At 45.8% G+C, this 72089-nt stretch overlaps 1 protein-coding gene across 1 annotated transcript; it reads right to left on the bottom strand.

Moving 5' to 3' along the window:
- Positions 1-18439: 18439 nt before the first annotated feature.
- On the bottom strand, positions 18440-63145 carry LOC142803003 (putative GMC-type oxidoreductase Mb1310). The gene is made up of 11 exons (XM_075888100.1): positions 63022-63145; positions 60790-60992; positions 48797-48989; positions 45880-46017; positions 45220-45350; positions 34779-34946; positions 32899-33103; positions 28170-28336; positions 26583-26760; positions 19196-19412; positions 18440-18620 (listed from the first exon to the last, which is right to left on the bottom strand). Exons 1-11 carry the CDS (start codon positions 63143-63145, stop codon positions 18440-18442), a joined length of 1905 nt encoding a protein of 634 aa, XP_075744215.1.
- Between the last annotated feature and the right edge of the window lie 8944 nt (positions 63146-72089).

The following is a 72089-nucleotide window of genomic DNA, read 5'->3' as shown; positions in this document are numbered from 1 at the left end:
AAGCACGTGTGTCTTGTTCTCTCGAAAGAGAGGCATGCACTCGGAACCTGACATTCGACTGAACGGGCAACGTCTGTCCGTCAAAGCGGAGCATAAATTCTTAGGCTTAATCTTTGACAACAAGTTGACCTTCGTACCCCACATAAAGTATTTAAAAACAAAATGTTTAAAAGCCTTAAACGTTATAAAAGTGTTGTCACGTACTACGTGGGGTAGTGACAGGAAATGCCTCATGAATCTGTATAGAAGCCTTATTCGCACCCGCTTAGATTATGGGGCCATTGTTTATCAGAGTGCGACTCAAAGTGCTTTGAAGATGTTGGATCCCGTGCACCATTCGGGCATCCGCCTTTCTACGGGTGCTTTTCGCACCAGCCCCGTAGAAAGCCTTTACGTATAGTCAAATGAGTTGTCGCTTCATCTGCAAAGAACCTACATGTCCTTTGTATATTTCCTTAAGGTGAAAGCAGACAAGAGGCACCCCTCATACTCTACTATTAATGACTTGTCGAGCTCCATTCTTTTTCAAAACAGGCCTTCAATGAGGCAGCCCTTCTCAGTTCGCCTGAAGGGTCTAGCTGAGGACACTGGAGTGTCACTCGAACACAGTTTAATGGCTCCTGTAGCAAACCCGCCACCATGGCAGTGGCAGACTATAGATTGTGATGTATCTTTCCTAGAAGTTACTAAACATGCGCCTATTGCCCATATTCGAACATACTTCTTGGAACTTCAACACAAATACACACGTCCTGAGTTTTTTACAGATGCCTATAAGTCTAACTCCTCTGTGTCCTACGCTGCTGTTGGCCCTTCCTTTTCGGATGCTGGCCCTCTACATCCAGGCACAAGTATCTTCACGGCGGAAGCTTACGCGATACTTGTGGCAGCTAAACACATCAAACAACCACAAATACAAAAAGCAGTAATTTATACAGACTCCCTCAGTGTGGTAACGGCTCTGCACAGTCTTAAAAAACAAAAAAACCCTGTCCTCGTTTCACTTTACTCCATTTTATGCACACTCTACACACTCAACCAACATGTTGTAGTGTGCTGGGTGCCAGGGCACCGTGAGATTCAAGGCAATGTGAGGGCGGACCAGCTCGCTGCATCCGCCCACAAAAGCACTGCCCCTACACCCATATCAATCCCGGCCCTTGATCTGAAGCACTCTCTCAAACGAAACCTCAGGGACTACTGGCAGAGCAAGTGAGATACACACACACACAAAACAAACTACACGTTATTAAGCCACACCTTGGTCATTGGCTGCCAGTATCGAAATCGCGTCATACAGAGGTTATACTAACGAGACTCAGGATAGGACACATATACACGACACACACATATCTTTTGTCTGGTGGCGATCCACCATTGTGTGACAGATGTGGTGAGCCATGAACCGTCCTTCACGTGTTAATCCAGTGTAAACATTTAGAAACTATAAGAAAACAGCATTTTCCATTACCCTACCGACAACATATACCTTTACACCCTGCAATGTTCGTTGGTAGGGAACCGCTTTTTAGTCATAAATCGTTGTTAGCGTTTTTAAAAGAAATTCGTAATTTTCATATCATTTATCCGGGCATCCCGTAGCATGACCTCTCTAGAGAGGTTTTTGCTGCGGTGGCTACACAGGAAAGCACTTGCCTCACGGCCCTTGCACGCAAGGGTACTAACGTGTGAGGTACTTGTGCTAATGCCATACATGTCCACCATCGTTTTTCATTATCACCAACTTTTGTCACCTATTCACACCATGCACACCTTTCACGGCATGGTCATGATTTTATTACTTGTATGTTTTTACCCGCTTTACTGCGAGGAATTTTATGGCCCCTATACAGCCGCTAATCACAACCATTGTCCACATTCCTGTCTCATGAACTGGCGCTCTTTGGCCATCAAATGGCCCTTGCGCCAAAAAATACCATATATCATCATCATCATCAATGTCCCAAAAACACCATATGCATATGAGAGACGCCGTAGTGGAGGGCACCGAAAATTTTGACCACCTGGGGTTCTTTAACGTGCGCTCAGATCTGAGCACATGGGCCTACTGTATTTTTGCCTGCATCGAAAATGCAGCCGCCGCAGCTGGGATCTGATCCCGCGACCTACGGGTCAGCACCCGAGTACTTTAGCCACTAGACCACTGCGGTGGGGCCTGTGAAACGTACCTTCGAGGTGTTAACCGTAGAGCCATGGGGCAGCCCGTCCTTCAATGCTCAAACTGCAAGCTATTTATATCTACCACTTATGCTAGTGACGAGCTGGAGTGACGCGCTGGCTGGAGCATCCAGCGCCTCACTCACGCGCCTTTATCTTGCGGTGGGGAGGATCGTACGCTTTGGCTGACCTTTGGCTTTCACCGGAACGATTCTGTAGTAGTTACCAGGCACACAGAGATCACTGCAATTGTAACACAGGCTCCGTTGACGAAAAGAACGCACTTTTCAGACACAGTGAAGTAACAACTGAGGCGACTATTCGCATTCATCTGTACCTCTCTATTGAAAATCCGGGGTTTTGTGGATGCTTGAATCATTGGTAGATATGGTGGAAAGAATGGTGGATATAGAAGAAATATTAGAGGATATGGTGGAAACTCTAGTGTGCATAATGACAGCGAGAGTGAGAAAAATGATGGCAGATAGTGGTGTTGGTGGCGAGCCAACTGTGGTGATGGCGAAAAATGCCAACTGATAGTGGCGAGGCAAAACATGTGTGGTCCCCGCAGGGGCGCCTGTGCAAGTAGGCGTTTGGTGTGTAGCAACACCACGAACCCGAGCTAACGCGGGAGTTTTGACTCCCTCCCACGCCTAGCCGTGCGTGGCTTCGCCGTGTCCGGGGAAAAGGGGATCCTGGGGGTTGAGCCGACGCTGGGTGATTGGACCTTTAAGGCCCCCCGGCAGAGGCAACACACCCCTTTGGCCCCGGCTTCACGTAGACGGCACCCCTGGGCTGACCCACCCAGGGGAAATCGGCAGTCGCCTTTTCCTATCTCTGTCTCCCTACATCTTCGTCTTTATCTCTTACTGTTTATCTGTCCTGTCTTCTACTCTCTTCCGTTTACTTCCAAACTTCCTGGCGGCTAGGGTTAACCCTGTGCAAATAGCCTACCTTGGTTTAGGCGCATTGGGTTATAGTGGCGTTGTACGGCTGGCGTCTGCAGGTTTCTGCATCCGCAAACTTGTAGCGTTTCCTCGTTGGGCTCCGCGGTGGGTGGCCGCCAACGCCGCTGAACAAAAATAAGACAGGCATGCACAGAGCATTCCCATTACTCTCTGATCGTACCGGCTTAAAGCGGGTACGCACCGATGATACTAACTTTTTTAACCAGCCCAAAGAAACATATCCTCACTATCATGTTATCCACTGTGAAAAAACTGAAAAGCAAGCCAGAACCGTCTCTCCTTTCCTGGTTTCTAGATGTCTTACCGAAACTCCTGGCACAGGATACAAGGTAACCAAAATGGCTAGTGGAGACCTTCTCCTCGAAATCTGTGACAAAGAACAATTTGAAAAGCTAGACCGTCTTTCAGATTTCGGTGGCATATCAATAACCATAACACCACATAGATCAATGAACACAACTCGGGGAGTTGTATCTGAAATGGACTTACTTGACTTGACTGAGACTGAACTTTTGGAGGGGTGGAAGAGCCAAAATGTCACTAATGTACAGAGAATCATCATTAGAAGAGATAATAAGGAAACACCAACGAAACACTTAATACTCACATTTGCATCCAGCAAACTACCGGAATATATTCAAACAGGGTACACAAAGACATCTATCAGGCCGTACATACCGAACCCTCGCCGTTGCTTCCAATGCCAGAGGTATGGCCATGGCTCTAAAACCTGTCGTGGTCGCCAGACCTGTGCACAATGTGTAGTCCTAGGCCACGTGTCTGAGAACTGCAAACAACCGCCACACTGTGTAAACTGCGAAGGAAACCATGCCGCATATTCACGCTCCTGCACATACTGGAAAAAAGAAAAAGAAATAATTACGTTGAAGGTGAAGGAGAACATTACATTTAAGGAAGCACGGCGAAGAGTCGCTCCATTCTATGGACCTACATACGCTGATACGGCGGGTCAGGGGGCACCGCCGCACCAGCCCTCGCCACTCCTTCGGCCCGCGCATACCGAGCCGGTGGTTGTGGCACCTGCCCCCAAGGCGGCTGTAGCCCAGGCTACACCGCCTACTTCCAAACAGAGACCGGAGACTCCAGAGTCTTCCGGTCTCAAGGCCTCACCTCACCAGGCGAGGCCCGAAATTCGAATTAACAGCCCGCACGTGTGGGCATCCAGTACCTCCTAGGAGGCAATGGATACGTCGGCACCTTTGGTGCCGAAAGAGCGGCGTGGCTCCCTGGAGCGCGTCAAGAAAACAAAAAAGCAGATAACAGGGCCTGGTGATGGCCCTGTTAAGTGAAGTCAAACTCCCTGTCTAAACAGCCACTCGCTTTTCGTTTACACACAGCACTATTTCACACACCATAAACACTCAAATTATACAATGGAACGTCAGGGGCCTTCCCAGAAACCTTGACGACATCCAAGAACTCTTACATGAACACTCACCAAAAGCGCTGTGTGTACAAGAAACACACCTTAATTTAAAACACACAAATTTTCTTCGTAAATACGTTATTTTCCGAAAAGACCGTGTTGATGCCATGACATCGTCCGAAGGTGTTGCCATCATAAAGAATCAAGGAATAGCATGCACACACTTACAACTCCAAACATCCCTTGAGGCAGTGGCTGTTCGAGCGGTTCTTTTTGATAAACTGATCACAATCTGCACTATTTACATCCCTCCTAGCTATCAGCTGCAAAAACGCGATTTACACTCTCTAATTGATGAACTTCCGGAGCCTTATGTTCCCCTTGGAGACTTTAATGCGCACAGCAGGTTATGGGGTGACTCTCGGTATGACATGCGAGGTCGACTGATCGAACAGTTCCTTATCTCGTCGAGCGCGTGTCTCCTAAATCGAAAAGAACCAACCTATTATAACCTCGCTAATAACACCTACTCCTCATAGACCTGAGCATAGTATCTCCATCTCTTGTGCCTCTACTCCAGTGGAAAGTTGTCAGTAATCTGTACGGAAGTGACCACTTCTTCGTAGTTTTTGAGCACAACGACAAGAACTGAGTGTCCACCACGTGTTCCCAAGTGACTCATAAACAGAGCCGACTGGGAACAGTTTTATACTATCGCTGTCTAGGTTGGAATGACATCTGTACTTTGAACATTGATGTTGCTGTGAACTACTTCACAGCGTTTTTGATTGATGCTGCAACAAAATGCATCCCACAAACAAATGGACACCCTGGAAAACGAGATGTGCCATGGTGGAACTCTGAATGCCGAAACGTGCGCAAACAGCAAAACAGAGCTTGGAGGCTGTTTCGGAACTCACCGACAGCCGAAAATCTTGAAACCTTCAAGAAAATAAAATCTCAAGGCAGGAGAACGCGTCGGCAGGCCAGAAGAGAAAGCTGGCAGAAGTTTTTGTCAGGGATCAATTCATACACACAGGAGGCTAAAGTCTGGAACATGGTTGGTAGGATAGCAGGAAAACAAGTACACACACTTCCACTCGTGGACACTCGGGGTGATACCTTGGAAGATCAGGCAAACTTCCTCGGTGCACACTTCGAACAGGTGTCCAGCTCATCCCACTATACTGACACTTTCCAAAAACACAGAACAAGAATAGAAAAGCAGAAACTCGAACACAAATGCACTAGATCCGAGGCATATAACTAAGCTTTCAGTCTAGCTGAGCTCCGAACATCTTTAAACTCCTGCAGTACTTCTGCCCCAGGTTCTGACCGTGTGATGTATGAAATGTTAAAAAACCTACCAACCGAAACCCGAAAAACCTTACTTTGTCTGTACAATGCTATTTGGTCTTCTGGCACTATTCCTACCTCCTGGAAAGAGGCTATCGTTATTCCCATTTTGAAAGAGGGCAAGGACCCTTTTTTAGCTTCAAGTTATAGGCCTATTGCACTTACAAGCTGCTTGTGCAAAGTCTTCGAAAAAATGATAAACTGCCGACTTGTACACTTTCTTGAAACAAACAATTTGCTCGACCTATTTCAGTGCGGGTTTCGAGAGAGTAGATCCACGACAGACCACCTTGTTCGTATCGAGGCACAAATCAGAGACGCCTTCGTCCATGAACAATATTTTCTCTCTGTGTTCCTCGATATCGAAAAGGCTTATGATACAACATGGCGTTTTGGAATTCTAAGAGACCTATCCCACCTTGGCGTGCACGGAAGAATGTTTCACATAATCAAAAGTTACCTGTCAAAGCGGACATTCCGTGTCCGAGTGGGCACGGTTCATTCCCAAACATTTGTCCAGGAAACAGGCGTGCCACAAGGTGGTGTACTTAGCTTCACACTTTTTCTCCTAAAAATGAATTCCTTGCGCTTGACCATCCCTTGCAATATGTTTTATTGTACATATGTCGACGACGTCCAGCTTGGCTTTAGGTCTTGCAATCTGGCAATGTGTGAGCGACAGGTTCAGTTAGGCTTAAACAAGCTCTTCAAATGGGCAGAGGAAAACGGATTTCGACTGAACCCACAAAAAAGCACGTGTGTCCTGTTCTCCAGAAAGAGAGGCATGCACTCAGAACCCGACATTGAACTGAACGGTCAACGTCTGTCTGTTAATACGGAGCATAAATTCTTAGGTTTAATCTTGGACAACAAGTTGACCTTCGTACCACACATCAAGTATCTGAAAACAAAATGTTTAAAAGCCATGAATGTTTTAAAAGTGTTGTCACGTACTAGGTAGGGTAGTGACAGGCAATGTCTCATGAACCTATATAGAAGCCTCATTCGCACTCGCTTAGATTATGGGGCCGTTGTTTATCAGTCTGCGACTCAAAGTGTTTTGAAGATGCTGGACCCCGTGCACCATTTGGGCATCCGCCTTTCTACGGGTGCTTTTTGCACCAGCCTCGTAGAAAGCCTTTATGTTGAGTCAAATGAGGGGTCGCTTCATCTGCAGAGAACTTACATGTCCTTTGTCTATTACCTTAAGGTGAAAGCAGACAAGAAGCACCCCTCATACTCTACTATTAATGATTTGTCGAGCTCAATTTTGTTTCAAAACAGGCTTTCGATGAGGCAGCCCTTCTCAATTCGCCTGAAGAGTCTCTCTGAGGAAACTGGAGTCTCACTAGAACACAGTTTAATGGCTCCTGTAGCATATCCGCCACCGTGGCAATGGCAGACAATAGACTGCGATGTGTCTTTTCTAGAAGTTACAAAACATGCGCCTATTGCCCATATCCGAACATACTTCCTGGAGCTTCAACACAAATACACACGTCCTGAGTTCTTTACAGATGCCTCCAAGTCTAACTCCTCTGTGTCCTACGCTGCTGTCGGTCCATCCTTTTCGGATGCTGGCCCTCTACATCCAGACACAAGTATCTTCACAGCAGAAGCCTATGCGATACTTGTGGCGGCTAAACACATCAAGCAATTACAAATACAAAAAGCAGTAATTTATACAAACTCCCTCAGTGTAGTAACGGCTTTGCACACTCCTAAAAAACACAAAAACCCAGTCTTTGTCTCACTTTACTCCATTTTATGCACACTCTACACACTCAAACAACATGTTGTAGTGTGCTAGGTGCCAGGGCACCGTGAGATTCAAGGCAACGTGAGGGTGGATCAGCTCGCTGCATCCGTCCACAAAAGCACTGCCCCTACACCCATATCAATCCCGGCCCTTGATCTTAAGCCATCTCTCAAACGAAACCTCAGAGTATACTGGCAGGACAAGTGGGATATACACACACAAAACAAACTACACATTATTAAGCCACACCTTGGTCATTGGCTACCTGTATCGAAATCGCGTCATACAGAGGTAATACTAACGAGACTCAGGATAGGACACACATACACGACACACACACACCTTTTGTCCGGTGGCGATGCACCATTGTGTGACAGATGTGGTGAAGCATTGACAGTCCTTCACATTTTAATTGAGTGCAAACAATTGGACACTGTAAGAAAACAACACTTTCCATTACCCTACCGACAACATATACCTTTACACCCTGCAGTGTTCGTCGGTAGGGAACCGCTTTTTAGTCACAAATCATTGTTAGCGTTTTTTAAAGAAATTCATAGTTTTCATATCATATACCCGGGCATCCCGTAGCATGACCTCTCCAGAGAGGTTTTTGCTGCGGTGGTTACACAAGAAAGCACTTGCCTCACGGCCCTTGGACGCAAGGGTATGAACGAGTGAGGCACTTGTGCTAATGCCATACATATCCACCATCGTCTTTTATTATCACCAACTTTTGTCATCTATTCACACCACACACACCTTTCACGGCATGGTCATGATTTTATTACTTGTATGTTTTTACCCGCCTTACTGCGAGGAATTTTATGGCCCTTATACAGCCGCTTATCACAATCACTGTCCATTTTTTTAGTAAGATGAACTGGCGCTCTTTGGCTGTGAAATGGCCCTTGCGCCATAAAACATCAAACATCATCATCATCATCTTCCTGTCTCCTTCTTTCTCTCCATCTTCGTCTTTTCTACTACTTTTGATCTTTCCTGTCCTGTCCTCACTTCTTTTTACTTCCACATTTCACGGCGGCAAGGGTTTACCTGGGGTAGATATCCAACCTTCGGTAGATATATTAGGTTATAGCGGCCATGAACGATTCGCGCTTGCGTTTTCTTCGCGTCTCGTAGCGTCCCCTTGTGGGGCTCGGTGGTGGGTGGCTGGCATGGCCGCCTTATAGGCTACCAAATTCATGGAAACTCCTAGCCCTATCACAACCAATCAAGCCTCCAAGAGGTGGCGCACCGATGCAGTTTTCGAATTTCATCCAAAGAAAAAAGATAACTTCCCGAAATACCACATTATCCACTGTGAAAGTACAGAAAAGAAAGCTAGAAGCATTTCACCTTTCCTTATGTCCAGATGCCTTATAGAAACGCTAGACGCAGGCTACAAAGCCACAAAGACCGCCAGTGACCTGCTACTCGAAATAAAAGACCACGCACAGTACCAGAGACTGCATAAACATACATCATTTGGGAATCAGCCTATCACAATCACACCGCATCGAACCATGAACACCGTGAAGGGTGTTGTATCAGATGGAGACCTGATGGACCTCTCTGATGATGAACTTCTAAGAGGCTGGAAAGAAGAAAATGTCATTCAGGTGCAGAATATCAAAATGAGAAGAGAAAATAAAGAAATGCCAACGAAACACATCTTACTCACTTTCGCATCTAGCACTCTCCCCACTGAAATAGCAACAGGATATCTAAAACTGCCAGTCAGACCATACATATCCAATCCGCGGCGCTGTTTTAGGTGTCAGAGGTTCGGGCACGGCTCCCAGAGCTGCCGAGGACAGCTTACTTGCGCGAAATGCGGCACCAAAGGTCAAAACGCTGACGATGAGTGTCAGCTACAAGTCCACTGCGCAAACTGTGAGGGTGACCATCCTGCATATTCCAAGTCATGCGTGGCCTGGAAAAAGGAAAAAGAAATTATAATTACAAAGTTTAAATTTAACATACGCTTCTGTGAAGCGCGGCAGCGCGTTTTCCCACATTTTCCTGGGTACACATCGTATGCTGAAGTGGTGCGAGGGGGGTCAGTACCACTTCGGTTTTCGGCAATGCCTTGGACCACGCCCAGCGTGCCGAGGCAAACGCCACAAGCCCCCACGGGGGGAGCAGCCTCAGCTGCCCCACCCTCCTTGAATACAGCCCCACCTAAGGCCCCTGTGAACCCTGGCAGCAGCCATGGCACCACACAAACTAAAGAGGTCCTGTCGACCTCAAGCCCGGTGGGGTTGAAGGCTCCGTCTGTTACGACGAAGCCTACAACGAAAACAACATTGTCTGTCGTCTCTCCTGAGGCGATGGACACATTAACTGCACCCGCCAAAGGAGCGGTGGGGTTCCCTTGACCGCTCTAAAAAAGACAAAACGGTAACTACAGGGCCTTCTAAAGGCTTTGTAAGATAAGTCACTTCTCTCTTTAGACACCAGCCACACTCATTTCGTACACACAGCACTTCTCTACTCCCATAATGGAGACATAAATTATACAATGGAACGTCAGAGGACTACTTCGAAACCTCGACCAAGAACTTCTACACAAACATTCTCCAAAAGTGCTGTGTGTACAGGAAACACACTTAAAATCCAAGAATACAAATTTTTTGTGTCAATATGTTGTCTTCCGAAAGGACAGAGATGATGGTGTGGTGTCATCTGGTGGTGTAGCCATTATTGTTAATCGAGGAGTAGCATGTAGTCATCTACCACTACTAACATCCCTAGAGGCAGTGGCTGTTCGAGCAGTTCTATTGAATAAGCTCGTCACCATCTGCTCTCTATACATACCGTCGCAACACCGCCTGGAAAAACATGATTTCTAGTCTTTAATAGATGAGTTACCAGAACCTTATCTGGTTCTAGGGGACCTGAATGACCACAGCGGTTTATGGAGTGACATTCGATGTGATGCACGGGGTAGTCTCATCGAACAGTTCCTTTTCATCAGGTGCTTGCCTGTTGAATAGAAAAGAGGCAACATATTATAACCTTGCAAACAATACTTACTCCCCCATAGACCACAGTATTGCATCTCCTTCACTTCTACCCCTACTCACTTCACAGCAGAAGCCTATGCGATACTTGTGGCGGCTAAACACATCAAGCAATTACAAATACAAAAAGCAGTAATTCATACAAACTCCCTCAGTGTAGTAACGGCTTTGCACACTCCTAAAAAACACAAAAACCCAGTCTTTGTCTCACTTTACTCCATTTTATGCACACTCTACACACTCAAAGAACATGTTGTAGTGTGCTGGGTGTCAGGGCACCGTCAGATCCAAGGCAACGTGATGGCGGATCAGCTTGCTGCATCCGTCCATGAAAGCACTGCCACTACACCCATATCAATCCCAGCTCTTGATCTTAAGCCATTTCTCAAACGAAAGCTCAGGGACTACTGGCAGAGCAAGTGGGATAGACACACACAAAACAAACTACACGTTAATAAGCCAAACCTTGGCCATTGACTGCCAGTATCAAAATCACGTCACACAGAGGTAACACTAACGAGGCTCAGGATAGGACACACATACACGACACACTCGCATCTTTTGTCCGGTGGCGATCCATCATTGTGTGACAAATGTGGTTAAGCACTAACAGTTCTTCACATTTTAATCCAGTGCAAACAACTAGACACTTTTCAAAACAACAAAAACAACACTTTTCATTACCCTACCGACAACATATACCTTTACACCCTGCAATGTTCGTCGGTAGGAAACCACTGTTCACTGATAAATTGGTCCTGGCTTTTTTAAGAGATGTTCACTTTTATCATGTCATATACCCAGGCAATGCGTAGCGCGACCTCTTAATAGAGGTTTCTGCTGCAGTGACTACATTTAAAAGCACTTGCCTCGCAGCCCTTGGACACAAGGGCGCTGATGAGGCACTTGTGCTAGTGCAAAATATTTTTACATGTTTTATTATCGAAACCTTTGTCACCCTTTTTCACTATGCATATCATGCCACTGTCATGATTTTAATACTTATGTTCTTACCCGCATTATTGCGAGGAACTTCAAGGCCCCTATAGAGGCATGCAACATATCATTGTCCACATCTCTACTCATTGAAATGGCGCTCTTTGGCCATCCATTGGCCCTTGCGCCATAAAGCGCCACACATCATCATCATCAAAACATGTGTGGTGGAAAGCTTGGTGAGCAAGGTGGATGACAGTGGTGTGATGAAAGCTTGGTGGAGGATGGTGGCATGATGAAAAAGCACATGACAGTATGTAAAATCACCTATTTGTATTGTTTTGTTCTTGAATGCGTAGAGATATAAGTTTACGGTCAAAAAAAAAAAACCAACGCTGCTCATTGCGCTTTCAAGCATGTATTTTTTTTATTCCTGTGGTGTCAACAACTCTTCATTTTTTGTGGAGCGTAGAGTATGCGGTCGTGATTATGTTGACATTTCGCAAACGTACTTACATCAGTTTGACATCCGCGATATGTTTCTTTGTTGCAATGTTTAAAAGACTAGAGTTGTCACTGTGAACAGTGACAATAAATGTTTTACATCGGCGTGCAATTGTCGAGAAATAAATAAGCTCCAGTTCGTGATTGCCCCTTTTAATGTTAGAACAGAACACGTCGGTCACTTGATGTCACCACGCTAGGCACGCAACACTGTCAATTCTTGCACACTCTATTGTTTGAGTCGTACTTTTACGTTAACAAAGTGCGTGTGAATATGCATAAACTATCACTTTCGACATACGTCGGGACGAGCCCCAGTGAATTTGACTTTCACTCTTCTTTTCTTCTACCGTAATTTCCATCAAATGTTAGTCTACGAACCGAGCACGTACAAGTGTTATCGGTGCTTCTGGGTTCCAGAATACGCAATTTTGACGAGTGAAAATGACACTACAGCACAGCTGTGGCAATATTTAACCTAAATGAAGCCTTTTTTTATTGTGTGTGATGTCCGCGCAAGAGGTGAGAAACATCGATCCCACACGCTTGCAGCTCTTCCATAAATGTGCGCTTCCCCTCACTGACAGCTGCCGGTCGCACTTGCCGGCTTTCGCCGGCAGGGCATTGGCTCTTATGCGATAACAGACTCGTAAATGCTTACTGAACAAAAATGATAGCATAATGTTTCTAGCGCCCTGCATTCATTTCGGCCAAGGCTTTATGTAGTTGTTCCTAACGACAGAGCAACAGCAGTGCGCTGGCATGACTGTGCTGTGCGTGGTGCGAAAAACATCACAATCTATTGTGTGGGCGTATCTATTGAATGAGCATAGAAGCGTCAAGAAGCCTGGACAGATATCGCCTTTTGGAAGGAGCGAGAAATGGGTATTAAACTTGGCAGTAATCGCCGATAAACTCTACCTGCTCCTTAGTCCACTGAGTTTTTTTTCTTGCAGTTGCATATTGTAACAAAAACATAGCGCTGTTGCCATTATCGCAGTGCCAATCGTTACAGGCAGCAACTGATTATGTTTATCAAATGTGCAAATTTTAGTAGCAGGTGCAGATTTCGTTCATCTCGAATAAACGACAAACAGATCTGAAGTTAAACAGTGAATTTATAAGTTGACTACATCTTTAACACCAAGATGTCCATCTGTCGGCATGGCGCAGTGATTAGTGTGTTTTGTTGAAAGTCCGATGGTGGCTGGTTTGATTCCGCGTTGTCGCAACTTTTTATTTTTACGGGTGCTTTCTACATCATTTTCATGCAATTATTTTTATTATTTCTTTTGTGGCAGCTCGTCACGGTGGTTCTGACGCTGCTTCGCGCTCCAGCACTGCCGGCTGGGGCGTGCAATCCACCATCCGCTCCATCATACACTATGTGCCACCAACATTTCCAGCACCACAATCCACCAAAATGGTGGATGGTGGAATCCATCATTCCTATGGTGGACCTTTTTCAATAGGGCTGTGAGTACATTTCGTGCGTTATTTGTGCATGAGAAACGCGTAGCACGTTTTTATTGGTTTGCCGTTCTGCGGCTGACCATCCAATTTGTTGCTATTGCATTGATTGCTTCGCCTTTGCGGCAAAGCTATGACTTCTTTATAGCTGTATGTAGTTTCCCGTAATAATACCACTTTATGTGTAAATATGCCAGAAGTAATCTATTACTTCGCTCTAGAAGCCATCGTGAGGACGAAACTAAACACAACACACAGTAAGAGACAGATGAAGGCAGGGCAAGTCATGTCTGAAATAATCCGCATGTTGCATTCTCTAATTGGCTCATAAAATTGAGCTCTCTAATTACCAACTCGTAATAACTCACCTGGTGCCACTCGCTTGTAGTTCCTTGCGATGCGAGGTATAATTTCCAGAATATATTTGAGCCGCACAGCGTGCTTGGCAGTAATTCTTTAGCAAAGCAAAGCTGCATTAACTAGAGGCACAATGAAGGAGGACAAAAGAAATTCACTAAGGAAGGTACAAGGGGCTTATTCGATATCACATGTCTTTGATGAATGAAGCACTTCATGTATACTGACAACATATCACATGAGCAGTAGCCAAGTTCATAACCATTGAAGGATTCGTACACTACATAAATATATATATATATATGTATATTGCTGCGACAGGTTCGCCACATTCAAGTAGCCCGCCACAATCATCGTCACCAGCACCAGCAAGACCCGGCTCGGCTGGCATGCGCCACGCGTTCGTACGTTGAACAACGAGGAAGAGGAAGATAGTCGGATCTGTGCCACTCGGCTACTCGAACTTGACGACCATAGTTTTTAGAATTGTGGGCACAAGTTCGCCCTAATAAAGACGCTTGTTTTTTTAACCTGTTGGCGTCAGCATCGCTACATTTCTGGTGGAGGTGCTGGGTATGAATCGAAGCCCCACGAGCTCAAGACAGCGTAGCCCCGACGACCAGCGTATCAACCCCGTGGAAGTGACTCCTGTACACCAGAGGGCAAGTCGCCGTCTTCGAGGTGACTCACCTGAGTTCGGTCTTCTTCCCTTCACACCAAGGGGAATTCAAACGATGGATGCCACCACTATGACTACCCAGGTAACACCGGCACAAGTGTTCATTAGCCAACCGCACCAGCCGCCAGTTTTCCACGGCGACTCGTACGAGGATGTTGAAGATTGGTTGGACCTGTTCGAGAGAGTAGCGAGCTTGAATGGATGGGACGAAAGAGAGAAGCTCCGTCGCGTATACTTCGCCCTGGAAGACTTCGCGAAGACATGGTTCGAGAACCATGAAACCTCGTTGTCTACCTGGGAGGTATTTCGACGACAAGCGGTGACTACGTTCGCGAACATAGACCGGAAAGAAAAGGCGGAGGCAGCTCTTCAATCGAGGAACCAGCTAACGAACGAGAGTGCTGCTATGTACATTGAGGACATGGTCCGCCTGTTCAAGCGTGCGGATTACAACATGGCTGAGGATAAGAAGGTGCGCCATCTAATGCGCGGAGTGAAGCAAGAGCTGTTCGCCGTTCTCGTCCGCAACCCTCCGAGCACGGTTGCTGAGTTTTACTCGGAAGCGACGGCCATCGAAAAAACACTGGAACAGCGGGCTCGGCAGTACAACCGGAATCTTAACTGCGCATCTGCACAGGTATTTCCCGGAGGCGTGCGAAACGACGTTGAAGCCCTGCGAGAGCTAATTAGATCAGTTATCAGAGAAGAACTGAGCAGACTGCATATGCCTCAGACTTCAACTGCACTATCTGTTACGGACGTTGTTCGTGACGAACTGAGGCAGGTGATACGAGAGCCAGAGCGTGAGCTGCAGCCGGTTCGACCTATCCGAACATACTCTGAGGTTGTCAGACAACCCACGGTACACAGCAATGCAGCAGTTGCGATGGCAATGACTCCTCTCCCACCTGCGGCACGCAGCGCACCTCGTCCACGGGAACCGACAGCTACCTATCTGCCCCCAGGAGCACGTAGCACACATCACTATGTGGAGCGTAGGCCCAGGAAAAGTGACGTCTGGCGTGATCACGAGCGCAGGCCTCTGTGTTTTCATTGTGGGGAAGCGGGTCATCTGTACAGATTCTGTCCTTACCGACAGGCTGGATTAAGAGGCTTCCCGTCATATGCACCGTGCCCCCGAAACGGCGAACGACCAGCGGAGATTGAGGAGTACTTGTCGACGCGCCAGAACTCGCCAACTCTACGCCAACACCGGTCACGGTCACCATCGCCTATGCGCTACCGGTCATCCAGCCCCCGTACACCTTCAAGGCAGCCTGGTCATCGCTCTCCAAGTCCACACCCGGAAAACTGAAGCAAGCGACCTGTGGAGGTGAGGCCGCTGATAACGTCAGTTACGAAGATCCTCCAAATTGGTTTGAGGGTGATGACGGTGTATTTCCGGTAGATGGGTGCAGCAACGAAAACGTTACTTCAGATTTGCGGTTGAGAATGGAAGGATGGGAGCTGAATGCCTTAGTCGACACCGGTGCTGATTATTCAGTGATAAGTCACAAGATGGTGAAAAAGCTGAACAAAGTTGTGACACAGTGGAGCGGATCGCAGATACGCACGGCAGGCGGTCACATTATTACGCCCCTTGGCAGATGCACTGCAAGACTTGAAATACGGGGCTTTATTTACGTGGCCGATTTCATTGTGCTGCCAGAATGTTCAAGAGAACTCATTATAGGAATGGATTTTTTGCGAGCTAATGGCGCCGTAATTAACCTGCGTAGGTCCAGCATGTCGTTTTCGACTGAACGAGCTATACCTGTGGAGGAATCTGAGGAACGACGCCCAACTGCTCTACGCGTTGTTCATGATGACGTAACTGTGCCGCCACGCTGCAGTATAATGGTGCTCGTAGAAAATGATGCATTGTACAACCGCGAAGGCATAGCGGATACAAATGTAGGACTGTTTTTGAACAAAGGTGTCTGCGTAGCTAGGGGTCTTGTTCACTTGACGAATGGCCGTGCAGATGTCCTACTCACAAATTTCTCCAATGAGCTTCAACACATCGCTCAAGGCACGGCTATCGCCTATTTACACGACTTCTGTATGGCGACTGAACTATGCAGCTTAACGACATCAACCACTCGACCCGTGGCCTGCAACATCGACACATCCGTGACCGTCAATCAGAGCCTTCCGGACAGTCAGAAGAAACAGATTTACGCCTTGGTAAAAGAATTCTCTGATTGCTTTTCAAGTACCTCGAAGGTCCAGCGCACGTCAATCACGAAACACAGAATTATAACGCAAGACGACACGAGGCCTATATGCCAGCATCCATATCGGGTGTCACAGAAAGAACGGGAAATTATCAAGAAGCAAGTGGAGGAGATGCTTTCTGATGATGTCATCCAGCCTTCGAATAGTCCATGGGCGTCTCCCGTAGTGCTCGTTAAGAAGAAAGACAACACACTTAGATTCTGCGTCGACTACAGAAAACTGAACAGTGTAACTAAACGAGATGTCTACCCCTTGCCACGTATCGACGATACACTAGATCGGTTGCGATCCGCAAAGTTTTTCTCCTCCTTAGATCTGAAAAGCGGATATTGGCAAATAGAGGTCGACGAGCGGGACCGTGAAAAAATGGCATTCGTAACACCACATGGCCTCTACGAATTCAAAGCGCTTCCATTCGGCCTCTGTTCCGCACCAGCGACGTTCCAGCGAATGATGGACACTGTCCTCGCCGGATTGAAATGGCAGTCATGCCTAGTGTATTTGGATGACGTGGTGGTATTCTCTGCAACGTTCGACAAACATCTAGAGCGACTACGCACAGTATTGGAAGCCATCCGGTCAGCGAAATTGACAATCAAACCCGAAAAATGCCACTTCGGCTTCGAAGAGCTGCGATTCCTTGGACATGTCATTAGTTCCGAGGGTGTTCGTCCCGATCCCAAAAAGACAGCCGCTGTTCAGAGGTTTCCTACACCCAGAGACAAAAAGTCAGTACGTCGATTTTTGGGTTTATGTGCCTATTATAGACGATTTGTGGAAAACTTCTCGAAGATTGCGGAACCTCTTACAAAACTGACAAAAGACGACGTGCCCTTCACGTGGGAAAGCGAACAACAGAAAGCTTTTGACGAATTAAGGAAACGACTACAGGGTTCACCAATACTTGCCCATTTTGATGAGACAGCCGACACAGAAGTCCATACCGATGCCAGCAATGTCGGCCTCGGCGCCATCCTTGTCCAGTGGCAAAATGGTCAAGAGAAAGTGTTAGCCTATGCCAGCCGCAAACTATCAAAAGCTGAGGCAAACTACTCTGCAACTGAAAAAGAGTGCCTCGCAGTCATCTGGGCCATAAACAAGTTTCGACCCTACCTTTATGGTAGACCGTTTAGAGCTGTCAGTGACCACCATGCTCTATGCTGGCTGGCAAATCTCAAGGACCCGTCAGGTCGACTAGCAAGATGGAGCCTTAGACTGCAGGAGTATGATATTACGGTCGTGTACAAATCGGGAAGGAAACACAGCGAGCATCGCTACAATATGTATATATATATATATATATATATATATATTTAAGGTAGGATATGAAAAGACTAGCATATCGCCTTAGAAGAAACAAAGATTTCAATGAAAATTCACGTTGATAAGGAACGTGCAGTTATTCCAGATTCCTGGCTTCTCTTCGGCGATGTCATATGTAATCATGGGGTGGTATTTAATACCTCCAAAGTAAGTTCATGTAATCACAATCGTGTTAACAGTGCCCTAAGAAAGTTCTTTTTAGGGCAGTGTGCTTGGGTTTGTTGTCGACAGGTGAATGGCAAGGAACGCGGAGGGCTTTCAAACCACAGCCGTGGCGTCTGGCACCAGAGACTCGTTGTCCTCGCCCTCCATGTCCTGGAGAATCATGTGTGCCGCCTTTTCGGCGATCATCATGGCGGGCCCGTTGAAGTGGGCCGACAGTGGTTCAGGCATCACCGATGCATCCACGACTCGTAGGCCCTGCACGCCACCCAGCACCCTGCACGCGTGCGCATGGCACGGGAATACGACAATGAGAACTCGCATGTTGTCGAAGAGCTTCAGTTCGAGGCTCACCGTCACTTATGATAAAGCTGAAGTTAAAAAGTGCGAACAGTACAGGAATGAGTCACATCAGAATAAGAGCTTAGTGATGTTCTGCGTACATCATCTTGGTTGTCATGTAATGCAAATGTTTTTGGGTTTTTAGTTTTTAGAGTCCGCCCTTTTTGTGGCTTCATCACACATGCGACATTTCTCTAGCACAAAAGCCTTGATACGTCTAATGATCTCGGAGGCTTTTGTTCTAGCCGTACCGATTGCCCCGGCCCCTATCAACACCCCACCAAAGAACCCCAGGTGGTCAAAATTTCCGGAGCCCTCCACTACGGCGTCTCTCATAATCTAATGGTGGTTTTGGAACGTTAAACCCCACAAATCAATCAATCAATCAGAAGCAGAGAGTAAATTAACAAACACAATATTTTGGGAATCCCTAAATTGCCTTGGCAAAGGAAGTGGCCAATTGGGCAATCTTTTTTTCGAATGAGATTTAAGTTCAGGTGAAGCACCTACCTGAGCTGCGGGTCCACGACGGCGTCGCTTCCATTGCCCATCTTGCAAGTTCCCGACGGATGCCACAGGGCAGCGGTGTAGTGCCTGGCCAGGCATTCCAGGTACCCGTCTCCCCACAACAGGTGCCGCTCGCATCCCGGGAAGTGACGAGGCCACAGTTTTGAACCTAGCTTCTTGAACGCCTTCGTCTCGGCGATTCGCGCAGATGCCTTCATGCCTGCACGGAAAAATTAATAATCTTGCTATGAGCCAAGATGACATACGGAGGCGCAACAATGAACAGGAAATACTGCGTTCATATATATAATGCAGCATAGAAAGTGACATGGAGATGAGGACATTTATAATATTATAATATCCGGTGTTTTACGTGCTAGAAAAAGGTACGACTAGAATCCTTCGATATATACTTTTACTGGTCGTGAAGCTCCGCTGTAACTTTATATATGAAAAGACTTTGTGCGCTGGAAGCGAAAGCAGAATGATAGGGGGCAGAAAAGTAGATATACAGGAGAGAAATGGTGTGGGAAATAAGGTTATTCTGGCTGAAGAGGCAGAGAGATAGACCCTGAATTTGTATTTTTTTGGTTATAATAAAATTGAGATCATCGAAATAGATAAAGCATTAAGCCAACATAAAGCGAAAGTTTTCATTTTTTTTCTTTCTTGCGTTGTTGGTTGGGGATGCGAACACTCGTGTAATTGCTGTTCCTGCCTTCTATAGGTGTTCCTGCGAGACAGGCCAGGCTCTCGATACTGATTACTGCAGCACCTGTTATTGCATTATCCACATGCCAACATGGAAAGCTGTATTCCGAATATCTGGCCACATCATATCTACGATTCTCAGCATTCCTGTCGTCGACCTGCGCCTGCGCGGATCTTCAGGCCAGGCATCAAAAGTAGTGGCAGGACTCACGCCCACGTCATAGCAGTGGTGGCTGCGGATGCGAACACTCATTTAATTGCTGTTCCTGCCTTCTACATGTCAGTTAGTTTTACTTAACATTGGTATTATACCGCTCTATATTATACTGTAACCACCACTGCTGCTGCTGCTCATTGTAATATTCGCACGCTCGTGTATTCACCTGTGTTTTCCTAACAAGTTTTTTGATTGTGACATCACGATGCCTAGAAATGCAGAGTTAGCTAAGAGAATCGAAGACCTAAAAGTGACAGCCAATTGACAACGATCGTGGACAGAGTTGTGATTGACGTCACAGTGAGGCTTCGAGACGTGGGCTTTGATCTCGGTGAGGTAAATTCAGAGGTCAATAACGTGAATGCTAGCCTGAAAATATCTAATGACATTGTAGAGATAGTCCGCATTCAACAACAAGAGCTTTGTTCAAGTAACAAAGCTTTGAAAATTGAGAACGAGACACTAGAGAAGGTGGCTGATCTGGAGCAGTACAGTCGACTGGACAACGTCGAGATCAAGGGACTACCCTCTTCACAAGGAGAGGACTGTGTCGCCGTAGTGCAGTCGATTAGTAACAAAATCAATTGCCCTATACAGGTCTCTGATCTTGACGTTGTTCCCAGAGTGCCACCTAAGTCTGGACAACAGATTACTGTGGCTCTTTTCTGTTCCGGAGAACAAAAGAATGAGTTTGTTAAGAGGGCACGCAAAGCTCGCTTGAATACATGTGCTCTTGGGTTTTCTGGTGAGGGTACCCATGCTGTATTTGTTAAGGACCACCTCTTGCCGGATAACACGAAGCTTTTTGCTAAAGCACTTTTTCTCAAAAAAGAAAAAAACAGTGGGTGTTTCTTTGAACTGATAACTGTCAGATAAAAGCAAGGAAATCTACTGATGCCAGAGTGTTTCGTATAAAATCAGAGCTTGACCTCTCCATTATCTCCTGGATATATTTTACTTTGGCAGTTGTAGCATCTATCCAAACCAAGGATGGCGTATATTTCATCATTTGAACTCTCATCACCGCTGTCTAAACCATGCAGGGCGTTTGTTCATTTTAACGTTCGAAGTATAAGAAAAAATTATAATAATATTACCGCATTCTTATCAGCCATTGATCACCACTTTTCTATCATATGCATCAGTGGAGTGTGGCTTAGTGTATATGACCGGAACCTGTTCAACTTTCCTTCCTATTCCTCTATTACAGTCGCCGACCGATTTTTCGGACCTGGCGGGGACCGAAAAAAAGTACGAAAAATCGAACAGTTCGAAAAATTCGTTTTCGCCAAAAATCTGAAGTTTATTGCATCAGGTAGGTTTAAAAAGTCCTTGATGCTGCCTTGCCTCAAACTACGCTTGGAGGCAATTTGGTTTGCCCGTATTTGCGCCAAGGTGACATTGTCGCCGTAAACGCTCGACGAAATTGTCACCGCGTTGGCGATCTCCACCGCCGACGGCTGCGGGCGGTCGTCGTTGTCGTCATCCGACGACAACGACGACTGCCATCCGGCGTCGACCGTCATCCGGCGACATCTGGCTGCGAACGTCCATTCTCTATTTGCTTGATTATGGCAGCTTTCTTCTCCATCGTCAGGGTCGTATACTTCCCACGCTTCTTCACACCACCTGGCTCCCGCGATGGCACAGATAGCGGAGCCATGGCACCGAGAACACAAAATCCGATGCCGCAGATAGCTGCTGCGAAGCACACAACGTCTCGACGCTACGCAACGCAACACGTGCAGAATGGCGACTGAAAAAAGCTGCAACGACAATAAAAGAATCCTTCTTTCGCCTCCTCCCCGTGCGATGTGATGACGATAGTGCTGACCGAAGACGAAAAAACGGCATCCATCACCGCGTCTTTTAAAAAGCAAACACGGCCTCCGAAACTTAAAATATGGCGTGCGCATTCCAATCTCGGAGGCAGGAAAGGCATCTGAAGACCAAGCTCAGCCAAGCCTACGGAAAATCCAACATGGCGGCGTTCACAATGGCTTGGGGCGTGGCGAAAAACGAGCGATTTAGTCCGAAAAATCGAACTTCCAGGGGCAAATTCGCCCGAAAAATCGGTCGAAACAATGCATTAGCTCTATGGGATCCCTGACGGTGCATTTATGAAGTCCGGAATATCCAACAAGTCCGAATTTTTGGAGTCCGGAAAATCGGTCGGCGACTGTACTGTCATCGAAGGGAAGATGCACATGGCGGAGCAGCTATTTTTATATCATCAGGCCTTCACTATCATAGGCGACTGGATTTGGCACTAAATATTCCTGGTTGCGAATCCTTGTGGATCGAACTCCATGAACCACATTTTTCGCAAGATAGTAAGAATTTAGTTGTTGCCTGCATCTATCGCTCACCCTCGTCGTCTGTCGTGAAGGTTTGTCTAGCTTTAGGATAGGTGTTGAATATTAGGTCATTGGAAGGGAAGCGGGTGATCATTTTAGAAGACATAAGCATCAATCTTCTTGATAAGACCAATGCAAACGTTTCAGAATAGATTTCCTGCTTCAGTGGATATGGCTACGAGTGCGTCATAACTGCACCCACTCGTGTTCCACTTCATGGCAATGGCACTCTTATAGATAACGTTTTGTGTAGCTTCATTAGGCCACCTGAAGCAGCAGTCATCGAGGTGCCTGTCACAGATAATTGTCCTATTTATGCAGGCATAGCCATTTCCAGTAATATTAAAAGAACTCGAAGCTTCAAGAATAAACTAAATACTGCTTCATTTATTAACACCACTGAGCGTCGTGATTGATCTTCAGTTTAGAAGTGCGAAATTGCTGAAGTAGCCTATCAACATTTTTTGTCTATATCATTTCAAATGCAGTTATGACCGCTTATACAGTAGTAGTTGTAAGCAGAAAAAAGTACCTTGTCCCATTTAATATGTGGTTTACATCTAACCTAATAAAATGTCTGGGGAAAGAGGATAATTTATACAAAAACACAACAAAAGTTCCCTTTCAATGTCAACTTTTAAAAGCGCTATACAGAATACTGAAACACATTAGCTAAGTTACTTAAGGCCGATAAAATAAAGTACTTCCAAGATAAAATAAAGCAAGCCGGAAATGTTAGGCAGCAGTGGAAAACTGTAAACTACTTTCTTGGCAGTACTACAATACATTCAGGTGTTACCTTAATTCTCTTAGAAAATTGTGGAATCGAAAACCCATGTGATATTGCAAACTCTTTTAATGACTCATTCAAAATTGATATTCTTTAGTCGACCGCATTCCTTGCATATACTTCCTCACGATTACCAGATTAATTTTTTTTTATCCGACGTCACCAGAAGAAGTGTTCACCGTTATCAATAGTATTAGGAAGACAAGCACTGGTATAGATAAGTTTTCTGCTGCTGACGTGAAATTGATAGCTCATTTAATCTGTAATGTCTCATGTTACATTATAAATCTTGTATTTGAAACAGGGATTTCCCAAAAGCCCTTGAAAAAAGCTCAAATTATTCCCATCTTTAAAAAAGGCGGCAAGTGTTTAATCTCGAATTACCGATCCATATAAATTATCTCATTCTTCAGTAATGTCACAGAAAAGCTTTTTGTTGGATGTTTAAGGAGTTATTTAGATAAGTTTCATAATCTTTCTAATAAGCAGTTAGGTTTTCAGGCCCGGTTGCTAAACTGAACTTGCCATGATATACCTAATCGACGAAATTAAATCTGCTTTGACAATAATTGTGTCGCTGGTGGTGTTTTTTTTACCTTTCAAAGGCATTTGAATCTTTCCCACGTCATTTTATTTCGGTATTTAGAGTCAATTGGTGTATCTGACATCCCACTAGAACTGATTCGTAGTTATCTTCGGGATCGTGAACAGTTGGTATTTGTGTCCGGTGCCTTTTCCACCCCTAAATTCATCAACATCGGTGTTCTGCAGGGTTAAATTTTGGGCCCGCTTTCAATGGTCGAGTTTTCGTCATTTAAATGAGCATGAACCCTGTTTATGCGATCCTCTCTGTAATGCCCATGACGCTGCTGGGAACGTTTGATAAATTAGTTAAAGGACTGCTGACAGTACAACCTTTGTTCGTGACTTTTCTAGAGTAATCTGTAGCTTTGTGCTCTGTTACGCTGAAATGGAATTGGGAATGCTCTAACGCATCATATGATTAATGCTAGCTTTGATGATTCAGAAAGAATTTGCGTCAGCTCAGAACACATTCCTGAAGACCATTAAAAAAAAAACTCGCGCAGCACAGCCAAGAAGCGCCTGAGACGATGCGTGCACTCAAGCTTCAGTGACGCTGAATGAGCTGTTTGAAAAGAGAGGGACATCCGGGCAGGGAATGTGGGCGCTTTGAGCGTGTCCCCCTTAAAAAAAACAGAAAAGTAGCCAAAACCACCTAGAGAGTTGCCCGAAAACCGAGCGGGAGGAGTGACGAGCAATAGTCCTCGCCGGGAGTTGCAGTTTCGGTATTGTGCGCAACCCACCATTGTTCTGTGATGTTGACAATACTTGCTTGACCTCTGCAAGGTCATGCAGGGGCTCCGTCTACTTCAAACCACAAAAAATTTCGATTCCTGAATAGAATGAGCACGCATCCTTACTTTAAAACCAAACTAATATATTTTACAGGCAATGCTCGTCACAAATAATGGGCCAGCAGTGTCTCACGCTGGACTCCCAAGCACAAGCATCTCGAGTGTACAAACTTGATGTAAGGGGTCAACTATCAATGAGCTCACTTGACCTAATTTACTTGAACACTGGTTACTTAATCGGTCAGTCAATTATTACCTGATTAAACAAGTAATCAAATAATAAATAGTAGTTAGCTTCCGTAGCAGGCATAAAGCATTGACGCTCATGATTATGCAGGTCGGGGCATATCCTATTCCTGCGATCATGCCCGAAATATAACTCGGAATTCAGACGTTAATCACATACGCTCTTTGCTCAGACTTTGCCAGCTGAGACATCATTTTCTGGCCATGCACAGCGTTTCGAGCTGTGCATGGCCAGAACTGTCCATGGCCAGAGCTGTGCATGGCCAGCGTTTCGAGTTAACAAATACGTTAACATCATCCAAGTGGGATGTAGCGCTACGCAGGCTGTACTACTGGCCCAACGACATGGCGGAGAGGCTATATAGGCCTATCAGTCCTCGTATGAGAGCGGCCCACTGCGTGCTAGTTCACGCCTCGACAGACCTAATTCGAGCTTTTTTTTAATTCCATTTTGTTTCTACTGATCGATAGCGCAGATTTTGTTTCAAAACGTGCATGTGCTGCGACGGCCGCTGACGTCTGAGACTCTGACAGTTGTCTAGTGAAGAAAACATTCGGAAACTGTGCTATTGACCCTCAAGCAAAGTTGCCAAATCCTACCTAGCTAAAAAGCAAACAATTATCACAAAGCCGTGCTGTGCGACTTTCGCCGACAGCTAGAAAATAAGCCGTAATTTAATTAATTTCTCTGTGCTTCAAGGTATATTTAATTCTAATGAAAAAATGCATCGCTCATGTGCGAAGGAGAGTCTGAAAATAATCGCTTTAATTATTTAGTACAGTGAAAATGCGAGCAACTATGAATGAAACCCATATTAAGGTTTTAACCTTGCCTCCAGAGTAGTCTCCATTTGGTTGAATGGATGTATGCCAGTGCTATAATAACGTTAACAATTGCTTATTGATTCCCCACAGCGTATGTTAGTTTCGGCACTCAATTGCTCAATGTCATCGACAAACATGCTATTTGTGAACGTTATCTCTGCAATAACTATATTTGTTGGGAAATAGCAAGCCCTAAAAATGTAACGGTAGCTGGAAAATCTTCCAAGTGCCTCGGCGAAAAAGGCGAAATCCAAGTATTGTAAGTGGAATTGGCAACTATGCGCCCCTCCCTCCCCCCTCGGTAATGACAAGAACTGGCCACAGACGCGGAAAACTGTGAAGTGAACGATCGCAAGCAGGGCCGCGATTGCTTAGCAGAATTTAGCGCAATGGCATTTTTCAGACAACGGAAAGATGCAATGCAGAATCAAAATGGCTCTATGTAGGTGGGGCATGTATAAAGAGGGTTCAGCTTAAATTTAGGGCGATGCACCGAGCGATGAGAGACAAGAAGAGAGCAGAGTGGGTCAGGGGTGAAGGATACCACAGTTTAAATCAAAATGAAGCAATGGCGATGGGCAGGGCACGTAGCGCGTAGACATAATAAATGCTGATCATTAAGCTAACTGATTAGATTTCTAGAGAAAAGCAAACACGTGAGAGGGAAACAAAGATGAGTGGGCTGATGAGATTTAAAATTTGGTAGGTATAAAGTGAAAGAAAAAAACAGTAGACCGGGTTGATTGGTGGATCACGGCAGATGCCTTTGTCCTGCAGTGCGCCTAGTGAGGCTGATGATTATGACGACGTAGACGTCAACAGGGCCCTTCCATCTTTACTCTTCTTAGTTGGCGCTGTTAGCACGTACCTTTGACGATGACCCGTATGTCATCCGGATGCGAAAAGTATCGAGGGTCGATGGCTGGGGGCATCCGGGGGTCGGCGCTCCTCAGTCGCACGACGCCGCGAGACTTTGGGTGGAGCAAGACGGGTACCAGGTTGTAGCCATGGATCCCGCGCAGAGGCTTGTAGTACTCATCGTATGCCTGCAAGGAACAACAAGCGCGGTTAATAGCTCTCCAAGACGTGGCTTCATACAACGCGAGAAGAAATTGCAGGCACATGATTTCTCCTTTTCTTGGGCATACAACTTAAAGATAACATGCGGACTGAGGAATCTCGATGCTTGAATAGTTTTGACGTGATGATTTTTTTTATTCTTCTCACTTCGTGATATTGCTGGCTGGTGCTGTATTGCCTGTTCACGGCCATTTAGACTTTTGGGCATTTGATATGCTTCTGCACGAACAGGCAAGTTCATCCTCTGGGTTCGTGGCACTGGGTATCCACAGAATCCTGGCTAATCCCTTAGAATATGTGCATGACCACTGTGAGTGGACACTAAGCAACTAGAATAAATATCAAGAAGTCAGGAAGTTTGTAACAACAGCACCTCGATGTGGAAGAATAGTAAAAGGAGTAAAATAAGTTCCGAGCCTGAATTGAGCGAAGGATGGTTGGCTACAGAGCATAGAGGAAAAGTAGGTGATGTAAGCTATTGAAGGCAATATCAATCAATGTTTAAAAGAGTACTATTATTATAATAAATTATTATAAGAGTAAATTTGTGGGATCCACAGCTTTTATTTCGTCTTCGTACTAGTCAGGACTGCAGTTGCAGCGTGGTTTCGCGATGTGCTTGTGAACATATGACACGATCTGTTTCAGGCGGGTACTATACTCAGTTCAACGGATGAGCATTCTCAGTGCACTTGGTCTGTACAGAGAATGTGTCAGCATTCGTTTTTCTGTTGCCAACGGTATTTCTTTGTACACACGAAATACCCAACAGAAAATAAAATTAAAGCAGCAAGATAGCAGCACTTAACTCTCGTGGCAGGATTTACTTACAGAGAGATGGAAATGAGAAAACGAAAAGGCAGAGAGGGTAACTAGATGTTCGGATTCGTTACGCTACTTTGCACTGAGGTTGGGGAATAGGGGGTTAAAAGAGAGACGAAATAATAAAAAAAAACATGGACACGCACACACGAAAACAATGTACACGGATTCGTATAAAGTCTACAGAATGAGACTCTTCTACATATGATGACGACTGTCATGAGTGCTATAGGGGCACTAATTCACTTGATCGAGTACTCAGTACACTGGGACAAAATGTTCCCTATCAGTGATGACTGTTTTTATCAGGGTAACGTATTTATAAAGTTCGAGTCTTTGCAGGAGCCTTTCAACGAATATTTAGCTATTTGATATTTTCTGCTATTTGTCATTGTGTTGATCATTGGAGCCAGCTGTTGAACTATATGTTCGAATTTCATAGTATGTGTTTATGAATTACTCTACAATTTGTGTTTGCATCATGGATGAGCAGCATGTGCCCTCTCGCGGTTTCTTTTTCGTTGGGTTTTCCGGAAACACAATAAAAATTTACCTTTGGGTCTAGTCCGATGTCAAGCATGAACCTCTCGCCTTCCTTTGATGCTGGTGACATTGAGAAAAGCACTATTTCGATGTCAGGCACACCTGCAGCCGTTCCGTTAGCCGGCTCGGTCTGCACGAAAGCCACTGTTTCCACACCACCGGGGATGGTCCATGGTCCTGAAAAGATGAACCACCACTCGCCAGCTTTAATGCGCCTTGTCAAATCATTCACAACATTTTTGTGGCAAAATGTTCTTGAAAATAAAGTTCATTATGGTTCTGCTTATGTAAGCGAAAGGGCAAGCCCAGTGTGTAGGGACGCCTGGTTTTTCTCGAACATTCAGTTCACGTGAATCGCAATACTGTTACCCGCTGCTACAGGTATACTCCACTGTAACCTCGGAAGATTTTCCTTGAACGATGGATCCCTGGCAGCCTAGGCCTGGGCACAGCAAACACCATTGGGCAAAAAAATTTTATTCAATAGACCTTTTTGAAGCAATCCCACAATGCCGCGCCGGCGTGCGGAGCACAATGGGAACAGTTGGTATGCCGAGAGAACCAGGTCTTCTTTCGCCCCCTGTTTGTTGGCGCCGTACGAGCACAAAACAAAAAAAAACATGCCGGCGCTTGTTTATTTGAGTCCGAACGCACCTGTGATTATATATACGCATGAAATGTGAAATGAATTACGCAGTCAGTGTAGGTATTACTGGACGGGTCTGCATCGAATTTAGAAGATGAGTGGCATGCGAGTTGTTGGGCATCGATACATGCGGTCAAAACATGTTATCGTGAGGAATGTGAGCTAGATCACTGAATTTATAGTTATTCAAGAATGAACTGCTCATAAAGCGCTATGGGTTTTAATACCATCGTGATTTCATTGGGCTGTTAACACAAGAATGCAGAGAAGTGTTAAAGCTTTGGAATTCTCAAAATGTTGGTGGACAAGTCATGTGCTGAAAAAAGGTAAAGTAAACAAATTAAAAACTTGTTCAAAGACGAAGGGGTGGAGCTAGAATTCACATGCAAAATGCCTTGCTCTGATAATTTGCTTTTTCTCATAAGACGCCTATAAGAGTCTCTGCGGAGCATGTTTGAGGGCAGTATATTCCGCATTGAGTGAGATCATTATTAAATTTTGCGTCGGCGCACATAATTATCGTTACATGATGAATAATAATGTCGTGCTTAAGCTCGGCGAAGAATAAAACAAAAAAACTTGGGCACCGAACATGAGCAATAGTTTCCAGTTGCAAGATGGCGTGGTTCTATACCATATTACATAGGCTTGTGAACAGCTCATGTGCACTGTAAACAAGGATTAAAATTCGGACGAATTTCACCCGTGAAGAAACTAGAAATGTTGCAGTTATTCCATGAATACGTTCTGCACATGTCTCAAAGGAAGTTGGGAAGTGATAGGAGGGGAGGGTTGTGTTTTCCTCACCATAAGCTTAGTAACATTCCTTCCTTAAAGTGCAAAAGATCACAGTGATCTGCAGTGGGCAGAGAAGATTACTATGAGATTTATGCCAATTGTTCTATCAATTGTTGTGCAAGAGTTGCTAACTGAATTCCTATTGTGGGCACATATATGCATCGGTCAGACGGGTCGATGTATCAACCCGCACCTCAGAGAGCATCAAAAAAGTATTGAATGAAGCAATCTCATCACGCCTCACATTTTAAGTCATGCAATAGTACCTTTGAAGGCTTGGTAATCTTGCACAGTCCGCCTGACAAGACCACATGAGAAATATCGAGGAAGAACGCTGCACCTTGTTTAAGTCAATAGATTTTCGTTATTGCTGCAACACAACTTCATTAATCAATGATAAACACGCCCCTCGGTTGTTAGTCTTTTTGCACCTCTTTTTGACCTGCGAGATGCACCCCGATTTTCTTATATATGTTTGTGAACACGTGCAATAACCTTTCAGTGGTGAGTGAGCGTTTCTGGTGTGGATATTTTTTTCCTGGTCCTACTTCTTTGTTTTTGCCCTCAGTAGGCTTCATTCCAGCCTGTAGTTACAGTGCCAAGAGCAGTTGGTAGATTCATATGTTGCGAGTGGGGCGCAGTTGTCTAGTTAATCTATTTTATTTTACGAAATTGCACTTATTTCTATGGAACTGTTTGAATATGCCGGAACCACACAATTTACTCGTAAACAGCATCATCTGTGAATGCATCCGTTAATTTTTGGACACTGCTCGCACCTTTTAGGCAACCAAGTTGTCCTGTTCTTTATTTATGCCGAAGGCGGACTGATGCTAGAAGATAATAATAATTAACTGACGCTTCTGAGCCACTCACATGGTTAAACCGAGGAACAAGTGCAAATTGTAGACAAGCCATCGGATCCAAGCACTGAAGTTTGTGACTGAACCAGGCAGTAATGAATCTCACCTTGCCGAGTTCACTTGATTTGAGAAGCACTGGCCCAGTGCAAACAAAAAGTTGAAACGTGAGGCTTACTCGTCGCGACAGCTGCTGCGGGGTACCAACTTTTTTCTTAAGCATTTGCGCGCCCGTCGGTGCCACTAGTCTGCTTGAAAAAGGTCTATTCAACTCATCTTAGTGTTGCGTATGTGCATCCTTTTAGGGACGAAGCTCCTTATAGCGGCACCCGTTCATCCCTCGTAGCCGTAGTAGTCATAGTAGTGTGTAACAAGTATTACATACTAATCTCCAAGATGGTGCCAGTAAGGTTTATTCTGTGCGTTGTTGAACAATAAAAGATAGTGCTCAATCTACATGCCAATGGCTGCTAAGAGGGAATGAGAGACAGGAGAATTCAGCTTTTAGTTAACGCGCACGCTGTGACTTTTCTATTGTTCAACAACGCACAGAAGACAAGAAAGGGTTGCAACGTTATACTCGCTGGGCGTAACCTCCTAGGTTTTAGAAAGGTTTAGCGAGTGTTGGACCGCAGTGCCATGTATACATTGAACTAGTATATACCATGAACTCGAGGTCGTTAAAGGTGGGAAGTAGACACGAAGCGCAAGCCGTAAGAGAGTGTGCGTGTGCCTCCTCTCGTTCAGTCCTTGGAATGTCCGCTGGATGGCGGTGCTTCTATATGAGGAATATATGATGAAAAGACGCGAGATGGTGGTACTTGGAGAGTTGAATAGGTGGACGAACGGACACACAGACAGATGCATGGACGAACGCACAAATGGCTGTGCACGGACGGATGGACGGACGCAGGAGCGGATGCCTGGAGGAAAGCAGGGACAGACGCACAGATGAACGTGTGGATGCACGAACAGACGCACGCACGGACGGGCACACAGACGCGCGCATGGATGGACGGAAGCAAGAACGAATGAATGGACGGATGCTTGGCCCCACTATCCATCATCCACTCCGTGGATATGCTGCCATTTTTAGAGGCATGGGAGCTTGTGAATAAACTATAGCTCAGGTCAGAATTTTTATGACTATGCACTTTACTTCAGCGCAATTTTGACAGGATTGTCGATATGCCTTAAAGGGCCACTCACCAGGCCCCATACCAAGTTTTCGTTAGACAGTGGAAGTTGTTAGGTAGGAACATTGTGCCACAAAAATTTTTTGAATCGGTTCATTACGAGCGGAGAAAACAAGTTTTTTGAAGCGGCGCGAAACGAGGATGAGGGGAGACGAGCTCGAAACCCTTGCCGCTTCTCCAAGTAGCCTTCACAAGCCAAATCTCTTCTGCACTCTCTCCGGCATCCGACCATGATGTGGCGTGTGCATTACGTGCCCAAACAAGTTCAATCCCCAAGCACGCGAGCGACGTTGCTTTGTTGACCAGCGTTATTTTGTGGTCTTTTGCCTGTTTCTGCGGGATCATTTGGAAACGCTTGCCTAAACGGTGTAGAATAGATGAGCAAGCTGAGTGCGCGAACGCGTAGGAGGGTTCCACGGCGGTCGTATGCTCCGTGCGCTGACCGCGGGACACGAACGCATGCGAAACCCCAACACATTAGCCCTGTATCAAATTACATAAACTACGCATGCCGTGTTAAAAAAACTTTCACCATGTCACGTGTCACTGTCTGCAACGTCGGAGCAGAGTCGTCTCAAAGAGGACTAACGTCAATTCATTGCCGTGTACGTAGGGCCATTCATATGTGCTCGCCATGTCCTCATTCTCTAGGCGCTCACTGGCAGAGGCGAGGGGGAGCAGCGTTCATCTTGAAATTTGACCCATTTCCGCGGCGCGTAGCGTTGCAAATTTTGGCGGAAGTGATCATGAACGCCCCGTCTACGCATTGCGCTTGTCAGCTCAAAATTGTCAAACCTGGTGAGTGGCCCTTTGAAGAATAGAGGTTTGTATATCTATTTGTTATGACAAGAATTAACTGAGACATAATGTTGAAACGTTTGTTGTGTTCAAGACTGCTATTCGGCATACACGATAGAAAATTGCTAGCGAACGCATCCAAGTTCATTGTGTGGCCATACTTTCAGGTAAGAATAAGTTCGCCAAGTAAGCCATTTACTGTAGGCGCGTATATTTGAATCCTTAATCGAAGACTAAGCATTTTAGGCCTACTGGTTTATATGGGGTGTTTTACTATGCAAAGGGTTTGTCATACCTGCCTTCATCTATAATATTGGCACGGTTTGCGAGCCTACCTTTAGGACTGACTGTTAGCTAAGTGATTTGGTTTCACGCTGAATTCCGTGCGTGTATAGGACGGCGGACAGTCTAAATGCAGTTAATTTCTTGCAGCGCATGTGCTTCTTGTCCGTCGTCCTACTCGAGAGCGCTCCACCGAATTCATTATGCAGAGCTTGCCTTTATTCCGGCTGTAATAGAGCAGTGGGCCAGCGAACGGCGTGATGTCAATGTCGATCTTGCGCTTGATGCTAGCGCTGAGGCCGCCGGGGTAGACGTGCTCGGCCAGGTTCTCTCCGACGCCTGGCAAGTCGGCGATCACGGGGATCTGAAAGCATTGTGCGCATACGTTGTAAGATGACGTTTAGTGCGACGTATGTGCCACACGTCATTGGCTCGAAAAAGATGCAGTGAGCACGGTTAATAAAAGCAGCCACACAAAGGAGCGAGTACATGCCTCCAGGTGCATGGCTTTAGGATTATCTTTGTGCATTATTAAAAATGTGTTGGCTGCGTTGCATCTACTTTGGTGTCGTGTATGGTACATGACCAACTTGGAAACGTTTTCAAGTTGTGCATTCATGCATGTGCGTCGACAGGAGGTGCAGAACTTCACATACACCAGATTTGGTATCACGTATCATGAATAGAATACGAAGGTAAATGACACATCCAAACATGATAATCATGACGCGAAAGTGATGTACGGCCTAATTTGCCTCCACCTCGTAACGTTGTGCTGATTTTAGAGACATATCAACCTTTCTCATTCGTGCTTCGCATATCATCGATTACCACTGTAGGTGGAATCTGCCATTTTTTTGTTGTTGGGTTAATCACATATAGCACGCCTAAGGTAAAGTAGCGAATTTGACTAGTGTGAATATACTCATCACGATCAGCGCACAAAAAAAAAACACAATGGGACGTTGTCTCAACGTCTAAGAGAGCATGCTAGCTCTCTAAAATGTACACAATCTACGCATCTTGTCCTCCAATGCTAGAAGTGCGGCTGTGCAGCTGAGTTAATCAAAACCGCTGTCGTGGTGAGACATATAGACCAGCGCACGCGTCAAGTTGCTGAAGCTTACGAAATCATACAAGCAAGAGACAGGTGCCAGCCTTCAATTCCTCTCACAGCTGCTGCGATTTCGTATCTACAGCATACTTGATTGCGTGCTGGGTGGGGGTTTTCAATCTTTTTATCTCCATGTTTGCATATAATCGCCACGTTTGTTCCATTAAACTTTCAATCGTTAGGCAGCGCTTGAGTCGTCCACTTTGTGTTTTTGGTGCTTTTTTGTGCAATCATCGTGATGAATATTACGCCTATATTCATTCTTTTTAAAACTTGCATAGGAAAGAAAGTTATTGGGGTGATACACAACATATAGCGGTTAGTTTGAAGGCGGTGTAATAGATAGATTGACTCGACGTTGAAAAGTACAGCTCCGCAACACTGTCATTAATTACCACAACGATTCAATGGTTGTGGTACATTCCTCTTCAATGCCTTATAAAGGTCGGAAGTATCGGCACCGACCGACCAACGATATTTATGAATGAATGAAGAAACAAAAGAGGTGAGTCTGCACTAAAGCCTCTTGGTGCTATTGGCCGATACATATTGATGCCATCGCAGTACAAAAAGACATGCAGAAAGAAGAGGCACCCGTGGTGCTTTTTATATTGATTAGTCCGAAGTCTCTCAGTCATCACAAAATTCACACGATGCCTGAATTTAGTCGTCTTTTGGCCCACCTTTGGGGGTAGGCGTAAGCCATTTAGGTTAGTTATCATCATCGCCGTTCTTTAGGGGAAAGCTCAACTTTAGTGACACGGCCAAAGGAAACGTACGACACGATACACGTCATGTATTGGCGCTTGTACCCAAATGAGGTTGCGCCGAAACCCACCAATATAACTATTATCATCATCATCGCCGTCATTTTTTTTAATCTCTGTCTCTTTGCTGTACTATGGCTTCTACATGAATACGTCACCTCGAATTCCTGCAGCTGTTCCTTGGGTCCAATGCCCGATAGCAAAAGCAGGTGCGGTGACTCGATGACTCCTGCCGACAGGATGATTTCATGGGTGGCGAATGCGGTGCGAGTGCGGCCATCTTTCACGAACTCGACGCCTACGGCTCGCATGCCATCGAAGATCACCTGCGAGAAAAAACAGGATGGCATGAGGCGATGTTTGCTTGTTCACAGTTCACGTAGAGCGAAGGTTTGCCCTGTAAATTCTGTTAAGAGCTTCTGAAGAAAAAAAAGAAAGAATAACGTAGACTGCTCACGGCACTACTTGGGCTCGAATACATACCATGGGAGAGTTTAGACGGCATATAGACGACAATAGCTATTATTTAACATTTTAGCGAACGCAGAAAGCAATGATCCCAATGACCCCTAAATCATGGAATTTTAAGTGTGACTGGCTAACATTAATCGGTGTTAAAGAGCGCAGGTATTAGCAATACTGTACGTGGTGCTGCAAGACTTGGTCAATTTTAGAATACTTTGGACGAATTATATGAGCCGATCTCAATGTCAGTGTTGTCTTGCAAGGCGTCCGACAAAGTCTCGCGCTCAACTGCTGACCGGCAGGTCGCGGGACCGAATCCCCGCCGCGGCTGCTGCTTTTTCAATGCAGGTGAGAATGTTTCAGGCCCGTGTGCTTAAATTCAGTAAGTTAAAGAAGCCCAAGTAGTAGAAATTTCTGTAGCCCTCCACTACGGTGTCTCTCATGATCATATCGTGGTTTTGGGACGGTAAACATGCGGAATGGAAGTGGGCGAAAACAAAAAAAAAGATTGCCTTGAATGCACGCGTTGTGGAGTATACTTGAGCCCATCAAATCAAATAGCTTTGTATTGTTCTTTTGGCCATTTATGCGGCCAGCGATTCCTCACCGGAATTACAAGTTTACCGATGAAAATGGTTCCTGCTGTCGTGATGTACCGCGTTCTTGGACTTGTTCGTTCGTCACGTAAACCAACGTACTGCGCAGTTGAGGTGTGCATGCACTTTTTCATAAGCTGTGTAGTGGAAGGTCCAGGGAAGACAGGGCCATCTCCCGAACTTGACAGTCGGAAAACTACGCGATCGTGGAAAACAGTTGCTATTAATTCAAATCAGACTTTCAAAAGAGGGGAAAGGAATGTTCTGGATGGAACTCAGAATGAAGAAAGGTAGAGAAAAAAAAGGAAAGAAAGAGAACATTTCTGAGAGCGATTGAGCGATTCTGCCCTGGTGACTAAACTGATCCGTGAAGGATTCGCTTGTTCTGTTTGCAAAGACGTTCGAAATAAGCGTTATGTTGTCAATATTAACGGGCCAATCTCCTAACGTGCTTTTGCGTGTGAAATACCACGCTAAATTGTCACAGAATAATTACCAGGCTTATCCAGCTTAGTGTGATTTTAACATCATTGATGCCGTACCTTTAGCGAACATGTGATGCACTACGCAGCATAACAAGGTCGACAACAGGGCTTGTTGGTTAGATTTCAGTGGGCTATATTATAGTGAACTAGACAGGAATAGTGGAACGAGCAGAGAGCGAAAGCAAGAAGGAGCGGCGAGGCGAAACACGCAGAAATATTCGTGCGTGTTATGGTGGCGCCACTGTGCCTTTCTCCTAAAGCTTCAGCCCAGCAACGTGCGTTTGACAGCAGGCACTGAAGATTGTAGTTGCTTGTGCGTGGTATTTTTGGTGGTGGTAACGCTGAGTTAGATAGGAAAACCTGGGCGGAAGAATTATTCTTTTGCGCAAGGTTGTAAAACTAGGTATAGCAGAATGAAACTGCTGCCGTCTGACTACACTGAATGACTGGAGTGGTCGTTTGTACCCTTCACGAAATTTGTAGTACAGGGCTGGGCAGTATCGCAATTTAGTAGTATCTCAGAGATACCTTGAGTTCCTGTATCGAGGTACATTTGAAAAACGTACTTGTATTGCAGTAGTGAAGTACTCTTACTTTGTATCGAATGTATCGATACTGCAAAGACACAGTTATCTCGCTACTCTTTTGTTCGAACTGAGCCTATGTGTATCTAATATCGAGAGAAAGCTTGTATGCGCTTAGCTAGTCAAAAGTGCTCCACCAGTCAGCGACACATAGAACTCAGCGAAGAATCCCCCACACGCACAGAATGTTCTATGTGGGTAATGGTTTGACGCAACTAACGGCAGAATCGAGAACGCAGTGCTGACGATCTTGGATCTTGCTCAAGGCCGGTAAAACACAGTCAATTTCGCTTTTGGGGACAATTTTGGTTTACCACGAAGTCGTGTTCACCTACAACAATAGACAGCCTTTTCTATATCACTAGTTTGTAATTGAAACTGAACCTGTGCTCTGTCTACTGTCACTCTATTTTATCAGCTGCTCTTACTTTGATGTAATTAGTGTAAGCATTCTTATCAAAACAGATCGATCATGTGTTTGATCAATAAATAAGAGCATACTTTACCTCGTATCAGTGGTGTAACTTAGTCGAGCGATACGGCTGACCCGATTGCATTTTAAATATCTGGAGCGCATATTTTTTTCGCAGAATTATCTTCAGAATATCTTGTTATGTCTTCTATAAATATTTCGCAGTACTTGTATTTTTAGGCTTGCGAGAGCTGTATTTCGATATTTGTACTTTCAGAATACTTTAATGAATGTCTCTGCCCAGCCCTGCTTTATGACAACAGACGCGCTTCATTGTCTCGGAGCTACAGAGAAACAGCATTATTTCGTAACATTGTGGCTCTCGTGAAGAAGAAATTCCTCTGCTCTAATGATATTTTATGCGACGCTCGCAAGGAAGAAACAAACACGACAATTATTTCGTCTATGCTATCACGCATTTGCACTCATACAGAGAGCAAAAAAAAAGCGCAGCAAATGACCTAAAAGCCTGAGTTTGTGTTCGCACATATAGCTTTTAAAGAGTGCCCTTGTGTAATTAAAAATGGTTTGATCTATTCTTTCATTTGTTTACCTTCCACTGTTCCATTCTTCTTCTTTTTTCGAGTACGGCATCGGCTGTGTAGGGCCGTATTCCGTTCTGTGTGAGTAGCCACGCGCAGTTACAAAAACATCCTCCCTGACGGGTTTGTCCCTAAAATATCTCGCCTTCGAGCTTTCGAGTCAAAAGTACTTGTTCTTTTTTTGTGGACTCAGTTTACAATTTAAAGTCGAGCATCGGCGTTCAACGTATCGCACTCGTCATTTGAAAGTGCGGCAAACATGCGCCCACTGCAGCGTGCTTCAGGAGAAAGGCGCCGCAGCGCCGCCTAGTAGTTTCCGTGAAAACGGCCTCACCGGGAGGATCACTCTCGTCCCTCTACCCCTTAGTAACCCCTATCTAGTTCACTGGAGCTATATAGACGAGAGCACGTCTATCTCGCACCCAGGTGCCTTCGGCGGTATACCCTCGCTCCCAGACACTCCATAATTTGTTAGCAACTGCCAAGGCGTGCCTCGCTGGCATGGCAAGCAGGGGCTCTGTGACTTTCAAATGTGAAAAAAAGCGCCTGTTCACGCTGCGCTAGCTTATAAGAAGTCATCTGGGTACCACTGCGCCATCTTTGGATAGAAAAACAACCAGAGCAAGAGTAGGATACTGCTAACCACGGTCTGTGAAGATACCAACGCGATGCGGCAATCGTGCCGGTGTTGTGTGTGCTGATTGCACACATATTCATCCGCAACGAAAAACGTCGAGCTCCGCCGGCTGTGTGTATAATCGCAATCGGCAGGAAAGACTACGAGCCCAGTAAAGGTGTACTAGTAAATATAGTTATTGTGTTTACTCGAGCGCGACGCCAGCTGTTCCGCTTTACAGCAGTGTTTTGCGTGCAGTATGCCTGTATAGTAGTGCGGCATCAAATCATTGCCGTACTTTTGCGCAGGCTGCATGCAAGTAGTAGGATATGTTACGACTCACGCGTGGATGCAATGACATTGCTCGCTGGATTTCGTGCCGACCGGCTGTGCCCCCGCGATCTCCGACGACAGCGCAGCTCTTGCCGAGTGGCTTGCCTTATGCCATCTCCTGATGCCGACAAGAGCTCTCGCTGAGTGGTGCCCCGTCCTCAGACTCCTGCAACCGCATCAATCTTTCCTATTTTCACTTTACCTCCGTATGTGGTCTCTCTGTCCCTGCGCCTCTCTATTTCCCTACCCTGAATCCTCTTTATCTTTTTAATCCCTCTTTACCGCCATTCCTCGTGAGCTACTGTAGAGGTGTCGCACTGTGAGGCAGACAGTTATGGGGCTCGGAGTACTATAGCAATGCAAAGGAGACGTGAGCGGTGCGAAAAGCATAGCTTTAGACTCAGTCCAACTGCGGCATGTCTTGACTCACTAGGTGAATCTGTGCTTTCGGTCGGCGTCACAGTAGCATTTTAAAATATTGTTCTCGTTGGCACCTTCGCAACGTGTGTGTGTTCCAAGTGCCCGTTACGAGTGGCGAATGATAAACACATACAATGGATGAGTGCAAGTTGTAGCGAGATTCTAGTGCTAGGTTGACGCTCACAGCACAATTTCTGACTTACCACAGCCAAGACCTGCCGCAGTGTGACTGTGTCAAAAGAAACGCTTTCCGCTGTTCGTGTTTCTTTCAACCGCAATAGTGTGTGCCTGATGAAGTTGCTTCTGAAGTCTGCAATGCACGTGCTGTAGACAATCCAGAATGTCGAGGAAGGTCTCCTCGACGTTTCACACGAAATCAGCACAAAACTCCAGGAGAGGAAGAGCGCGAAACATCCTTAGAGCCGGACTCTTGTTGTGCAGTTCCGCGTTTGACTGGCGGAGCGTCTGCTCGCGTGGCAGTGCATAAGTATCGCTTTGCTGCGCTTGCAACAGATGTCGCGACGTGCTTTTCAATGTGTGCGGGCAGGAAGGCGAAACCATCCCACATGTAGTGCTACGCTCTACATGTTTGGGCCCACACCAATGAAAAGGCACCACACTGCCCGAGGCTTTGGGGTGTGTTCACAAAAATGACCCGGGCGATGGAGCGGCTGGTACACTGAACTATGCGGCAGTACGCGCCACCAAAACAAGGCTGGTGCAGTGGTGGAGCGCGACGCAGCGGTAATGATTTATGTGGACAAAATCGAAGGTGTGCAGATGCGGGTGTGTACGCCTGTGAAGTGTTTTGTTTATTTACTTTTTAAGTGTTTTTTTCTCTGGCTAGGGCAGATTAATGTGGCTTGCCCGATACAAAGGGATCAGCCTGAAATCACCATCATCATCACATGTTGATGATGATGTGCAGGTTCTGCCTCAATGGGCTTGGCAACACCACAGCTATGGCCACGGCCTCTCACCTGCAACGCCTTTTTGTCCTGCAGGCTTTCGTGTAGCTCTGCGGCCCGCGGTCCGACGGCGCGCGCTTCGGTGCCTTTGGTGACTTTCCGGAGGCGTCATGGTCCCCGGCATGGCTGAACGTTGACCGCTACCCGGACCCACCCCTTCGGCCTGTGCAACTACGACTGCCACAATCGCCTTCTGCGCCCCCGCGCGGAAAGTGCGTACCAATGCATCGACCGCCGCTACCGGACCAAGTGATTACAGGGATTGCTAATCTTCGGATAACATCCTCCTTGCCCCCGGACTACATAAGCTCGAACTCGCCCAACGCAGCTTTCAATGGGCTTGGCAACACCACAGCTATAGCCACGGCCTCTCACCTGCAACGCCTTTTTGTCCTGCAGGTAAATAATCGATACTTTCTGTATGCACGTCGTACTCGTTACGCGGCCCTCCTGGTGTTGCCAAGCCCAAAGTGTTGTTTCAGTGTCGTGCTTGATTGCGCACATGTCATTAAGCAATTGCTAGCTTTGTCAGGCGGCATTGAATTAAACCCTGGTCCTACCACTCGCTCTAACGTACTCGACTCTAGCGAATCGCTACAGTCGAGTGACGTAATGACAGCACTTAAAAACATCCAATCTGGTCAAGCTTCCATGCTACAAGAACTTAAGGCAATCCATCAGAAACTGTCTCAAAATGATGATTCGATCAGGGAGATGAACAATAGACTAACTAAAGTAGAAAAAGACTGTGCATCAGTATTGGGCATAAAAATGCAATTGGACAATATCAGTAAGCTTTCAGACCAAAATGCACAAGATGTCACTGCAATCATGACCAAATTGGATAAGTTTGAAGACCGAGCACGTCGATCGAACCTTGTTCTTTTTGGTTTAAAAGATCGTGAGTGTGAAACTTGGGCCGAATTGGAAGCCTCTGTGCTCCAATTTTGTAGCAAAGAATTAGAAATTTGTCTTGATGCAATGGATATAGAAAGGGCTCATCGTTTAGGTAAATATAATGCTAACAAAAACCGACCAGTCATCATTAAATTTGCACACTTTAAGGTAAGGGAGAACGTACTGTCGAGTGGGCGCAAGCTAAAAGGTTCGAACTATCGCATATCGGAGGACTATTCACCTAACACACTTAAAGCCAGAAAACTTCTCGGTGAGTTTGGAAGGGCACAGCAGCAACCTTACAAACTCTGTCATGATAAGCTTATCATTGGCAACAAAACTTTCATTTACGATCATAAGACTAACAAAGTCGTTCTGCGCCCGTTAAACACATAGGCCCCAGTCGTACTATTCCAACCAGGAAATCTTCTCCTTTCTTTATACTAACATTAGAAGCATTATTACGAAATTCGATGGCTTACAAAATCTAATTAACTCTTCAGAGTCAGATTTCTTCGTAATAACCGAAACTTGGCTTAACCCTTCAATAGCAGACTCAGAGCTGCTACAATATTTCCCGGACTTCAACATTTTTCGACGTGACCGCACTAACAAACGTGGAGGTGGAGTGCTGATAGGCAGTTATAAAAGCCTTCAATGTACAGAAATTCGTGTGTCCTCATGCTTAGAAATCACGTTCATTCTCTGCAATGCTTCTTATCCCTCCACGATAATTGGAGTTTGTTACCGCCCTCCCTGTCTTGACCCCCTTTTTGTACCGAATTTCCACGCGGCTATTCACTCTGTAACTAAAACTTTCCGTCATTATCCGACACTTCTCTTCGGTGATTTTAAGTTTCCAGCAATTTCGCGGAATAATCTGGCAAGCACAGCCGCCAAACACGGTCCTGAAAGCGATTTCGTCAACTCATGCCTAACATTTGGACTAACGCAACTCGTCACTGAACCCACACGTCAAAATTCTACCTCGCCCCGCCGCGGTGGTCTAGTGGCTAAGGTACTCGGCTGCTGACCCGCAGGGCGCGGGTTCGAATCCCGGCTGCGGCGGCTGCATTTCTGATGGAGGCGGAAATGTTGTAGGCCCGTGTGCTCAGATTTGGGTGCACGTTAAAGAACCCCAGGTGGTCTAAATTTCCGGAGCCCTCCACTACGGCGTCTCTCATAATCATATAGTGGTTTTGGGACGTTAAACCCCACATATCAATCAATCAATCAATCAATCAATCAAAATTCTACCTCCTCCAACACTCTAGATCTTATCCTCGCTTCCGAGCCTGACAAGGTTTCCAAGATGACGTTCTTGCCTGGCTTAAGTGACCATTCAGTGATTCATGGTACCTACCTCTGCCAACTAACACGCTCGTCTAAAATAACAAAAACGATAACATTGTATAACAAAGGAAACTATTCCGCCCTAAACAATGAATTGGCAGAATTCGCTACTTGCCTGCTAGCCGATTTTTCGCAGCGCTCTGTTGAGACTAATTGGTTGCTCTTCAAAAATAAAATCCATGACCTGTTCATAAAATACGTGCCCACCATTACCGTCACCGAAAAAAAGACGTCCCTATGGTACACAGCTACACTAAAACGACTCAATAATAAAAAGAAAAGACTTTTTAGATCAGCAAAACGATCTGATAACAATTCTGCATGGAACAACTACTACGTTGCGGAAAAAGCATTCAGCATGCACGCTATGAAAGAAAAACGTTCTTTTTACTCACACACTTTGCCGGCCATGCTGACCAATAACCCGAAGAAATTTTGGAGCGTTATTAACCCTCAAAATTCCCAACCACTGGCACTGTTTGATAATCATAACCTTCCGATCCCCGACGATGAAGCTGCCGAACAACTTAATCAATCATTTTTTCTCTTCCATGTTCACCATCGAACCTAACGGCAACTTACCTTCATTCCATCCTCGTGATTACGACATGATGCCAGACATCACGTTTTCTCAACAGGGCATTGCTAAATTAATCGACTCATTAAAGCTTACATTTTCTTGTGGCGCCGATGGCATCAACGCTAAAATGTTCAAAAACGCACAACCCATTGTCAGTGTGATAATATGCCATATTTTTCAGCAATCACTGTCTTCAGGAGTGGTGCCGGAAGACTGGAAAGTGGGTAAGATTGTACCAGTCCCTAAAAAGGGCCCTCCATCCCAGCCTAGCAGCTATCGTTCCATCTCGCTCACCAACATTTGCTCTAAACTAATGGAACATGTGATCTACTCTCACACCGTCAAGTTCTTAAACCGCCACAACTTCTTTCATCATAGTCAACATGGGTTTCGCTCAGGATTATCCTGCGACACACAACTTGCTTCATTCTACGATGACATCAGTTCTAGCGTTGACATACATATACCCACCGATGCCCTCTTTTTAGACTTTGAAAAAGCATTTGACAAAGTTCCGCATCAACAGCTACTCCTCAAGCTTTCTTGCTTAAACATTAATACAGCGACGTTCAACTGGATTCGTAGTTTTCTGACTAATCGGCAACAATGTGTGTACGCTAACAACCATTCATCTAACCATCTTCCCGTAATCTCTGGCGTCCCACAGGGCACAGTACTCGGACCCCTACTTTTCTTAATTTATATAAATGACCTCCCAGCTAACATTTCATCAAATATTCGCCTGTTTGCAGATGATTGCGTCGTGTACCGTCCAATAAAAAACCCTATCGATATTGCTATACTTCAAAACGACCTTATCCTTATTGAATCCTGGTGTAACGACTGGCTAATGTCTTTAAACGTAAATAAGACATCGCTAATATCATTTCACCGTAAGCAACATTATCAGCAAGCGACACACACCATTTCGGGCTCTACAATCTTAACAGCAGAATCCCATAAATACCTCGGCGTAACATTCTCAAGCAACCTCACCTGGACCACTCACGTTAACAACGTAACATCCTCCGCTAATCGTGCGCTGGGTTTTCTTCGTAGGAATTTAAAACTTGCTCCCTCATCAGTGAAGTTGTTAGCTTACACCACATTTGTTCGCCCTAAATTGGAGTACGCATGCTCGGTTTGGGACCCTCATCAATCTAATCTATCTAACCTTCTCGAATCTGTACAAAATCGCGCAGACCGGTTCATGTACTCCGTGTACTCTTATCATTCTAGCGTTTCCGAACTTAAAACTCGTGGCCACCTCAACAACCTAGAATCACGTCGTCATATATCTCTGCTCTGTCTTTTTCACAAATTTTATCACGCTCCTTTCAACGTTCCAGCCATCTTGCCTGCTCATCGATTATCCAGCCGTACAAACCATCCCCGAGCCGTTTATCCACCGCCAGCACAAACTACTTGCCTGCCTTCGCCATGCACCACTCCGACCCACATGTATTCAAGACCGTGATTGAATCGTTAATATGTTGCTAATTATGCCCATCCCTCATGTAATACCCCGACTGGGGCCTTTGAGGTATACTAAATAATAATAATAATAATAATAATAATAATAATAACATGGTAGAATGCACTGACGTCGCTATGTTCTGGTATATAGAAGCTCAAAAACAAGTAAAAACATCACCGCCCAAGCGCTCCGTACAAATGGTAAAACAGCGAAAGCTGTAGTGTGCGGCCCCGGTGGTCAGCAGTGGTTTCAACCCGACGCTGCACTGAAGCCTTTCACAATTACTGTTTTTATGTTCGTGCTTACCAATGAGGTCAAACACACGTTTGGCTTGGGTTTACCACAATGCTTATTTCACATGCCAAAAATTGTGTCTCGCAAGATCATGGTCATGGAAGAGTGTAATGAGTGGTTGAATGCGTTTCGCAATGCGTTAGTCACAGTGGTTGTTCTCGAACCACTGGTGGTCAAAGACGTCGCAGTCAAAGTGCCGCTGGAGAAACTCGCTCCGAAAGCGGGCTTTCGCCCTGGTGAACGCGCACTCGAAATAATCACATTGACGCTGCAACTCCGCGTTGTTGCAAGCGTTCGACACAACCAATGGCGCGCCTGCTTAGGTAGGATGCGGCGAATGACGTAACTGATAGCACAGCCAATGAAGACCGCCCATGACTTCGCTGTCGGACGGTTTCTCGATTCTCCTAGCCATATACGACTTTAAAGTGCACCAAGAAGTAGCCACAATGAGCTGTTACTCGCAACTGAAAGAACAGGAATGTTAATTAAGTGAGAACAACAGTGTGCTACGCACCCTGTTGGCCGTTGAGTGCAGGGAGATGTGCAGGTTCTGCCTTCCAGCTGGACCGGACACTGGCCTCAGGAAGGCGCTGGCGGTGCTCCAGCGGGAACCGTTGCGCATCGTAGTCTGGAAGGCGGAGAACCCTGCGAACATTATGGGGACGTCTTCATTGGATGATGGAGGTCAATAATTGCTGTCGCCCCGAAGGCGGCTACAGAATGCACGTTCACGAACAAGTGTTATGAAGCGAGCTGATGTGGAAATGAGTTTCTCGAGTCATTTCAGAATGCCCAAAGTATGGCATTCAGATGTACATAATTACTCTAAATAGGATAAAGAAATAAACGTATAGTTCGAGTGGCCCAGACTAACCGTCCATGTGCGACCATTGCAATGTACTGAAGCCAGTGTGCGCCGCTGGCTATATGCTACACACAGACTGCCCATGACATGTATGCTTTCTAAGCTTTTTGAAACCGTACGTTGCTGAAGCGAGGATGTTCAAGGAAAACGCGTGTATTAGTGTCCAGTTGCATCTTATCGAAAAGTTCTGCAAATACGGAGGTGTCTTTATGCTATAAGATTATCGGTCACCTGTCGTACATGACACACTTTTTCAGCTAAAAGACAATGCGTGCAGAAGCAAAGGGTTACACCGCTTCCTGGTCTTACCTATCATCTTACGGCTGCCGACGTTGTAGTCGATGATGTCGTAACCCAACTCTCTGCCGGCGTCCAAAAATGTCCTTGCCAGCGGAGTGTTCGAGGCAGCCATGGACAGTGTCATCTCGCCTCCCACGCCGTATGTGCCTGCGAGATATTTAAAATAAAACTCGGGAGACCAACGTTTGCAATAAGCCATATGGTATGCTCAGCGACCCAAAATATAGTATAGCACGGCGTTTTGGCAATACTTCGAACAATACGTGACGCTGTGGCCATGGAACGAGGCCATTTTTCTGTGAAAGTGCGCAATTACATGCACGGCGCTCACTTGCTATCAAGTAGGTTTAAAAAAAATTGGCAGATCCAACGTATAGTAGGAACCGACGATATACCAAGCACGAATGAGAAATGTTGATATGTCACTTTAAAATCAGCACAACGTTACGAGGTGGAAGCAAATGATGCCGTACTTCCGTGTCATGATTATCATGTTTGGGTGTGTCGTTTACCATCGTCATCTGTTGACATCACCTGCTACCAAATTTAGTATATGTGGAGCTAGCGAAACGGCCGCGAGCATGCTGTGAGCATGGTACGTGGTCCTGTTCTTACATGACACGCGTGTCAGGATTATCATGTTTGCACCAGTCATGTATTTCATCTATTGACGTCACGTAAAACCAAATTTGGTATATGTGGAGCTTGTTAAACAGCCGTGAGCGCATCATGAAGGGCCTCATATACTCCAATGTAGCGTTTACATGCGCACACGTTGGGCACAGCGACGCTACGCTAGCAAAACGTGAGCACTCTATAGTCTGACGCCAGGCGCGACCAGCGTCTGTCGGCGCGGCCCGACGGCAACCGGTGCAAAATGCGACATGCGGCATTTCGCGCCGATGCGCTACCCAGACAACACTGCGTCTCCCTCTTTCGTGATGTAGGGATGTCGGACGCGCTGAAACGGGCATGCGTAAAAGCAACGCAGCGCGGCGCTCGCCTGCGAATATATGGCAGGACCGGCGCCTGGCGTGGCAACGCTGGCGTGACGCGACGAAACGAACGCCGGCGAGCACGTGCACCGCGTCACGTGAAAACGTATTGGTGCCTTAACTGTGGCATGTAGTCATGTTATCAGGTGACACGCATCTCATGATTGTCATGTTTGCACCAGTCACATACCTTCGTGATATATTGGCGTCACGTAATACCAAATTTGGCATATGTAAAGCTAGCGAAACGGCCGCGAGCGCATCATCAGTGTGGTATGTACTGATATTGTTACATAACACGCATGTCGTGATTATCTTGATTGGATGTGTCATTTACCTATATCGCTCATTTGCGTCACGTAATACTGAGTTTAGTGCATGTGAAGCTAGTGAAACGGCCGTGAGCGCATCATGAGCGTAGCACGTAGTCATGTTGTTACATGACATGCATCTCATGTTTATGATGTTTGTACCAGTCACATACCTTCGTCATTCATTCAGTACTGCAATACTTAATTTCGTATATGCGACGCCAGCGAAACAGCCGTGAACGCATCATAAGCGTGGCCTGTAGTCATGTTGTTACGTGACACGCATGCCATGATTTTCTTGTTAGGGCCTGTTGCTTGTGTTCGCCATGCAATCATGCCATACCCTACCACTATTGCAGCATGCCATGTGAACGAAGCCACCGCAAGAGCTGCAGGACGAGATGTAAATCATGACAATCATGACATACATGCCTTCATTTGCGTGTTATCGCTAGTCAAATATGTTCTCCATATACAGCCATGTTATGCCATACCAAGTTTGGTATCGATTTCATTATTGAAACTGCCAGGAGAGCTAGAAGTCGTAGGTGGCTAGATAAATAGATAGATAGATAGATAGATGGATGGATGGATGGATAGATAGATAGATAGATAGATAGATAGATAGATAGATAGAAGATAGATAGATAGATAGATACGCTTAAAATCACCGAAGTTCACTAAGAAATGCTTCGCATTCAAAAATTGCTAGGGTAGAAATTCTCGCCCACGAGTGAAGCCATGTCAACCAGAAGATGGCGGCGGTGGCTGCCATCTTACTAGGGGTACGATGAGCTGTTGATGTTCGGCAATTGAGAAGGGGTGCTATCCTCGTACGCCCAATGAGTTTAACGTAGGGTTTAACGTAGGAACCTTATCGAGACTGATAGTGCTCAAAGTGCGTCCTTGTGTTACTAGTTTTCTTTAGTAAGCTTCGAATTTATGGCAAATTTTATTAGAGGTTAAGTCACCGACACTATTCTCTGCGAAATATTTCTTGGGCAACAACTATTTTTTGTAATAACGCAGGTATTATACTAGTGAATCAAAGCTACTTGATGTCTAAGTTGGCACCACCAGAAAATAGCACGTTTCTGAGATTTCTGGAGGGCAAAAGCTGGCTTCGGTACTGCTGGCAAAGCGGTGCAAGACCTTCCATTATAGCATTTTTTTATCTCCTTGGATACTCTGCAAGGTTTGTTCGAAGTGGATGGCGTATTTTTATTGAAGAATGGATGGCTGTAACTGTAATACGTGAGTGAGGCACTCGCGCTGCCGTGCTTTACTTGATTACTATTCACTGCATCAAAACTTGATAACAGAAAAGTTGCGTGCCCCTAATTATGTGCAGTAGAGTGCAACCAACTACAAAGATCTTTCGTCTATTCTGTAATTTGGAGTTTCGTACAGGCAAATTTCCCTTCTGGAAGTACAGCACCTCATAACATGAACTGATGGGCAAGTTGGGGAGCCATGATTTTTGAAGATTCAGCGCACAGAAGAATACAAAGCGTCCTTTATGTGTGCGTGTTTTGTAACCTACTGCGTGCGGCGTCTTCAAAAACCCAATACGTTCGGTCAAGCGCTCGCATAGGAGGTGTTCCAACTCATACACGGTACCGGATGCAGCCAGGCGTATGTCGGTCTGGTCTTCGAAACGCTTGAAGAATGGCAGCACGCTCTCCCAGTCCCATCCGGTGGCGCCGTGCACTCGACTCCAGCGGTCGTAGTCCTCGGGATGTCCGCGAACGTACAGCATGAAGTTGACGCTCGAGCAGCCGCCCAGAACCTTGCCGCGGGGCCACGGGCTGCACTGTGTGAGGCGCAGCATGTTTCAATGACGTCAGCACTTAATAGTTGGTCACTTCATAGTTCCTGCTTACTTCGACGTGCTTCAAGAATACAAGCGTACCTCCAGTACCCCTGACGTTTTTCAGTCTATTAATAGAAAACGCGGGAACGTGAAAGCGAAGTATAAACGAAGTCCCAACTGCAGTTTATTGTTTGTGGTTGACGCTGGTACTAACCTGCTGACGTCCACAACTTCTGTGTACGAGATGAATCTAGAGTTTATCTTTTTGCATAAACAAGGACCGACATATCGCCACTGCCATTAGGACCTAATTAAAGAAGAAAAAAAAATGTCAAGCAGATTTATCTGGATTATCATTAAATGATGCACCAGATGTCATCGCTTCACTTGGCGTACCAGCGTATTCTCTTTTCATCTCCTTTTTAGGGATAAGTTTCGGCGCCACAATACTTTGCTGTAGGCTTGCTGTTTTGTATATTTAACATCTGAATGAACAATGCTATGGTAGACGCATATGCATGAAAATGATTGGGTTGGTGCATTCAACTTTTCATGATTTTGCAATTCGCGTCATGATATAAAAAACATTTCATTTCATTTAACACTACAAAACATCACAGCTTTGCTGCAAAGCCGAAGCAATCAATGCGGTATCAACAAGTTGGGGGTCACGCGCTGAATGCAACCAGATCGAAACACGCCCCCTGTTTTTCAAGCACAAATGACGCATAAAACGTACTCACAGGTACAGATGAACGCAAATAAGCGTCCCAGTTGTTGCTTTGCTGTGTCTGAAAAGCGCGACCTTTTCGCAAACGGAGACAGTGCAACGATTGCAGTTGCCTCTGTGTGCCCGGTAACTACAACAAAATCGTTTCGGTGAAAGTCCAAAGCCAGCCCAGACGTATTGGGCGCGGGGACATCAGATGGCGCCACCATGCGAACGATCTTTGGGACGTACGTGGTTGGATTGCTCCGCCAGCCCTTTAGCGCGCAGCTCGCAGCCGCTTTCGCCTCTCCTTTTTTATTCTTATTCTTGTCGTACTTCCCTCAAGGTAATCATGAAAACTCTGGCGCAGCTTCTTTACTGACTGTCCGAAATGCTAAATAACTGTTCCGGAAAAGTTCTACGCTTTCCGTAATACCTGACTGCCAGCGTAGCGTCGTCTGCTAAGACCACATATATGAAAACCACGGTGGCCGAGCGTTCTGCTTTTGTAAAAGGTTCTGTGCCGTTCTGCGCTGGATTGAAGCATCAAATGGGTATTCACGCGTGCTTGCGGCAAATAGTCTTTATTTTGGCTGAAAGAAAGGCGCGCAACCACGATTCTCCTTTCATTGCATAGGTTTGTATCTAAAGATGGGCCACAGTTGACACGACAAGGATGCGCAAATCAGTGTTTTTGTTTAGCACACATAGCCTTACGAAGCACAGCGCAAGTGGATTCCCCGCTTTGTGAGGTGCAACACAGCATTCTTACAACCGCGAACTTTCTGTTAATGATACCGGGCAAACGAGTGAGTCATGCGCACGTGTTTGCTTCATTCAGAGTTGTAACTAAAGGTGAAATTTCACTCGACGAAAAGTTTCTCTGCGGCATAATCGTAATATTTATTGCGAAAATTACGTACGGTTGTCACACCGTGCGCATTTGAACGCCATTGAGTTCACATATGGGTGAAAATTATGAATGATGCCGCCCGGAGGGGCACAACGCCTGCTCACTCTTTCCCTCTTCCCGAAAGAGTGAGCAGGCGTTGTGCCCCTCCAGGTGGCAGTGTCCAGCTTGCTCTTGCATGATTAACAAGTCCGCACTAGAGATATATCGAACTTTTAAGCAGGAAATCGCCAAGAAAAGGATCTATGATAATACCCGGGGTAGTTCTCTACTGTTTGAGGCCAGGACGGGAGTATTGCGAACCAAGACTTATCGGGCCAAATATGAAGGCATAGACGCGGTATGCAGTACATGTGAAGAGGAGGAGGAAACTGTCGAAAACTTGATAATGTTCTGTAAAGGGCTTCACCCTATAGTTCAGAATGATGGCACAGAGTTTTTCAAAGCACTGGGGTAGGGACAGGGAGGACAAAATAGACTTTAAGTGGGTAGAGTTAACTAAAAGAAGGTTGTCCGATTGGAGGCTAAAGTCAAGTCATGAGTGAAAATTAAACCCTTCACTGCAAAGTACCAGTCCTCAACTTTACTATTTAAAGAAAAAAAGACAAATCTAGTGGTTAGCGCACTAAATATTATGGCTAGGTGGCCTTAGCTGCCGCCCGATCTAAAGGGTACTGCCACATTCATCCAGCCATCCATTCATCCATCCATTCATCTCCCTCTTTCCTCTGTGTCATAGTGTATGTGTGTATGCAAATATATAAATAAATAAATAAATAAATAGGCTCAGCTTACAGCTTCTACGAAGAGGAACAGGGGCAGGCAGTGTGGTCGACTGTTATTTTGTGCACTATATGCCATGAGAAATAGTTTCGGGGGGGGGGGGCACGGGCTTGGTGTGCCACTCCCTGGCTACACCACTGGCGTACGGAAGCCCGTGTGGTTGAGTACACACACAGGGGCCGACAGTCGGGGAGGAGAGTGGGGGTGGCGCAGACTGTGTTAGAAGTTACCTTGAAGAGAGAAGTATCTTTAGCACACTGAAGAGGCCCATGTATGATGTTGATGCATGAATGGAGGTTTCAACGAACGCACTGGCGGAACACGCAGAAGCAACTGGCCACGAAATAGACTGGAATATGGTTAAATTATCAAAAGTTAAGAGAAAGAACTGGACTCTCGGGCTTTATTTTGCCTGATAATTTAGACGACGGCGCACATTCTTAAATGTAATATGGGCTACTTCCCCCACTTGTACGCACGTACGTCGTATTTTAAAATATACCTACTCGGGCTGTTTGTACACTCATTTTTTCTTGCGAACGAGGCTCCCGTGCAGTAACTGAAACGTTCTGCTTTCATGTGAACAATCGTGGTCGGTGCTCATTTTAAACTCATGGGCTTGAATCAACAGCAACAACAACATAAAAAGAGAGAGGTGACAGGGGTACTGTCAGCAGTCGTGACAGTGTGCTCGCGTACGTAGCGCGCTGTGGCGCACCGCCTATAATTTTTGCTGCAACTTTCTGGATTTTGTATTCTGGAGAAGTCCGCACACATGAAGTGAGAACAAAACAACGCTGTTCAACAGTGAAAACACCGCGAATTCGCAGTTAAAAATAATGCACCCAACCGCCAGCTTTCCTTCGCCAGAGCGAGGCGAGATCACGTGATTCAACCCTGCACGTCACAGCGATTGCAGCGCTTGCTGCTCCAGTGGTGGGCCTCGCACCCAATAATCCTCCCCACTACGACATAAGGGCGCGCGAGTGAGCGTAAACCCACCTCCTCTCCGCGGGGCAAAATACGCGTGGGAGAAGAAAGCGCGCGCTGCCGCGTAGTGACGACGTGGCGACGCTAGATTTACTGTATATGCTACCTTTAGGTAGCAGAGTTGCGCCAAGGTACGCCATCTTGGGTTCAAATGTCTTGCGAGAAAGCCAGTCACCACCCTCGTAGGAGCAACGCTCGCACTTCAGAGTGCCACATAGTCTCTTAATATTGAGGGATTATTGTACTAGCGTTGCTTTATTCATTTTTTCGCTTTCTTTGTATTTTTTTAATGTATGAGTGAAACTCGGTTGCTCCAGTCACACCTATAAGCCTTGATTAGATGCTTAAGGTCTTGGTATGTAATAATAAAACAAAGTGCGTAGCTCGTTGAACCAGTGAGCTACATATTTATGGTCGGTTACACTAGCTTCGCCTTTTCTGCTGTTTTTCCCATTTACAAATATGAAATTATTTTTGCACTTTTGAACGCAATCGAACCAGTTAGGGATGAAATTTTTTCATCATGGTTGACTCATTCGTTAACTGTGTGAGGGAGCCAGGTGTAGTTGTATCGCCTTAAACTGATACGAGCTGAACAGAAATCGAGATTGCCCATGCGACGCCCATATTACGCACGACTCTCTATTGCACTCGTATTACAATCGCGGCTCACGGCAGCTGATGTGAAACAACAGCTGATGTCAACCGCGCTTAATCTGCCCGAAATCATCGTAGCGTTGGCTTCTCCACAGTGCATTTAACCCACGTATGACAACGTGATGGCGCTCGGCGCATAGGGACGCTGAAGTCTTGTAGGCGGAGCAAGCGGCGCCCGGAAAACAGTGGCGCAACTCTGCTACCAAAATGTAGCATATACAGTATCTCTAGGCGACGCTAAGGCCCCTGTACAGGGGCCTTAGCGTCGCCTAGAGACGCTAAGGCCCCTGTACAGGGGCCTTAGCGTCTCTAGGCGACGGCTGCATTTGCCGCCGGCGACGCCGGCGGCAAATGCAGCCTATAGTGTCCATATAATTGCTATCACAATAAAGTGGCTGGCTCATGTGTCTTATTTAAAAATGCCCAATTGAGAGTACCCAGCTGTTATTCCACTAGCGCGCAGCTGGGCGGTCACCTTACTAGTCGCTTGCTCTAAAGCTGGGCTGCTCAAACTTTCTGGCCTTGGGGAACCCCAATGGCTCCTCATGGCCAGAAAGACCTCTTTCAAGTCCCTGAAAAGGAACCGCACCGATGAAAGCTCCAAACGAACCGGAAGCGATTGTGACCACTTCCCACGCTATTTAGTCATACACTCTCTGGCAGATAACGTCTCAGTTGCAGGACTGTCGGTTTTCCTGATAGCTAAAACCCTTGCTAACCTAATAGGCAAAAAGTACGACGCAAAGAAACTGTCATCCGGTGATCTTCTTGTTGAAGTAAGCCAGAAACAGCATGCAAACACTCTCCTTAAACAGAAGCAGTTTGCCCACCTGGACGTGTCTATCACCCCCCATCGCAGCCTTAACACTGTTCAAGGCATCATTTCACAACGTGATCTGATGCGAGAAACTGAAGCTGACCTCCTTGAAGGCTTTAGAAAGCAAGGCGTAGTAGCCATCCGTCGGATAACCATCAGGCGAAACAATGAAGAAGTGGTGACGCCTCATATAGTACTAACATTCAACCACTCCACCCTGCCAGAATCCATGAAAGCTGCGTTCCTTCACTGCAAAGTCCGCCCCTACATACCCAACCCTAGAAGGTGCTACAAATGCCAGAAATATGGACATGGGTCGAATACCTGTCGCGGAAAACAAACATGTGCAAAATGTGGTGATCATGAGCACCCAACAGAGAGCTGTACTTCCACGCAAACAGAGTTCCCTAACTGTCACGGGCCGCACGCAGCGTACTCGCGGACATGTGAAATTTTCAAAAAGGAAAAGGAAATTATCCAGTTAAAGTAATGGAAAACATCACATTCTCTGAAGCCCGGAAGAAGGTGTCGCTCTTCTCCGGAAGAACGTACGCTGACGCAGCGAGCCGGGGGGCCGGGCGGCGTCTAGTGACGGTGGGCACGCAATACAGCTTTGCTGATGTGTGCACATCTTTACCCCACACCAAGCAGCCACAGGCTGCGCCAACCTTTCACGCCCCGGAGGTCGAACTTCATCAGACCCCAGGGACCACACAGACAACTGAGACACCTGTCTCTTCTGACAAACCTCCATTAGCTTCTGAGGGTCCACCGGAGGCAATGGAAGTGACACCAGGATCCTCAGCGTCTAAGATGCTGACGGAATCCCCCCAAGTGAGTCGGGGCTCCATAGATCGCCTCAGAGGGAAAAGACACCCGCCAGTGAAGCCTCCTAATAAAGGCAGCGAAGTATGAATAAGTCACGCTCTTTTCCTCATTCATAAAAATGGCTGCCGAAAATATCATTCAATGGAACTGCCGAGGCTTACTTAAAAACTTGTCCGACATCTATGAAATATTTGCACAACACCAACCAAACATACTTTGCTTACAGGAAACACACCTAAAACCTACACACACTAGCTTTTTGAAAAGATATGTGGTATACCGAAAGGACAGACAGGGCGCTACCCATTCATCTGGTGGTGTCGCTATCGTGGTGCAAAAAGCAGTTACGTCTCAAAGCCTCACTCTGGTTACTGACTTAGAAGCAGTGGCAATACGAACCCTAATTTTTGGACGAGTATCAACAGTGTGTTCACTTTACATCCCTCCAGACTACCAACTCTCTACTAAAGAATTTGAAGCACTCATCGATCAGCTTCCGCATCTATTTCTGTTGGTCGGAGATTCTAACGCGCACCACCCTTTATGGGGATGTAGAAGAGCAGATTCTCGAGGCTCCTTAATTGAAAACTTTCTGTTGTCCTCCGGCTCCTGTATATTTAACAAAAAAGACCCAACATACTTTAATGCAGCGCACAACTCATACACAGCAATAGATCTTGCTATCGGATCTCCTTCACTCTTGGCAACCACTGAGTGGGCTTTAATTCATAACCTCTATGGAAGTGATCATTTTCCTGTTTGTAGAAAATACAATGGAAATACGAGTACAATGACTGTGAATGTAACCAGGTTTCGAGAACAGGGTGCGAACTTGACGAAATCCCGAAAACTCTCAAAACTATCGCGCTCATCAATTGAAACCCTAGGCATCGATGAATCTGAAGCGTTGGTCACACTGCACATTATACAGGCCGCAGAGCAATCTATCTCACATACATCTAACAATACACGGAACAAAAGACGACCTTGGTGGAACTCTGAGTGCAAAAATGCTCGTGACAATCAAAACAAAGCATGGTCGAAATTCCGCAGGTATCCTACAGTCGAAAACTTGGTGAATTTTAAGCGTGCAAAAGCAAACGGTAGACGTGTCCGACGAGAATCTAAACGACAGAGCTGGCAATCCTTCCTCTCATCGGTGAACTCTTACACTGACACGCATAAGGTGTATAACAGAGTAAGAGCACTCCAATGGTATAGCACTCATCCGTTGCCCCTTGTTAGTACTGGTGGTGATACACTGGAACACCAGGCAGATGCCTTAGGCCAACACTTCGAGTATATTTTCAGCTCTGCACATTATAAAGACTCCTTTAGGTGATACAAGCTTGCCGAGGAACGTAAACCTATTCGTGATGACAGGCCATTGGCAGGAGGGTACAATGCCCCCTTTACTATAGGTGAACTAAAGGCAGCACTGGCAAAGTGCGGCAGCTCAGCAGCAGCCTCGGACAGGATTACTTACGGCATGCTGAAACACCTACACGAAGAAACGCTTGACGTCATCCTCATTCTTTTCAACAATGAATGGTCCTCTGGGCATCTGCCCATGACCTGGAAAAAGGCAGTTATCATACCCATTCTTAAACAAGGAAAATAAGCCACACTTGCTGCTAGTTACAGGCCAATAGCGCTGACGAGCTGTTTGGGCAAGGTGTTCGAAAAAATGGTGAATTGCCGCCTTATGTACTACCTTGAATACAATGGCCTCCTTGATCGTCATCAATCTGGATTCAGGTCTGGCCGGTCGACAGCTGACCAACTGGTAGCATTTGAATCCTATGTCAGAGATGCCTTCATTCATAAACAACACTGTCTATCTGTATTTTTTGACTTGGAAAAGGCTTACGACACGACATGGCGTTATGGCATTCTGCGTGACCTGCGATCTTTTGGAGTGTCAGGAAATATGCTGAATACTATTGAAAGCTACCTTTCTGACCGTACATTTGTGGTTCGTGTTGGTAATGCCTTATCAAAGTGGTTTACGCAAGAAAATGGCGTCCCCCAGGGCGGTGTTCTTAGCTGCACACTATTCATCGTAAAAATGAACTCCATAAGCACCATACTGCCTAAAACAATCTCCTACTCTGTATATGTGGGTGACATTCAGATCAGCTTCAAACCATGCAACATAGCCACGTGTGAACGTCAGATTCAGTTGGCAGTAAACAAGCTGTCAAGCTGGGCAGACAAAAATGGGTTTAAGATTAACTGTGACAAGACTGTTTGCGTACTCTTCTCAAAACTACGTGGCATAAGGCCACCCCCCAACATTTCAATTAATGAACAAACCATAACTATTAAAAAAGATCACAAATTTTTAGGTGTTGTGGTTGATGAAAAGCTCAGCTTTGTTACACATATCAAACAGCTACGATTCAAGTGCTTGAAAGCCCTAAACCTGCTCAAGATTCTCTCGCATCAGTCATGGGGCACAGACCGTGACTGTCTACTCAACCTTCTCAACAGTGTTGTGCTATCACGTATCGATTACGGCTCGGTAGTTTACGAGTCAGTTTCAAGATTGCATTGAATATGCTTGACCCAGTGCACCACCTTGGGCTTCGGCTGGCCAGCGGTGCTTTCCGAACCAGCCCGACAGCCAGCCTGTATGTTGAGACAGACCGGTGGTCACTAGAACGGCGACGTCAGTTCACAAGTGTCACGTATGCCACCAAGGTGCTTTCCCATGTCGACCACCCAGCTCACGCGCTATTGCAGGATACATGGAACGCCCTCCTGTTTTTGAGGCGACCATCAGCTACGCCACCGTATTCCCTCAGAGTGGCCTCACACCTTGGAAATATGCATATACCGGTCTCCAATCTTCAACTAACCTCTCACAAGGACAGTGTTGTGCCATGGGAAATGCAGGCTATCGATTGTGATTTGTCATTCCTAGAGGTAGGAAAAAATGGCCACCCAGTCGCAATCGATCAATACTTCAAGTACCTGCAGGCCAAATACAGGTGTGCTGAATATTATACTGATGCCTCCAACTCCTCCGCAGTCGCATGTGCGGCACATGGTCCCGCTTTCTCTGAATCTAGAACAATGAACGAACATACCAGTATATTTACTGCAGAATGCTATGGCATACTTCTAGCTGTAACGCACATTTTAAAGGAGAAAGAATTAGCCTCAGTCATATGCACAGATTCTCTCAGTGCTGTGACTGCGCTGTCCTCCACTAAGATACTCAAAAACCCAGTTACTAATACACTTCGAAAATGCATCATGTCAGCCCGCAAATCTAAGCTCAAAATCACGCTATGCTGGATTCCGGAACACTGCTGGCAATGAGATAGCGGACAAACTTGCGAAGTCAGCAGCTCTCCGCCCATCAGTTGACGTAGACACCATCCCGTATGAGGACCTGAGGCCAGTCATTGCATCCCGAATGCGTAGACAATGGCAAGAAGAATGGAACGCAGCAAATGCAAACAAACTGCACTTAGTAAAGCCAAGAATAGGAAGATATGTGACTGAAAAACGTAACAGGCACCAAGAGGTTGCACTGTGCAGACTCAGGATCGGTCATACACATGCAACACACTCGCACCTTTTAAACAACTCTCCAGCACCACATTGTGCAAAATGTGGTGATGAGCTGTCTGTCGTTCACGTTCTAATTACCTGTCCGTACCTTGAACCAGAAAGACTGTGTCACTTTCCAAAGCTGTACAAATGTCACATTCCGCCTCACCCACAATTTTTTCTAGGAGACGATCCCTTGTTTCCCCCAAAAGTAGTGTTAAAGTTTTTAGCTAGTGTAGGCTTTATACATTCCATAACATATTCTCACTGATCTCAGCCTCCTCTCAATCCTGAGGGAATCGCTGAGATTTTGTTATCATATGTCACGCAGCACGCATTCCTTGTCTTGACAAGGGCTGTTGACGACACGGCATGACTTTGTAAAACTCATGAGCATAGCCCGTTTTAAACCCATCACACATAGTCACTACACCTAAGTTTAAGTACTATACATTACTCTTTTATTCTTGCCACCCTGAGTAGACTTTTTATAATCAAATCGACCAAAAACCGTGTGTTTGGCGCTCTTTGGCCTGAGTTGCCCTTGCGCCACTAAAATCTACCATCATCATTATCAAGACCTCTTTCAAAGGAGGAGGTCAATCAAATGCGGGGGGAGAGAGAGAGGGTGCAACTGCTTTGTTAAATGTAAAGTGGAATGCAAGTTTTCTTGTCTAAGTCTATAACAATTGCTGAATAGGAGCCCGCCACATCCACTCCAACAATCCACGAAACCCTGAAAAGCCCTTCATAAAACCCAGTTTGAAACCGATGCTCTGAAGCATGAAAGAAATCTAATCAAGTTGACGGAGAGTCTCATAGGGAGAATAAAGAGAAATGTTAAATCAGTTTGTGTTGAAAAGCACTTTCCAAAAACAAATCGCCCTTAGTTTCACAATAACAAGTTGGCTTAGCAGAATAAAAAGCGAAAAATAACGGCAGTATAATGTTTTGAATGCTAAGTCGTGGCCCAAAATACTGTACGTCCGATCAAGTAACATCGTGGATTTCAAGATACCTCCTTGTGTTGGTTTGTTTTAGTGGTTTCGCCTCAGCGAAAGTCCCCAAAGCTTCCCAACTCCTTCGGAACTTACTTTTCGAGAATCGTTAAGAATAAAGTATTCCTTCGATCCTGGTGTCGTGGCTAAATTTGATTATTTTTAACAGTGGGGTAGTGCCATACATCAACGCGCGGAGTCACCCCGTGTGTTTAGTCATTGCGCCTCTTCGATCTGTCTTACAGAGCTTGCTCTGGAAGTAAGGGTGCCGTTCTTGGTATTGGGAGTCGGCAATTTAATAATTCAGGCGTGATCATTGCTGTGTCTGGCGTCCATCGACACAGAAGACAGCTTACACTGTCATGAGTAAGCGAAGCGATTTTAAATTTTCACGGTTGCGGATTTCCGTTCTCACAGAGCGCCAAACAAAGCCACTCAACAAGCCATGTTACATTGGCGACTCTCATGTTCTGACTGAGTAAGCAGACGACTCCTGAATTGAAGAACATGACGCGTGATGCTACTCGAGCAGAATTTGGGGCAAGCTCCTGTAAAGAGAGTCGCCGCAGTGTACGAGGTTTTTAATGTTATGAAACAGAGGGGCAGTCGTATCACGCACTATTTGAATTCATTCTTACTAGAGCAGACAGTTATCATTAGTTACTGTACGCGAATGCTGCTATCAAGCGATTAATTGTGATATGATTCGCGCAGTTTTACGATGTTTTCAAGTTATAATGCAACATTGTTTACATCGCCTCTGTTTTCGGCGTAGCGATTGCATTAGGCTACTTTTATAATATTTATCTCGATTCGAGCTCCGGAAATCGTTAATTTTTTATTTGCCTACACAAACGACGCTTCGTAAAGGGACTTACAACCAAGTTATATGGTGCTGTTGTTTTTTTTTCTTTAGCAGAGCGGAAAGCTGGCCGGCCAGTGAGTTGAACCACGAAATGGCGAAGTGGAAAACGCCGCGAAACATTTGTAATCATAATTTTTTGATCTGCAGCAAATATGAAGTCGTATATGCTCACATCCTGCGAACAGTGAGCGCGAGAGTGGTTCGTGTCCGAGCGTGGTGGTTCGCTGCGCATGCGCGTACTCCACGCGCATGCGCCGTGGGTAGACATGGTCTCCTGCCGGCTGCGACGGCAGTGCCGCTTCTCAACGTGCAACTTTTACGTCGTAAATAGGGCAGAGTCAAGTGGGGCTGGATAATAATATGCATACTCTGACTTAAAGTACTTGTGCGTATGACAGCCTCAGGCTACGTTACTATACGTACAGCAAAGGAATAGATTCCATATTCTATGATCGTACTTCAATTCGCTTCTTCTAGACTGAGCCACATGATAGTTTTTGTTACTTTTAGGTATGTTTTAAAGATATATGTCCTACTCACTTTAAGAAAAGAAATGCTGGAGTATGAAATACTGGAATAATATTTGATGGCATTTTAATTTCTAATGTTTCTAATCAAGCTTTCTGGCCAGTTGTTTTTTTAATCTCCAGACATTTTTGTTGACGAATGCTATAAAACGCACCTGATCCCTAAGAGCAAGGCAGGCGTTCCTCTGTGGTACCGTCCAGTAGGCCCAGTCCTTCGGTCCCTGAAGCTGAAGGGTGGCCATCAGGGGCACGGCACTCAGTGTGTCCTCCACCCCACCGGCCTCAAGCAGAAGCACGCGAAGGGAAGGCTTTGCCGAGAGGCGGTTGGCCAACAATGCGCCCGCTGAACCACCGCCAACTGCAAGAGAACGCGTGTTCGTTTAATGGGGGATAGCTTAGCTTTCTTCATTCTACAACATCTTCTCACTACCTCCTCTCAATCCTGAGGGAAGCGCGCAGATGTCATGCAGCACGCACTCCTTGACCTGACAAGGACTGTTGCCGACACCGCGTGACTTTGTGAAACCCATAAGTTTAGCCTGTTTTAAACTTATCAAACATAGTCACTACACTTAAATTTAAGCCCTATGCACCACGCTTTTATTCTTGCACCCTGAGTAGACTTTTTATAATCAAATCGACTAAAAACCTTGTGTTTGGCGCTCTCTAGCATGAGTTGCCCTTGCGCCCCTAAAATCTACCATCGTCATTAATGGGGGATAGGAAGAATTCAGCAGAGATCGAGAAATGGCCAGGAACAAGGTATGTAGCGTGAAAGAACGATAACCACAGGTCGTTAAGGGTATTATACTGGATTAAGTGAAGGCAAGCGCCGGAGGGGTGGACAAAACGTTAGGTGGGCTGATGGGATTTATAAGTTTGCAGGGATAACGTGGTCGCAGAGAGTCCAGGACCGGGTTGACTGGCGGAACACGGGAGAGGTCTTTGTCCTGCAGTGGACAGAGTCCGGCTGATGATGACGATGATTATCTCTGAAACATATTTATAGATGCTAAATACACGCCTTTTTCAGTTCCTCCAGCTTAGCTTAGCACACTAATAATCACAAGGCGGGGATGTAGTTAGACTGCGCGGCACACAGTAGCGACCTCTCGCAGTGTCCGTGTGGGTGAAAGGTGGTGATGTAATCGTACCGCACAGTAAGTCAACCACATGCGTAATGTGTCTGCGATTGATGTTGAATATCCCGGTATACTTCTAGAGCGAATGCACAAGGGAGGATGCAGAAGCTGCAGAAGTTGTTTTAAAATAGAATACGACAATAGCGTTGCTTTCTCGTCTAGAGAACGAACCTGGTACTATGCATACGTGTCTTAATAGCCCTAACTACGAGGTAGTATGAGTTATAGTAATTATGGTGTTTGACTGTTAACTCGCAGGTTGTGGGATTGAATTCCGGCCGAGGCAGCCGTATTTTGATAAAGGTGAAATGCTTGATGCCCGTGCACCTAAACGAAAGCTGAGAGCTTATTGACAGAACACATAGGATAGGCACACACAAAACAAACTGCATTTCATCAAGCCGTTCATCTGCAATTGGCCGCCACTGTCGAAGTCGCATCCTCAATTTAAGCTGAACCCTCTTTGTAAGCCTCCGGGTTGCTGCTCTGTAGGTAAGTACCGGCAAGATGCAGCTGTTATATATACCTTCCTCTTAAAGGTTAGTGGTAGATCAATAAAATTCTAACGGCTGGTATAGTGTTAGGCACATGAGAGCAGGTCTCAAGAACACCTCCATACGCTTTGTCACTTCACTACCTCGATGCCGGCTGGCTCAAGTCACGCTAATAACGGAAGCTGCGCAAACAAGAACGCCAGAACTGTCGCGAGGTGGTACATTCCTGGAAGAATCCGCCGAATGTCTTTGGAGTGCTCAATATTGAACAGTGTTCGCTTTGGAGCGGTCAACGACGGCCAATGAGGCGTGCCAAATATAAACTATGCCTAAATGAACTAAATGTTCAAAACAGCGCTGCACAATAACAAACACTCGGCGTCTTGCAGGAACAAGCACGTGCCGTTATTCGCCTGTAATGGTCGTCACTTTCAATGGGCGCGCGAAAAACGAAAGGCACATTGGGTTCAGCAACGATATGCTCAGCAGCGAATATTACACAGGTGGCGAGAAGGCGAGAGGGGTGACATTATCACTTACTAAAACAAGGACTTTGGGATCGGGAGCAGTGCTTTTCTTCTGCCTGAATTCGCGGTTCTCCAAAACGCAATGTTGATGTGGTCATGAAAGGTTGCTCCAGAAGGACAGCTTTTTTTTGTGACACTCGAGTTCGCTCTGTCTCCACTTGCTATATCGGGAGGCCGGCTTCGCCCGTGAAAGAGTCGGGTATGCTACTGTAAGCACGACTCACCGATGATGAAGTCGTACGTGTCCGACAGTTCTCTGAAGTCGTAGTAATCTTCCTGCGCCGGCAGCTTGGAGAACATTACCGCCAGCATCTGCGTCACTGCCAGGGCTTGCGCCTTGGTGAACATTTTGCCACGTGGATTGGCCCTCGCGAAGTGTGCGCTCCGGTTGGTACGTCCGCGACACGCGGACGACGGCCAAATGCTCTTCGAGGAGATCGAAACGGGTCTTTATAGCCTATCCCTCCGTGCCCATCTGCTCCTATGACTAACCCTTCATTTTAAACGACGTGCGATAACAATGTTTTTGACTCGTTTGAATATAAAAACGGGGAAAAAGGAAAGAATGATCTCCGTCTCGCCTCCTAATTGTTTCGCTTAGTAATGCCGCACATTTGTTTTATGAGATGCAAAATTTTAGGCATTAAATACAGATTGCATTATGGTTGCCTCTAGTGGTAAATAGCGACATATCTAATGGCTATCTTGACAGATACCGTTCCTTTCGAGACTGTTATCTCTTGTTCGAGATCACTGGGCAGTCAATATCTCAGCTAGCGCAATCGCTTCTTCTCACATCGTTCCCATCATAGATATGATAAAAGCGTTATTCATTCTAACGACTTAGGGGAGGGAGCGACGATATTTAGTACTGGAACGAACATCGTTACAGAGTGATGGGTGGCTAAACGCTAGGTCATATAAGTTCAGTTCCCGATTGGGGCAGGCCCATTCAGGTGAAGACAATACAAAAAGAGCGTGAAAGAGCGCTTTCGTGTTTGCAGTGCATCCCGACTGGCCTATTACTGGTTGAGATGGGGTGGTTTGTGACGGCTTGGGCGATCTCGTTGATGTCGAACTTTTTCACGTTTACTGTCCCGACTACCGTAGCGACACGTGTCCCTCGTGCGGACACATGGTTCCCGATTCATCCCGATTACTTAAGGTAAGTGAGAGAGGTCCTTCAGAACCTCGCTTTTCGCCGACCAGTAGCGAGCCGTCCAGCTGGCCCACGAAGCGGCTGCAGCGTATTCTTTGCCGGTCTCTACTGGAGACGCCCGCTGCATGCGTGCTACGCGCGTCCTGCAGGACATCGATAATGTAATGGACGCGTAGGCCTGACAACCGTAGGGCAGTTACCAAGCATCGTATTCACACAACAAAAGCGCACTAGGAAGGGCACCCAACGCAGCGCGACCTTCAGTATTCTTCACTTTATATTGCAATATTTGCTAGATTCGCCTGACGCATAGCTGACATATAGTACGCAGCTGAAATGCATTTACATTCGAGCAAGTTAAACTTATCTGTAGATGACTTGCTGCCTATTGAAGCTAGATTATCTGGATAGCGAAGATTGCTTCCCAGGAAACGATATGACACACGATAAAATGGTACTCCAGGTGGTCGAAATTTTCGGAGCCCTCCACTACGGCGTCTCTCATAATCATGTGGTGGTTTTGGAACGTTAAACCCCACATATCAATCTAGCAAATCGCTAAAAAGGTCATAGGGTACGTTATGATTACCATCATCATCATATCATGCATATAGTTGTTTGGCGTCACACGGCTATTTCAAACGACACTGGAGAATTCATTCGACATTTTCTTTCGGGTGTGCGGGCGTTCCAACAACTCTTTAGGCTATAATGACATGATTTTGAAGCCGTGATTTTCACGCACACGAGTTGCTTCAGAGTTCTTGATGTGGAGATGAGTAACTCTTGCAAGAAGCCAAACTACTTTTTAATTTATACTTATTTCGTTTAACAGTAAATGCGTCGTCGTGATAGTTTCTCGCCAAGATGCTAAATTGATTGTCGTTTTTAGACTAATATGTGGGGTCCCTTAACCAATATAATAGTGACGCCGGAAATTTTGGCCACCGGGGTTTCTTCAACCCTCTAATACTCACTGTGCATTGAATATAATACACCAATAAAGTTTCTAAAACATACTACAGGTGTCATGGTAAGCAACTATTGCAGATTATACATGTTTAGGAGAAGGTACAGTGATCTGCATAATATAAAATAGTAATTAGGTTTTTGCAAGTAATATTAATTAGGTGATGCCCCAAACTAAATTTCATTCATAATTTTTTTAAAAGGAACTGTACAAGAACAGTAAGAACAGTCAGTGCTTTTTCAAAGGCACAACTGATCGTGGGAATTGCAGCGTTAACGTGCACCAGAATCTGAGCCTACGAGTCTACAGGAGTTTCATCTCCATGGGAAATGCAAACGCCGCAGCCCGGATTCGATCCCTCGACCTGTAGGTCAGCAGCCGAGTATCTTAGCGATTAGACCACCGCGGCGGGGCGATTTTCTTTTTTACGTCTGCTGTCCATTGCACCTCAAGGTCTGTCCAAATGGTGATAGGGCACGTTCATGTGCGCGCCGCCCCCGTTTTTTAGGGTGATGACAAGTTCCTTACAACCAGTTTCGGCGGCTGTCATACATGATAAGCCGCCATGTTGGTTCTCAGTGGTCGCTCGTTTACTATGAAGGTAGCGTGGGTTTCTACGAAAATGGGATAATTTTTTTATATGGCAACCTCTTAAAGTTGGAGGCTTGTTCTTTGAAGATAGCTGCCGTCCTGTACATTAAAATGGTTCGTTGAGTCGAGTTTGTATAAAATAGTGTGTAAACAGTTCGCTTCTTAAAGCTCGCCATTGGCCGAGTGCTGAAGTTTAGGGAGCCTATATATGCGATAGAGAGAACCTTGATGTCACTGCGAACAGAATTCAATGTCTTCGCGGCCTTTTTGAATAGAAAAAATCACGTTATCTGTGCAGGCACCTCAAAGGCGTTCTAGTGCAAGGCTCGATGCCGTGCTATATTACATGACAGTACAGCGCTATATTACATGCCGTGCGATAATACATGACAGTGCTATATTACATGACAGTGCTATATTACATGACAGTACGACGAGGAAGGCGGATGAGGCAACCGCGTAGTTCGCGATTTTCTCTGCGCGCCGCATAACTCCGGTACCCTGTTTCTCATGCTGTAAACTTTTCTTTGATGCGTAATATAATTTCTGCAGGAAGTTTACTTTCTGCGATCGAATCTATACATTAGACTGCTTAAGAACCTTGCAAGGGGTTAGCATTGCGAGAAAACAGTAGGGAACTCAGTCATATTACACCTTACCCTCCCTGTCCCTCAAATGTGTAAATTAGGTTCCAGAGGAAAACGACAAGGGAGCAACAAGGAACAAACAAACTTTTTCCAGGTTAGACTTTATTGCAAACAGCATCGGAACAGCATTTGGCCTTCTTTTTCAAACTGTACTACCTCATTTGCTCGAAGCTTGCGTCCTCTATGTGGGCCCATTATAAAGCAATAGATAAGGCGTAAGGTAATACACTGCACTTAGAAAATGTACGCAGTACATATATACATTTTTTTTCTACAAGCACTGAGTAAAAACTGAGTTCACGACATGAGATCATCTTTTCGGCCGGTTATGAAACAAAACAACAAAAATTTTGATGCAGCACCAACATCCCACAGGGAATATTTGAGTTAAAAGCAAACAACCGGTTACCTTGGTGCAGACATACAAAAGCGTTTAGGACAGACAGACGGATGAACGGACGGACGCGAACAGTGAATCAGTCACATTCCATATTATTAATGTGGAACCTTTACAGGCATTCTTGAAGGAGCATCGATGTGTATTCCCCTGTGATAATACTGAGATTTTCCCTGTGGCCTTGAGGCGAAGAATGAATTCAGCAGCTGCTCGCAAGTCTGCGGCGCACTCGTTGAAACGCTTGTGTATGGCGACACTGCTGTACGTTTTCTTGTTCGGAGAAATTTTTTGAGGCGGATCGTGCGAAAGTTAGCCAGAGTTCACTGTGCTGACGTGGTTAAAAGTTGCTCATGCTGCGTGGTGATAGTCGCACTTTGTCGCTTGTCGTTCTTGGAGCTTTTTCAAGCCGAAACTGAAACCAGTTGGTATTGAGAAATCTGTAATTATTTATCTATCACACGCTGCAGTAAACGATGGGCCATTTTATGACTTATAGGCGTCCGGCGACACATTGCGGCAAAAAATGCACAGCCAAAATTTTGCGTCAATACCCCTTTTTATTATACGAAAAAAAAACGCGCAATCGCTGATACGCTTGACACACACTCATGAGCAACTTAAACGCCGGCACGAAATTACGAAAGCACTGGCATGCGATAACTCTAGGTTTTATGCTATCTCACACCGCCATGGTCACTCGAGGTGCTGCACAATAAGCACGGATTCGAAGCTCTGCCCCCCCCCCCCCCTATATAGACAGAGTACAATATCTAAAGCGCGTTTATACACAGATGACCCGCGAGTATCCCACATAGTATAATGCGCTACGGCAACGCGCATGCGCAATTCAGGGCGTGGATTTGGCGGGCCAGTCGAGGAAGTCGTTTCGGGGCGCCTCGTAGTCGGCGAGCGCCTGGAACAACGGCGCTGTCGTGTTGGCCGTCCAGTCCCCCTTGATCGCCACGCCACGCAGCTTGGCCCAGCGCACGAAGCGAGCCTGCATGAATTTGCAGCGCCATATCGAAAGCCTGGGCTAGTGAAACACGAAAGGCAGAGAAGCAAATACTAGCCCCGCCGCGGTGGTCTAGAGGCTTAGGTACTCGGCTACTGACCCGCAGGTCGCGGGAAAAAATTCTGGCTGCAGCGGCTGCATTTTCGATGGAGGCGAAAATGCTGTAGGCCCACGTGCTCAGATTCAGTTGCATTTTATTTAACCTCAGGTGGTCTATATTTCTGGAGTCCTCCACTAAGGCGTCTCTCATAATCTCATGGTGGTTTCGGGACGTTAAACCTCATATATCAATCAATCAATCAATCAATCAATCAATCATACATACTGAGAGAAACACTAGTTTTGATGTTTATGCTACATGTACACTTTTCACAGTTCCGTAATCATAAGCGCATCATTAAAGGGTTAAACAAAGTAAGACCGTAAGGATCACCCAAACACTACGCAGGTTGACAAAAAGGACGCTCGAATCAGAAAACATGCATTGTACACTCGCGCCTTTCCACGTCTGCTGAAAATGCAAAGTGACTCATTTTCGCCAGAAGGTGCGTTGTAAGTATGTGCCATGTCATGTGTTACCTTGTAGTTATGAAAGACCTCAAAGCTTTGAGCTCTTCCATAGTAGAGCACTGGTTACTCTATATTGTACACTACTTTTTCCAAACATACAGAAGTATCTGTTCAACAAATGTTCGCTGCTCTTTGACCGGGACTGCTTTCCGGTCTCACATAGTAGAGTGCCGAGTACTCTAAATCGTTCGCCTCTTTTTCTAAACACACACAAAGGCAAGCTGGTGCGCCAACCACTGGTAGCAAAACCTCGTCCCTCTTTCCCCACACATTCGTTCCGGGTCGCAAGCTTTAAACAAGACTAGTTACCAGACACGTTTCACGTTTTATTTCGAGGTATGCGTAATGATGGGATGGACCACGCATTAAGGAACATACCACTCGTAAAGAAACCTCGTACAGTTACTAGCTAAGGCCGACTTCTTTGCCTTTTAATAAATTCTCATTTTCTCTCTTTCTCAATCTCTGTTAGTGTGCGCTTTGTCTAGGTGTCTACCTTTTGTACTTCAATTTTTTGTGCACGTTAATTAAGATGAATTACCAACTCGCCAATGAGTCGGTGTTTCTCGCATAGAAACTTGAAAATTTTCATGATAAGTTACCATTGCTTTAGTAGGTGTGCCTCCTTCAACTTGCATTAGTGAGTCGACTTAACTCGATCTTCGAGTTCAGTCTTGCAGTTTCTGTAAGTAGTCAGTAGTTGTTAACCTAAGCATTAACATTTGAACGTCCGATATGCATGTTTAGCGGGAAGTTTAATAAAACTGAAAGCTGTTACGGCAGTTAGCCTGTGTTCTGTGCAATGTGAGTACTCGTTAAAGAACACCAGAGACCAGGGCGGAAAGAACGATACTACAGTTCATCGGAATCAACGCGCTAAGGACGACCGCTGAGGTAGCAAAACAGCTACCTTGGGACGTTTTTCAAAGACTGAGGGTACCACCCTTAGCAAAGCACATGCACCCGAAAGTAAACCAAGAAAGAAGAATGGCGAGAGCCACGGCCCTCACAAAGGGACATTCCAATGACCCGCGAGCATACTACGTGGACGTGGCGAAGTATCCCCACCAACCACGTTCGCAGCAGCAGTCATCGCAGCAGACGCTGAAGTACTGACAACGTCGGGGAGCATACGATGCAAGTCACCCACGCAAGCCGATGAAATTACAATCGCACTGATACTGATGATCCTGTGTGTGTGTGTGTGTGTGTGTGTGTGTGTGTGTGTGTGTGTGTGTGTGTGTGTGTGTGTGTGTGTGTGTGTGAAATATTTTTTGGACTGATGATCTCGGATGGCCGCAAGGTCCTCAGCGACTCGAAGCCGGCAGTAGTCAACTTTGCTACAAACAACGTCCATGGAACCACCGCAAGAGTTTGTTCAACGATAGCATGACCAGAAACTAGTGTTACCGTCAAGTGGTTCCGTGCGCATGCTGGGGAGCTGGACGCGGGCCCGAACCACAACGAGGTGGCAGATACGGAGGCACACGTGCTAACTAGCCGCGAGTCTTCGTCAACACATTCCTCGGAGCCGGAAAGACCCGATACCGTAGACGAAGAGTATTCCATCACAACCTACGGTGACGTTCTGCAGTGCGTGGTACAGAACCAGCACATGCCTCTACCCACCGTGTCGCCGAGACCTACAACGCAGCGATGCAGCCACACTCCAGCAGTTGCAAGTACAAGCCATATGAACCCCGGTCTAGGCAAAGCACGTCTGCCCGTAGGTAAACTCTACAGATATATGTCAACACTGCAAGAAGGCGCGAGTCACCCAGGGACACCTCCTCTGAGACTGTGCGTCACCGGCGGGTAATCAAAGAGCAATTCCGGCGGGCAATCAAAGACTAGCCAAGCCGCTGTTTGGCTAGTCGACTCAATGAGCCCATTGTATCAAGTTTGTCGTGAGTAACGTGACAATATGCTCCCTAAAGGTAGCATATAGAGTATCTCTAGTCCTTGGCATCCTGGAACGGGTGGAATCGGTGTCCCCATGAATTTGACGCGAGTAAGTTGCTGCTCCTGGACGTCCGAGCGCGCTAGTGTCTTGCTTTATTTCCCCTACCTCTTCCCCTTTAATGCCGGATCGGCAATAAGGTTGGTTAACTCACTCACGGAGCCCTGCGCTAAAGTGTCTCGCATAATCATATATTGTGGTTTTTGGACGTAAAACCCCACATGTTGTTACGGTGATTTGTCGGATTATAGGACTACGGAACTGACACGTGTAATCTCAGTTAAAAAAGGGGGCGAATAATGAGATTTCATCTCCCATTTTGCTTTGACTTTTTTGTCATTGCCATCAGGTCATATTCACACTGCATGGCATTAAAAACACCGACTCGTAACAGGCAGCCTTGAACCACAAATGAGGTGGTTAGCTCTGAATCCACTACCCCGCCGCGGTGGTCTAATGGCTAAGGTACTCGGCTGCTGAACCGCAGGTCGCGGGTTCGAATCCCGGCTGCGGCGGCTGCATTTCCGATGGAGGCGGAAATGTCGTAGGCCCGTGTGCTCAGATTTGCGTGCACGTTAAAGAACCCCAGGTGGTCAAAATTTCTGAAGCCCTCCACTACGGCGTCTCTCATAATCATATGGTGGTTTTGGGACGTTAAACCCCACAAATCAATCAATCATTAGCTCTGAATCCACTCTAGAGGTCACCGATGATATCACTGCTCAGAAATATGAAGTTGAGATACCATCGACCGCTGTCCCGATATAGAACCAAAGCATTGTTAAAATTTGGGGTGCGTCCTCGATTTCTGCAATTCTGTTTTGCGATAAGCGACCCGCGCGAGATATGAATCGAGTCAGCATATAGTGATAAGTTACCATTATGAGTGCGTAAACGCTCGCCCGTGAGTGTACGTATCTCAGCAAAAACTCGGGTGTGCTCAGCAGCCGTAGAAACGGAATCGCTTGTAAGATAAATGCTGATACGAAGTTCGATTATTTCTGATCACGAACTCGTCATCTGATTAGCCGCGTCATCTGATTGAATCATTTCTTTTTTTAGGGGCTAAGCTCTTTATAGTCGAGGGCAGTCCATCCCTACGGTGTACCCAGCACAGCATATCCACAGACAGACAGACAGACAGACAGACAGACAAACAGACAGACAGATAGACAGACAGACAGACAGACAGACAGACAGACAGACACATACATACATACATACATACTTGCGTCTCTCATAATCATATGATGGTTTTGGGACGTTAAACCCCAGGAATAAATCAATCAACATACATACATACATACAAACAAACAAACAAACATACATACATACATACATACATACATACATACGTACGGACGTACGTACGCACATACATACATACATACATACATACATACATACATACATACATACATACATACATACATACATACATACATACATACATACATACATACATACATACATACATACATACATACATACATACATACATACATACATACATACATACATACATACATACATACATACATACAGGCAGCCAGACAGACAACGCTTCGCCCCACTCATCATCACTCACGCTGTGGATCTGCTGAGATTTTAATTCTGTTCCCGTGTATGAACTTTTAAAAGTATATGGCGGTATACTCTAACTCTTTTAGCTGTAAAAATAAATTTCAACGAATTTCAATGAATTCCAACGCTTCCTCTAAATTTGTGTCTGATCATAGGTGCAAAAATAATTTCACTTGAGATGAATAGTCTAACGAGATTTGTCATTTTGGATTATTTAGGACTAAAGGCGAGTCAAGCTGCCCAATGCAGCTGGCTTTCTGCCCTTCTAACCAAACCACGTATATTCTACTACATCTACTTTTACGCACCTATCACGCGGTTAAGTAAATTAAAGCTCCGACTAAATGTACATAGTGGTGAATGCGTCAGAGCCTGTAATGTTTAACTGAGTATGCTGTGTTA

Source organism: Rhipicephalus microplus, chromosome 3, assembly GCF_043290135.1.
Source record: "Rhipicephalus microplus isolate Deutch F79 chromosome 3, USDA_Rmic, whole genome shotgun sequence".
NCBI lineage: Eukaryota > Metazoa > Arthropoda > Arachnida > Ixodida > Ixodidae > Rhipicephalus > Rhipicephalus microplus.
This window is presented reverse-complemented; position numbering and strand designations above follow the sequence as displayed.

Excerpts from the sequence above, each read along its gene's own strand:
- LOC142803003 (XM_075888100.1), bottom strand. The coding sequence starts at position 63,145 with ATGTTCACCAAGGCGCAAGCCCTGGCAGTGACGCAGATGCTGGCGGTA. Across the intron at positions 19,413-26,582 it reads CATACGGGTCATCGTCAAAG|GCATGAAGGCATCTGCGCGA; the intron begins GTACGTGCTAAC and ends TTTTCCGTGCAG. Across the intron at positions 18,621-19,195 it reads GTCGTGGACCCGCAGCTCAG|GGTGCTGGGTGGCGTGCAGG; the intron begins GTAGGTGCTTCA and ends GCACGCGTGCAG.